The following is a 72,089-nucleotide window of genomic DNA, read 5'->3' as shown; positions in this document are numbered from 1 at the left end:
CACGGGAAACACACATCCACTTGCTTTAGAAGCAGCCGGGGCTGAGCAGCAGAGCTAGTGTGACAACACACGCAGGGTGCAATGTGGCATACTGTACTTACCATCTGTGAGTGTGAGACTATTTGCGTATACTTTTTGTTCTCTATAACAAAGTTGTGGCTTGTGATGCAGTTTGCGTTGTGCTGTTGTTTTTTACTGTAGCTCTGTTCCAAAACCCAGGCAGCATTTTAAGGCATCATAGGTTGTATAAAGCCTATAAGGCATAAAGGCTAGTCCAAAAGGCAGCATAAATATTATTATAATTGAGTTAGTTCAGTGATGGACGAGTTGAGAGAAATAGCAACTATATATAATTGAATTTCATTCAATATCTAAAAATATCAATACAAACATGTTCATTTTGAAATAAATGTGGACTAATTACCAGTATATTCTATTGTTAAAAAGTTTAGGGTCAGTAAGAATTTTTAACAAGATATTAATACTTTTGTTTAGCAAATATGCATTTATTTGATCAAAAGTGACAGTAAAGACATTTATAACTTATATAAATGCTGTTCTTTTGAGCAGTCTGTTCATAAAAGAATCCTGAAAATAATGTATCACGGTTTCCACGAATACTTTTAAGCCGCACAACTGTTTTCAACCTTGATAGTTGTAAAGAAATGTTTCTTGAGCAGCAAATCAGCATATTATAATGATTTCTGAAGGATCATGTGACACTGAAGACTGGAGTAATGATGCTGAAAATTCAGCTTTGCATCACGTTTAAAAAATATATATATTTCACAGGAATAATATTTCACAATATTACTTTTTTTTTTTTTTTTTATCAAATAAATGCAGCCTTGGTGAGCATGAGAGACTTCTTTCAAAAACGTTTGAAAAAAATCTTACCGACCCCAAACTTTTGTGTATGAGTGTGCTATCTATTTTATGCTAATTAGAGTACTGTGTCATTATCTTAAGAACATGATAACCTCAAACTCTATTTAAAGCAACTCGAGTTCAAAGGGTTTAAAAAAGTCACTTGTGAGGAACGTTTCCTTAGAAGACAGCTGCCAATGTTGACAGGTTTTTCTGCAGAGCTAGATTGTGCATTTGTTCTGTGCTTTATGTGGTGTGTGTATGTGTGCGTGCCTTGTGACAGCGCAGAAGACTTAAGATGGATGTATCAGGGAGTTGGAGTGCAGGGGTAATCAGTGGAAGAAAGTGAGAGAAGGCCAGTTCACTCCTACGCATCAAACTTGCAGTTTTTCCCACTCCTGCGAAGCAGCGATACCAGCCATCAGAACACCAACTACACAGATCCATCACTAACACTTCATTTTCTATTATTAAAGGAACAGTCCACAATTCTGTTATTTACATATACTCTTGTGTGCTTCCAAGACTTGTTTGACTTTCTTTCTTCTGTGGAACACAAAAGAAAAAATATGAATTGTATAGATGCTCTTTTCCTTGCAATTACAATGAAAAGGGAGAATTTTCATGCATCATCAAACATATTAAATAGAAATATTCTCTAACTTATTTGTTTTATTACAAAACTGAAATCTTTCTCAACTAATGAGGTCAGATGACCCTATAGGGTAAGAAGCAAACTGTTTTCTATTTTAATATATTTTTATATTATTTATTCATATAATGCATTGCTGACTTTTTAGATTCATTACTCCAGTCACATGATCCTTCAGAAATCATTCTAATATGCTGATTCGCTGCTCAAGAAACATTTCCTATTATTATCATTGTTGAAAATAGAATAGCTTCATATTTTTGTGCATACTATTTTTTTCAGGATTCAATGATGAATAGAAAGTTCCAAAGAACAGTATACTTTAGAAGGGTATAGTACGTAAAGTACATATACCCATCATATAAAAAAAAAAAAAATGTAAATGTAACAAAAATAAAGTCAAATCAATTATAAAAATTAAAAATTTATTATTTCATTTTTTTTTTTTGACAATTAGTCAAATAACAGACACATTAAAGAACAGAATATTCCAAGACATACATCTGAATTACAGTATCAAATTCTATTAATTATTTAGTCAATTAACCCTTAAAACTATTCAGATGAAATAAATCTCACAAATCTGGATGTTCAGATGATTAAACAAGACTAATAAGAATATTGGAGTATAGTTTTCCAAGAAAATACTATTTCAGTCTTTATATTTACCAATTTCACATTTAATTCAATGTTATTTGCTGTTTATTTGTACTTAATTTAGAATTTCTGAGTGTAAATTGTTTTGACGCCAACTTTTTTTCAGTGAAGATTAATAATGGCATTCAATACATGCAATGACATGGTCAATCAGTGAATTGTTAGGGGTCTCTTATTCCATATTATCCTACATTTTTCAAAATGTCTCCATTTGCATTCCAAGGAAGAAAGAGTGCCAGGTTTAGAATGACATGATGGTGAGTATGACAGAAAATATAAAATATGGTCAGCTCTTTCAAAAACAGAAGATCCTTCAGGGCGCCTTGGCCGATCACCTCCATTTTAAAAAGAAAAGTGTAAAGCCCAGACACAAGGACACATTCTGAACGGTAGCATATTTAAATGAGCATTCAATGACTGACAGCTGTCAAATATGACTCACATCTGGCTAATCCACCCGTCTCTGTGGAGTGGGTTTAAAGGTCTCGGCAGTTCGGGGCACCTTCTGGCAGGTTCCACTCTGGAAAACTAGGGAAGGAGAGATAAATAATTCACACGTCTCCTCTCTTCCTGGTGGGACGGCGAGCGTGTTTGTGTGTTAGCATGTGCTGTTTAGGAAGGAACATTTGAGTGGGAGGAGGGGGGGTTGTGCATGTGCTGAGGATGTTTGTCAGTCTCCTATGTGTGGGTGGAAGTTGCATCTGTGTGTGTGTGTGTGTGTGTGTGTGTGTGTGTGTGTGTGTGTGTGTGTGTGTGTGTGTGTGTGTGTGTGTGTGTGTGTGTTGCAGTGGGATACGAGGCAGCGGAGCTCAGCAGGAGGTTAAGCCCTCTCTCGGCTGTGTGTAGGAGCTGGAAGCCAGACACAAGATGTCTCCAGTCCTCAAGCTATCCCAGGATCCACCCCAGCCCCCAAGTCTACACCATTTCCTGTGCTTGCATGTCTGAGCTTTGGTCTCTTTGTCCATTAATATTTTGTTTGCTCTGGCAAGATCACTATTACTATTGCTCATACTTAAGGTGAGTGATTTGTACAAACCTATAACCCAGAGTATTTAAATTTTGTATCACAAATAATTCTGTGTTTGCCTCAAATGATGCAAATTACATGCAAATAATTTTTTTAAGCAATCAGACTTACGAGTTTCACCTTGTGAATGATAAAACGGCCTGAAAATTCCATATGAGATATATCAAGAGACCAGTTGCATCATCTATGCATACGTTACTTAGCTTTTTAGTATAAATAAGTGTAACCATATAAACAATTTAAGTAAGCATCTGAGCAGGGTAAAAGCTGAAATTAAATTAGCAAACCGATAACATCATAAGCCGGATTTACCTGACAAACTTGTTCATGACATGATGCCAACACAATATATATCGCATAATCTTCTTATAAGCACGAAACTAACCAACTTCAGAGAGGTTTACACTCAAAATACTTATAATACAGTAATGGTTGGAATGTGTCCACTGGCAAAGATGCAGTTTTTACTGTGACACATCGTGATCTATCCATCCGTCCGTCTGTCCATCAATCTATCTATCTAAGATGGTATTAACCACAGAGTTCGTTCCAAACTAACTGGTAGTCTCTAAGCATTCCTTCATCTTTGGAAGACAAATTAAGATATTTTTGATGAAATCTGAGAGCTTTCTGTCCCTCCATTGACAGCTACGCAACTGACACTTGATGCTTCAAAAAGTTCATAAAGAGATTGTAAAATGAATCCATATGAATCGAGCGGTTTAGTCCAAATTTTCTGAAGAGACATGACCACTTTATATGACGAACAGATTTAATTTAGGCTGTCATAAACATTAAACAACTCACACATCAGTTGTGGTAAATGGAAGCTCAAGCACTTTCGCTTGACATGCGAGAACATTCTCGTGTTACGCAGCACGTTTGAGCTTCTGCAAGAACCAATGAGGTTCATTCTCGTGTTACGCAGCACGTTTGAGCTTCTGCAAGAACCAATGAGGTTCATTCTCGTGTTACGCAGCACGTTTGAGCTTCTGCAAGAACCAATGAGGTTCATTCTCGTGTTACACAGCACGTTTGAGCTTCTGCAAGAACCAATGAGGTTCATTCTCGTGTTACGCAGCACGTTTGAGCTTCTGCAAGAACCAATGAGGTTCATTCTCGTGTTACGCAGCACGTTTGAGCTTCTGCAAGAAACAATGAGGTTCATTCTCGTGTTACGCAGCACGTTTGAGCTTCTGCAAGAACCAATGAGGTTCATTCTCGTGTTACGCAGCACGTTTGAGCTTCTGCAAGAACCAATGAGGTTCATTCTCGTGTTACGCAGCACGTTTCAGCTTCTGCAAGAACCAATGAGGTTCATTCTTGTGTTATGCAGCACGTTTGAGCTTCTGCAAGAACCAATGAGGTTCATTCTCGTGTTACGCAGCACGTTTGAGCTTCTGCAAGAACCAATGAGGTTCATTCTCGTGTTACGCAGCACGTTTCAGCTTCTGCAAGAACCAATGAGGTTCATTCTCGTGTTACGCAGCACGTTTGAGCTTCTGCAAGAACCAATGAGGTTCATTCTCATGTTACGCAGCACGTTTGAACTTCTGCAAGAACCAATGAGGTTCATTCTCGTGTTACGCAGCACGTTTGAGCTTCTGCAAGAACCAATGAGGTTCATTCTCGTGTTACGCAGCACGTTTGAGCTTCTGCAAGAACCAATGAGGTTCATTCTCGTGTTATGCAGCACATTTGAGCTTCTGCAAGAACCAATGAGGTTTGTTCTAGCGCGTCAAGCATGTTCGGTTAAGCTTCTGTTTATGTTCGCTGATCAATGTTTATATGTAATTAAAAACTCACATTTATAGAAGCTGTTCATCATATAAAGAAATAGAGTCTCTTCAGAAAAATTGGGACTAAACCGCCCGATTCGTTTTACGATCTCTTTATGAACTTTTTGAAGTGTCAAAGTAGTTGGTAGTTGTTAATGGAGGGACAGAAAGCTCTCAGATTTCATCAAAAATATCTTCCTTTGTGTTCGGAAGACAAACAAAAGCCTTTCGGGTTTGGAACGACATGAGGGCGAGTAATTAATGACAGAATTTAAATTTTTGCGTGAACTATCCCTTTAATTAAGAACTTATGAATGGCTAGTGCAACCTTAAAGTTTCATATCGACCTGGCCAGTTAGTAACCACCTAGAACACCCTTGTATAACCCACTTGGCAATGCCTTAATAAACCACCCTAGCAAATGTACAGTATAACACACTAAATGAACATCTCAGCAGCTGCAAAACAATGCCCTGGCAACCACCCACACATCCTAGCATCATGGAGGCGACTTTTGCATGAGAAAGCGCCATGCACATCATCAGCAAATGTAAAACTGTCATCTCGCATCAGACCTAAATCTCTAAACAGGCTTTAGAACGTCAATTCTTTGTGTTTTTCCTCTACTTCAGTCATATTTCAGTCTCTCTGTCTCTCTTCCCTCCATCCCCCGTCGCTGTCTGTCTCAAGTGGCCTTCACCCACCAGAGAGGCAGAGCTGTTTTGGTGTAAAATGTCCCCCTTAGGCACAAATCAGCAGACTTGTCTTTAACATGGACAGCAGACTCAAGTCTCGCCAGATTGCCTCACCGCTCTCATTAAACATTCTGGGAAATCCAGGATAAGTAAGAAAAAAAAAACTGTAGACGCTCACAAACCCAGATTAGACGGGCTGCTTTTACATATCCTGCAGCTAACAGGAAGTACACCAAGCCAGCATGTACTGTCTGAATATAAAGAGCTTTAGCCTAATTGTCAAATGCTTGATTATTAACATTTCACATAGGCCTATTTAGTGCTGCTATGGGCCATTGTTCATACTCAGGGTTTAGGGGTTTGTTCAAATCTATAACCCCTAAGTATTACAGTTTTGGCAAGCAATGTGAATACAAATGGTTAAACTGTGCAGCTTGTTGAGGAGAGGTGTCCTGTTATCTTTATGTGATAAAACAGATGAAAATCCCATGGATTTAAAGGAGGGACTCGTTAAGTAACATGTACCAGTACTGGAAAACAATTAAACACAAGTCTTATTAAAAAAAAACGAACTAAGTGCCTGATGTTCACATAGTTTGTTTCAGACCCTTGCTTTATGGCTGGGAGTTTAGCACAAGCAAGCATCACTCAACATTTGCTTCAGAAAATATGAAAACCTATCATTTCCTTGAGCTGACTGGGGAAATAATAATCGACCAGCGCAGATCCTGTGGCCTCGACTGGCTCAACATTCTTCCTTACGATTTTTAGGTAACTTTTTCAGGCTATTGCCCCAAACAACCCTGAGAATATTAAGGGCCCTGCTAAACCTTACACCACACACAGAAAGTCTTTTAGAAAGGCTTAAAGTATTTTGTTGCCATCTGAAAGGTTACAGGTCTATGGCTCCGTCGAGGCCGGTCTACAACATCTCGTAAAATAATTTCAGTGTTTAGAAGGGTAAACAAAACACATAAAACCTTTTCCGTATTCAGACAAGCCGGAGAACACAAGGTGAACGCAGGTTCAGCGGTTCTACTGACACAATGTAATACCTTTCACATGCTGTTTACTTAAGCGGAGATTGCTGTCTGACTGTGGTAAGATCAGTCTCTATTAAAGGCACATCAGATGCGATCAGGTTATTGCAGTGCATGCTGAATGAGAAAGAGAATTCTGAGGAAAGAAGGATAATATGGTGGATCTGAATCTGTTAGAGATGTCAGGTCAGCTCTATTGAGATTTCAAAAAACACAAGCTGACTTTATTTAATTAGCAGCATTGCTTGCTTTGAGTCCTGTGCCATGGGCCAGATTCTGTGCAGGTATAAAGCAGATGTTAACTTGATTACTAGTCATTAATCAGGTTTTTATGAGGATGTCACAACAGCAAACATGCTCTGATCCAGACACCTGTTTATGACATGACCCTATCTCTATCTATCTATCTATCTGTATCTTTGTTTTGTTTTTGAGTAAAACATTTGTAATTTGATATTAGAATGATAATTTGAATAACATCTAGTACACATATTACATACTACATATATCTAAAAAAAATATTGTAAAATATCTGAATGTCCTTATTTGATTTACTTATTTATTTATTTATTTATTTATGTATTTTTTTCTTGCTTTAACCAATTTTAGTAAGGGTTTTAGTCTATGAATGAGTTTTTGCAGCGTCTCTAAATATCTATTCGTCTATCCAAGAAAGATTGATCTACCAATCCATACATCTAAGAAGTGATTGTTTACCATGGTTACATATCAACATGATGATATTCACAAGCTGACCGTATAACATCAGATCTAAGACAGCTCTCTAAAACCGTTCTGACAGGGTGGTGAAGAGGGGCTCAGGAAAAGCAAGCCACCTGCATGTACATCTCTAATTCATGCCGAACAAACACTAACCGTTATTAAAATAAGCCAGCACCTTCTTTAGAAGCAGATATTGAGTGAGCGGCTCTCACATGTGGCCCAAACTGAGCCATCTGTGAGGAGGCAGATTGGCCGGAGAGCATGACTGAGATGCCGCATCATCAATTAGAACTGCTGGGGCTGAGAGGGACATCACATACAGTCCGGTGACAAGCACACATGAGCACACACATCTCTCTCAGCTTGTTTTCTAAAACCAAGTCATTCCATTATAAGTGTTAAGCTGGCTAAAACACAATACAGCAACAGCTATGATGCAAAATACCTAATCTAGCTATGAAGAATACATAATGAAGTATGAAGAAGCCTTTCAAATCTTTTTATCCAAATATTCTGTAGTTACGCAATATGTCACGACTCTTACAGGGGTGGTAAAATGCCCTTTTCACAAGATGTAAAATAAATCTCTGATGTTCCCAGAGTGTGTATGTGAAGTTTTAGCTCAAAGTACCCCACAGATATTTTTTTATATAGCATGTTAAAGTTGTCACTTTTTGAGGGTGAGCAAAAAACGCACCGTTTTTGTGCCTATTCCTTTAAATGCAAATGAGCTGCTGCTCCCGGCACAGGGGGCGGAGCTACAACAGCTTGTGTTCTTTTACCTCACACACACATGCACTGAAAATTTCAAAAACGTTTATCCTTTTATGTACAACATTTCTGAATGGTTAGTAGATGAATTTATGTATGCATATATCTTCTAGTCATTAATTAGCATTCTTTCTTGATAATCTATTAATCGTGTTCCAGGGGCGGGGTTTATGTAAATTATAGGGTTAGTGATGTCACTAACCCGGGAGGAATGTCGTGTAGTCCCTACCAGCCGTTTGTTGTAGTCCTTAAAAAGTAATTTCTTTAAAAGCAAATATCTCCCTTTGCTTTGAACTTTGAGCATTGTAACTTTGCTGATGTTGTTTATGCTCAAACAGCAACATTACACACTAACTAAAGTTAGAAAAGTGAAGTCATATTCAACCATCCCTTTAAAAAAAATATGAAAAAGGTTTTGAACTATTTTCATGAAAAAAATAGCAAATAGCTACAAAACTTGACAGAACAACGGTAAGAATAACACAGTCCATGCAGATCGATGAAATGAAGTAATCATTGTTCATACAGTCATTAGTGCTGTCCAGAAGCAGCGATGATGAAGGTATACCGGGTGGGATAGGGTGGGAGTCAATACTTCCTCATCCAAGTCTATCAGCCAGTCCTCATTTTCCGTACTCACTACTCCCTCGTCCGCTGATGTAACGGGCTCACACTCCTGGTCAAACTCACGATGGAGGTCCACTTCCGGGTTGAGGGTTAGACACAGTCTGGCTGTGCTCTGGACCGGGGCAAGACACTCTCCAGAAACCTAATGACGGCATCTCTCCAGTTCAGATCAGTGGTGTCTGGGAGGTCAAAGCAATGGTCATAGTTTGACCCGATCCAGAACAATGATTTCAAGGTTCTCGTCGTCGAAGAGGCAGGTGATGGCGAGACGGCAGAACTCCTCCGTATATATCAAAAAACATTTTGAGCCACAACAGCAAATCGTGCTGCATAATCCATTTAGAGGTCGGTTGCTCTGTAGCGCTAAACTCCATGGAAGACGAAGATGATTATAACATAACATGAGATTTATTAAAAACTCAGAATGTCAAGCCAACATGCAAGACAGCATGTAAACACGAACAACAACCGTCAATGAACATTATGATATAAAGGATGCAAATGATACAAACAGGTAATTAATCACACACATCTGAACCAAACAAACTCATAATAATGGTGACCATGGTAACAAAGGAGGAGCGGGAAAATGAACAAAGGAAAACAGGAACTGATTAAATACAAACTAAAAGTCCACAAACTAAAGCAAACTGAACATATTTGAGACAAACACCATAGAACTGCGTGCTATAATGATTTATATATAAGATATGCAGTTTATGGAAGAATAATAGATGGTAAAATGCTGCCAGAATCATTACATTTATCACAAACCTCAAGTGTAAAGGGTTTGTTTTAATATTACTATTATTATTACGCTTTTGTGTTTCAGAATTATTAAACAACTAGCCTACAATCACCTCTCTATCTCCCACTGGCTCATCTGATCATTCACTCATTTTCCTTCTTCCTCTGTTCCTCCTCGGTTTCCCTTTATCTCTCTTATTTTCTATCTTCCTCCCTCCTTCTGTTTGATCATGTGGAGGGATTAATATCTGAGCTGAGGTGTTTTGGAGCTTATTTGAGTAAACAGAGTCCGCTGCTGAACGACAGTACCGGAAGAAAACAGATTGTGAGACTGATTAGATCAGCGCGGTTAGCCTGGCTAGTCATATTGCTGTTATTGTTTTGCTGGAAAAACATCATCACACAGTCATCTCTGCATCACGATGAGCTAAAGCCAAATCAACATTTTAATAGTGACAAGTGACGAGTCTATCCTTTCAAAGCTGGGTTTGATTAAAAAGAGGGAGGATATTAAAAAAAGACCAAAAATAAGCATGACGTTGAGACTTTTTAAAAAAGCATTTAAAGGTATAGCTAACCCAAAAATAAATTGTGTGTCATAATTTATTAACCCAAAACCTGTATGACTTTCTTTCTTCTGTGAAATCAAAACTGTTCAAATCACCCTTTTTGCCATACATTTGCAATTGCACTGAAGAACTGAAGATTTCAAGCTTAATAAAGAAGAAGAAGAAGAAGAAAAGCACAATAAAAGCATCATACGTGGTCCAGGTGCTGTATTTCAAGTCTGGTGTTGGATTATAGGTTTGTGTGAGAAACAGGCTAAGACAAGCCATTACTCACGGATAATCTTCCCCTTCAGTTGTGAAAAGATCATTGAATTAGTGAGTCAGGACCAGTCCAATTTGTTAACAAATCATAGTGGGAAACAAATCAACTGATTCATTGGAAAGATCAAACTCAAAAGAATCAGTGACATGAATCAATCTAATTTGTGAACAAATCATTTTGTGAATCAAATCAACAGATCCAACTCAAAAGATTCAGTCAGTTGAACCTGAGCATTGAATCCAACACATTATTGTGGGAATCAAATCAATGGATTCATTGGAAAGATCAACTCAAAAGATTCAGTCAGCTGAACCTGAATGTTGAATCCGTCCAATATGTGAACAAATAGTTTAGTGAATCAAATCAACTGAAAATCACTGAAAAAAATACCCACCCACCCAAGAATGATTCGTTCACAAATTGGGCATTGCTTCTTCTCTAATGATCAGATATCAAGATTTTCAATGAATAATGCCTTCAATTTCAGTTTGTTTCTCACATAAAGTTATTGTATGGCTACAGGAGACTTGGAATATTCAATATTCGAACACTTTTATGATCCTTTATGATGCTTTTGCATCCTTTTTGAAGCTTGAAAGTTGATTTCCTTTTGTGTTCTGCGGAAGAAGGAAAGTCATACAGGTTTAGAATAAGTAAATAATGACAATATTTTCTTTTTTGGGTGAAATCTTCCTTTGACAGAAACCTTTGACACCAGCCAGCGCTGCCATCTGATGTTTAATATAATTCCGCAGACTGACTAGCCCTTTATAAAATCTTGTTTCTGGTCAGGGAAGGTTTATTCAGCATCGGCTTTCCTTTAGTGTCATATTGCAGCTTGTATGTGTCTCTGACATGCTCTGCCTGGTTCACCACCAGAAGTGTCTTTTCATCCTTCAGTGCCTTCCAATTAAGTACACACACGCCGTGATTGGGCTGGCTGAGAAGAGCTGAGTGATAGAAAGTTTGTCGGTATGCGGCACCCCTAGCCGTGGCAACATCCCAATTTGCATATTATTCATCCTAAATAGTATGTGAGATTAGGATTAGTGTGTCTCAAATCATAGTATGATGAAAAGAGTATGCCAAAGGTGCCTCGATGGTATACAATTCCCAATGGATTTGTAGAGAGTGCATCCATGCATGATTTTGGGCTAATATTGCCTACAAATCATTGCGCTACAGAAGTTTGTGACAGTTCTCTTCCAACTTTTTTTTTTTGCTGTACAACAACCAGAAATGTGAGCTCAACACGGTTTTTCTTTGTAATTATTTGTGAAATTTATTTTTCTGAATGAATCCTACACCATTTTTTTTTTATTCAGTGCATGTAGTTTTTAAACTGGAATGAAGCTTTGTATATTTATTCAAGTTTTGAAGCATTTGCATAATGTTGCGTGGAGCATTTATGGAATCTACACTGTGACCGATGCAACAAAATTGAATTGCTAATGATAAACATGACATGTGTAGACAACGTTGATGATGTTTGTCATGCCATGCAACATCATTAGCTTGCGGTTTAGATGGGACATTAGCATCTTAGTACTCTGGTGTTTGGTTCTCATATGCAAGTTGTGTGTCGCAGAAAACGCACAGTCCACTCAAAGTGAATGCTGAGTAAAAAGAAGCTAAAGGAATTAGCAAGGTGCACATTCTTGGCCCAAAATTGAAATCGACAAAGCAGAGTAGACACACTCGCATGTGTGTTGTCTTTCCACGCATTAGTGTAGCACGTTCCCACAGGCAATACCCTCATACTTTTGATTTCTCCAAGCACTGAGCGCCAAAATACAGGCTTGAAAAGACAGATATTAATTACTCTAGCTCTTCACCTGCTCCCCATTGGTCCAAGCAGAAATAATCACCCTATTGCCGACACTACTTTCCCCGTAGCCATCAGGATCCGATGCAATCATAAGATCCCAGTCGGGCCATGCCAGAGGGAATAGCCACACATGACAGCTGTTGGTACATTTGAGGTTTCCAATTTAACGTGTTCAACAACAACGATAGCTCGGGTAGGATTGGGAGTAACTTGCATTTTTTTCTCTAATTTTGTCAAACCTGATTGCTATTCAACTGCAGCAACTACAAATTTAATTGTATCCTGACAAAAAGCAATGACACCTCTTCTAGATCATTAAAAAGGAAACTGCAGTGTGGGTTGTCTTTTGACATTTGTAAAAACTCTTGCTGACTTAATCTCATGCTGTCATATAGTTTGGATCTGAGTTGACATTTGATATGCAATATGACTGGAAATGAACAATGTTGTTGCAATGACATCAAAGACAAGGTGGTTGCATAATGGAAATTAACCTATTTCTAAATTTTGATGCACTCACTTGAATTCTACCAAAATATGATGCAAAGAAAGCATTAACATATAAATATCTGTTCAAGTGTTAGAGCACAATATTACTGTAGATGGCTATATTAATACAGAAGTTGACACAAAATAATTTGTTCTCCCTCATGTTGCTTCATTCAAACCTGTATGACTTTCTGCCATGGATATTCACACTGCTTTCTTCCACACAGCATGCAGAGACCAGGGGCTCTAAAAGGATAAAAAAAGATAAAACAAAGTATAGTTTTCAGCCGTTTGAGAATATTCAGTATATAACATGATATTAAAGGGGGATATTTCATTCATTTCAACCAGCCCTCATAGCCAATCATATTTAAAAGATTAAGTACACTTAATAAAACACTGTAAAAATTATAATATCAAGTTATCAGGTTTATCAAGTCAAAGTTATATCAAGTTAAAAACATTAACAAGGCACATTTTCTATAAGGTTTATCACTAAAAGAACACAATAAGATATATTTAATCAATTTCATGACAATAAAAATAAATAATACATAATAATAATAAAAAATAATATTGTGAAATTTATCAACGTAGATAAAAAAAATTAAAAAAAATTCACAATATTCAAAATGCTGCTTCATTTCATATTTTGCCAACCAAATCCTCAAAAATGTGTGAATGTTTGCTTATTAATAATGTATGCTTATTAGAGTATCGCTGTGTAAAAAAATTTAAACGGAAAATGTTCTGGTAATTTTCTGCCAATATCCAGTAATTATTGGAAATTTTCATTAACCCCAAAACAATGCAATGCAATGCAATGCATAATTCAAAATATAGGTAAGAAGAAGAAAAAAAACTGAAAATTCCTTTATATTTCAGTACATTGTGCCCTATTTTTTATTTTATAATTTATTTTTTTACAGTGATAGGCTACTAGCATTCCTCTCACATTTTGAGATTCAAAATGAATAGAATAGAATAGAATAGAATAGAATAGAATAGAATAGAATAGAATAGAATAGAATAGAATAGAATAGAAATTGAGTTTCCCATGCACTCTGTGCTAATAGCATTGATGTGCAGAGGAGTTCCTGCCTATATAGAACATTTTAATTCAGACACTTGAGTTTCCAGGATGCTGCCTTGGATCAGTTGACCATGTAGGCAGTATACAGTGAGGCAGCACACTGTATTTTGGAACAAAGCTTATATATTACTGTGGAAGATTCCGGGGAAACCTTGAAATTGCCTTCATGGGACACCGAGTTAAAGTGTCACATTGGGTGCGGCACACAGAGCAGAACAGCATTGATATTTTGTGACACTTTCATATCACATTGTTTTCTTTGTTGTTATTTTTTACTTGGTGTAGTTACAGTAATGTATTTTGGTTTTGTGCTGCATGGGGCTTGAATATATTTTGTACCCTCATTCTAGATGTCTAGAAACAAAACAAAATATCAAAGTAGTAAACCATATGACCTCAAGCTGTATCTATACACTACAGCTGTTTTGAGTATAGGGTTTAAATGGACAAAGAGGACAGTGTTGCCTCAGTGGTTGTGGGTGTTTGAACAGGGTCAGAGGTCCTGACTGAGATTATCGGTCTTTGATGGTGCATTTTGTAAAGGGATTTTCCAGGAGAACATGTGTATGTTGGATCTAACCTACTTTAAGATCTTCCTATATCAGTAAAGCAATCTGGCTCTGGCCAGCAAGTGAACACACACACACACACACACACACACACACACACACACGCACAGCAGTCCTTGGCAAAGTGCAATATTACCCTCTTCCCAAACTGCCTGCTTTGCTGCTCGGCTGTGATGTTACCGTTGGGGCCCATTGCTGCGTGATCAAAGCAAGGTTTTTGACAGCCTCCTCGGCATGTTAGTGCACACCCATGGAGTGCAACAGAGAGTAATGCATGAAACATTTGCATCGACTAAACGAGCTACTTGCACCACTCGGTCTCAGCTGGTCCCTCGGCGATCACCAGAAGTCCATTTGAGACCCGTGTTTATTAATTGTCAAAGCTCTCTTCCATTTGCCGCGTTTGCCTCCATGCATCAGATCAACACATTTGCGTGGGTCTTCGTGCCCCGTTGGTCTATCGAAACCATTACGCTCTGTCCTGAGCAACAGCTGCAGTGCATTTGTTATTCAACGCCATTGACACTTTGATGATGTGGCTTCACTTGACTGATTGAGGCCAATTGTTTGCTCTGCTAGGGCTTTTCTTTTCATTTATGAATATATTATTCTCATTTAGTTCTCTTTAATGAGTTTTAATTGCATTTTGTCTTTCAAAAGTCTTTTTGATGATGAAGATGGATGAAAATGTTTTTTTGGAGGGATGTGATTTATTGCATTTTATTGATAGGATTTCTGAATACAATATGATTTTTTTATATATATATGTCTTTTTTTTTCTTGCCTGCCAAAATCATAAGTCCAATATATTGTATATATGAATATTGTTCAAAAGTTTGGGGGTCATACATACATAAATAAATAAATACTTAAATACTTTTATTCATCAAGGACGCATTAAATTGATCAAAAGTGCATTTAAATTGTTAAATTGTTTAAAAAAAATTATGTTTCAAATAAATGCTGTTCTTTTGAACTTCTTTGTATTTATCAAAGAATCCTGACCAAATTTTATCACGGTTTCCACAAAAATATTAAGCAGAGCTTTCAAAATGTATATTTATAAGAAATGTTTATTGAGCACAGCATATGAGAATGATTTCTGAAGGATCATGTGACACTGAAGACTGGAGTAATGATGCTGAAAATTCAGCTTAACCATCACCGGAAAAAATTACATCTAAAAACATTTATTTTAATATATCACAATATTACTGTATTTAGATCAAATAAATGCAATCTCTGTGAGCTTAAGAGACTCCTTACAAAAACATTAAAAAACCTTACAAACCCAAAACTTTTGAAAACTAGTGTATAAATTTAATTTCTATACACTTTTCATTTTACTGAAAAGGGAGCTAACGTTTCCAGATAATATTGACTTGGCACCATATAAAGCAACCATCCAGAACACCCTAGAAACTACCCAGAAGACCCTATTACCAACATGTTAACAATGGCAATTAATTTACACAGAACCCATACATAATCCCTAAACCTAACGCTACTTATTGTCTATCATTAATGCACTGGAATTTCCTTCTTCAGAAGTGGCAAGCCTAGTCGAGTATTTGTTACATGTGAGTTTACTTTCATTATTGTTGGCGGTAAAATGAATTATAGTATATCTAGGGAAAGACAGTCGGGCCATATAAAGCATTTATGTCACATTCATGTCATATATGATATTTGTTTATCACTGCCCTCAAAGCACATTTTTGGAAGAGCAGCGCCGTCGCCTCTGTCAGGATGGGGCATAAATAAATAAATAAGCCCCCAGCTGTATGGAGAGCTGTGAGCAATCAGCCAGCTTCAAAAGCTCTAATAAAGAAAGTGGTGTCCCACGCCTTTTGCCTATTAATGGAATCTCTCCACCCCCAAGGCCAGCTCAATAGCACGCACACACACAGTACGCCCCGTCATTAGCCTCTATGGCCTAAGATAAACAGCACGCTTCGCCTCGGCCCATTACTCCCCGTCTAGTGCGGTGTCAGGCCCTAATGAACTCTGTCTCATGGGCCCCCTGATGCACATACAGCCAAGAAAGGTTATGAGCCCACCCAGCCAAAATTGGCCTTATGAAGGGACGTAATTACAGTGTCCCCGTAAAGCACTACTGCTCCATCAATACTGCATGAGCTCCACCGTGGGGGAAGGTACGGGCCCCGTGACAGAGATGATATGGGCCCTGAGGCAGAGAGAACTACCGCCCCCGTCGTTGAAGAAGGTATGATACCAAACGAGGGCATAGTGCAACTCGTATAGAGTATGAAACGCTGCATTTGACAGCTACCCGGAGAGCTTCCTGCAGTCCAGACAGGTGGAGGAGGATGTCGACGTCTAGATGATTCGGTGAGAGACGATCCCTGATGAACTATCTCAGGATGGGTCTAATTACTGCAAATGAGAACAGCGACGACTTCCTAGAGTGATTCCTGGTGAGCGGAGTGGCTGAGATATGATTTTACTAATTTCTTCCCTGTCTGCATTAAAATGAGCAATATAGGCCACAACCAATTACAAACTTACTTAAGCTAGAACAATGACTTTCTTCTAGAGCCGCTGTACAGCCAAAACAATCCTTGTTGCATTAATTTCCTATTATCACTGTAAATCTGCTTTGGAACAATCTGTATTGTAAAAAGTGCTATATAAATGAAGGTGACTTGACATGCTCTGGAATGATAGTGGTCTCGCGGTTCGGGATCTGACACAAACACTGCAGGCTAGACGAACACTGAGGGGCCGCTATGAACCATTTCCTGCCCAATCACCGCATTGCCCTTCGGTATAGGGCACTTACTGTTGGTTATCTCAGTAGGTCACATCTGCAATTGCACAGCAAACTTTTGTTAATCGACAGATAGAATGTTCAATGGAATGTTACCAGTCCAATACTTTTCTCAAAAAGGAAAATGTTGTCATCTTTTACTCACATATCAAACTTGTGTGACTTTCTTTCTTCTGTGGAACACAAACAATAGATATTTTCATAAATATCGGGGTTCAAACAACAATAGACCCCACTCACCCAACACAGACAATCACCTGTCATTCACTTCTATATTGTCGCATTCAAGTGCTTTGTTGTCTGAAAGAATAGGAGAACACCAGGTTTATTCTTCCTATTTCTTGAGTAGATCGTATAGTCACAGTTTATATGTGGTGTCTTTAACTACTATGTACTGACATCAAAAAAGAAGTACAATGTGCTTTATAGTGTGTTCATATTGTATTGCAAAACACTTCTGCTGCTATTGAGGTGTGATACGGGTATGGTTAGGGACAGGTTTGGTGGTATGGGAATGTTTAAGGGTGGGTTAAAGTGCAATGGAAGGGTCAACTGTGTAATTATGCAATAACAGAAATTAATTAATAAGCTGTAATCAAATGCAGGATTTATATATATATATATATATATATATATATATATAAGTACAATCTAAAAGCATGTCTGTACACAATAAGTGCATTGTATCAAATTATTAATTTAAATGTTAGTACATAGTAGTTAAAGATACCTAATATAAAGTGGGACCAATATTATTAAAACCAAAATATAATGCATTTTGAATATAATGTAACTAATAAAATACTAACGATTCTGTCATTTTGGTCAAATACACTGTAAAAAAAATTACTGCGATTATTTATCAAATCCAACATTGTTTCAACTTTAAAAAGTATGTGTTCATGCTTGACTTAAAATATTAAGTTCAGTTAACTTTAGTTTAGTTGGATATTTAAGTTATCTCAACAAATTTTAAGTTGTTATAACTAAATCGCAGGGACATTTTTTACAGTGTACAGGCTATTTTCGATGTGTATAAAACATACAATATGCTTCAAATGGAAATTCAAATATGTAAATATGCACTACTTTAATGACAAAACAAGGTGGTGTAGCCGTTCTGGAAAACATAATGAGGAATAGCAGTCGCAGCAGGAATCAATTTCCCCTACGCCATGTTTAAAGATTATGGCCCACCCAACTCAGAAATTCGGGTAGCAAAATTATTTCCCAGTAGTAAATACGACTTGAGAGGGCATTCATGTCCAATTTCTGACTAGGAAACTCGTATTTACAATAATTCAAATAGCACCATAATAACCGAGGGTAACGCATACAATACAGCAAAACAAAGAATAAGACAAGACAACACTTTTAATGAGTTAACAGTGGCCCTGGGTAAACAATTTCAATCTGAAAAGCCCCAAAACTCTTTGCTTTGAGTTAAATTATTGGTAACTTGTGGTTGTGGATAAAAAAAGAAATAATGTTTATCGAGGTGGGCTTAATAACTACTGGCAAATCCATATGGATGCACTAAAAGAAAGTACTGTATACCTTGATGACTCGTTCAAACAAAACCTTGCCATCAGCAGAACCTTTAAACCACACATACCCTATAAAAATATTCCCAGACTAATATTAAGCTTTTAAAGGAATCAATATAGGTAGCCTTTTTTTTGACCAGCGCAAGCAGAAAGTTTATATGAGGGGCGGAATTACAGACATTTCCTCCACATACTTGCACTGTCATCTACTACAACTGCTATGATTGCCTGCCTGGTTAAACCTAGACTGTATACTGTCATATTTAGACTGTATATTCACATGTGTACTGCAGTTTCAATCCACAAGACCAAAGAGTCCTGAATCGTCTATGACAAAGCCATCTATCCTTCTCTCTCATTTCTGGAGGTCATGGATTCTGAGGCTCTTCACTGTCCCAAAAGAATTTCATCCATATTCACCATCACAATTCTCCCTAATCTGAAATCTTAATAGAATTCCATGGCTGAGGCACTCAAGGAACAGAGGTTATCTGGCTAACTGGAGGGTATACTTGAGAGATTTAGCCAAAAACACAGAGATCCGAAAAGCAAACCCAGAAGCATAGTCGAACATTACAGGCATTTAAGGTAAAAATATAAAGCAAATAATCAAAAAATAAAATTTTTTTTTTTTTTACAGATAATTACTTGATGTAATAATTTGAAATGGCATGGAACTTTGGTTATTTCCATAATCTTAATTGAAAGTAGATAAATTATGAATTTGTTTATCACTATGCATATGCAATGAAATGCTATAATGAAAAATAGCGAAAGCTAAAATTGAAAGTCCAGACTGCAGAAAGTAAAATAAAAAGGTAAAATAATAGTTTTGCTAAAATACTGCAAGAGCGGGCATGCTATGACAAAAATGTTGTACCTATAAAAAAAAAGTATAATGTTTGAGAGCATATAAATAACATAAAAAGAGTTACATTTGCAGCTGATCTGCATGAATGAGTGTGTATAATGTCGCATATCACATGACATGACACTAACAGATGCATGGTGGGGGGACAGCAGATGTTATTAAACGTTTAGCCGAAAAGACCTCACATTGTGCTGTTACAGTCATCTTATGCATGATTCTTGGAATGTGTTTGGCTGGAGCCACATGAAGGTCAGGAGACCGGGATCAGACACGGAACATGTGATCTCGACGTTACTCCAGTCAACAACCAACTGACAGCAAGACTATTCTTACCCATCTTTTACTTTATTTTATTATTTAGATGAATAGCTAAAATTATATTTTATATATATATATATATATATATATATATACAGTAGGCTCTATATATATATACAGTGCTATGCATAAGTTTAGACACCCATGCTAAAGTTGACTAAAAAGAGGAATAAAAAAATAAATATCCCTTGGCCTTTGGAATTAAAATAGCCCCACATCATCACATAGCCTTCACCATACCTAGAGATTGGCATGGGGTACTTTCCATAAGATCATCTCTCAATGCAAATCAAACCAGCTATTAGGCTAACTGAAATAAAACCATGCCAATCTCTAGGTATGGTGAAGGCTATGTGATGATGTGGGGCTATTTTAATTCCAAAGGCCAAGGGAACTTTATCAGGATGCATAGTATCCTGGATCCATGAAGTAACTGGCCTTTAAAAATAAAAAATCTGCCTGCCTCTATGGGAATTTAACATAGGGGTGTCCAGACTTATGCACCCTGTATTTTAAGGAAGAACATTTATTTATTTACGATACATTATTCATTCACAAAGAAAATTGGTGTCCTTAAAGGTTGGATTTTTCAAAAAAAAATTAATTAAGGCATTAAGTTCAATTTCCAAAAGATGATTTTTTATTCCTCTTTTTATTCAACTTTAGCATGGGTGTCTAAACTTATGCATAGCACTGTATATATATATATATATATATATATATATATATATATGCACTGTTTATGAAATAAATGAGTGAATAAAATATATTTTTTACTATTATGTTATGTTGTTATACTATGTTGTATTGTATTTTTTTTTTTTTTTTTTATCAGTATAAAAAGTTGCAATAGGCCTACCTATTGTTAAATTCCTGTCTTGATACCAGGTACCTGTAGACCTTGACACAAATGTAATGGCCCCATCCACTTGTGGACAAGTGTAGCTTTTGGATTCTCTGGCTTTGTTGACCTCTGAGTGGACAAGTTATGATTTCCGCCGGAGCCTGGGGGTAAAGACATAATTAAAAAAGAAGTTATTTCACAGAATCATAGCGCTGATGAAAACAGTGCCTGAGATGGTCTGCAGGGGCATGTTGTGTATTGATCGGAGAAACCTGTTATCAGTAGCCTCGCATGAACTGAGGGAGCTGAACGCTCACGATAAAGACTGTCTAGAGTCAGAGCAGATGTGTGTGCATGGCCTGAGCTGCTGGATAAAAGGATGAACAGACAATCTTTTTCCTCTTGGCTGGAGTGTATAGCCTGTGTCTGAAACCTTACTTCTCAGTCAATCAGTGACTTAACACACAACATTTTTTGTTTGACGGTACCTCATCAGGAAACTGCCTTCAGACTGACTTACAAGCTGCACTCTTAGAAAAACAGGTCCAGTTGGGTTCTATATAGTGTAGAATCCTATTTTGACTCAATTGTAAAAAAAATAATAAAAAAATTATGTAAAAAAAAAAAGTTCTATTTGAGGATAATTAAATAAGGATTACTAATACTTTGATGTTTAACTTTTATATATATATATATATATATATATATATAGTGAAAAAGTATAGAATCAAAAATGAATCAAAACAAAATTAATGAATTAGAACTAGATCTATAAGATGATCCCATGATTGGAAGGTTTCTTCTAATAGTGTACCATAATTCTGATCAAGAAAAAAAAATACATTAGACTTACAAAAAGCAAATATCTTCTAAATAGCAATGCAACCAATTTTATGTTTTCTCATCAGCTCTATCAGATGCAAAAAAAAGCAGCCTTTAAAAACACTGGATTTGGACGGACCTTGATGTCTCCTTGCCTGAATAGATTTCCTTGAGGAAGTTTCTGTACACTTTAGTCAGCATAAACAGTATTGAAGGTTCGAGGCCAAGTCTAATGTTCAAGATAAGTTTTTATTCACTAAATTTATTCACTGAATCAGTGTTTGAACATCTCAACAATCTGCAGTACAGCATCCTGAGCTGACAGTATGAACACCCCTCACAGCCTCATTTTCATTTGCATCCAATTAAATAGCATCCATGCTGACTAAAGTCTCAAGGCTGTCTTCAAACCACAAATATTCAATAATGCATGTTTGATTCTTAAATAAATTCGGTAGTGTATATGAATATGCACTTAAAATAATAACTATTTTAGTTTCTACTTTTAGTTACTTCATTTTCATCCCCCTTTACTATCGTAATCATTTCAATAAACGCGCCCCTATACTATTAGTTTTGCTACTTTGAAATCATAATAAATTAAATGGAATTCAATGCAAATGGCTTTCATAATCTGTAGTTTTTATTTATTGTAGTGACAGCGGTTGCAAAAACCAAACAACTAATTGTATTACAGTAACAATAACTGTAGTAAATACGGTATTTTAGTGAAAACTTAATGTGATGCATATGGTGCTGCTTTATTTACAGTAATGGTTTGGTACTTCAAGAGGCTTATGTCACTCTCAGTTGATGAATGATTTGTGTAAAGACACCACCCTCCCCCTCTACACAAAGATACACACCAGTCAGTGAATGTCATTACCTGACAGCTGCTACACTGTGACCGTTGCCATGGTTTCCTGGTGAATGGCTAAAATCTGTGACCTCTGACTTCTCTTTTGTGCTCAGTCACTATGCAAACACCAACAATCAAACTCAGTCCACACACACACACACACACACACACACACACGAACTGTTCATTGCTCATCTGAATTAATCTCTGCATTATGTCAACATTACACAGAGCGGAGTTATAATTGCCTTCCTTCATTTCACATATCCAGCTCAAAAAGAGCTTCAGTGGGTTCTGATCAATGCAGATTTGTCTTTATGTAGACTCCCACTAAGCAGTTTTTGATTTCTCTAAAGACTCCTTTTAGATGCTTGTTAAAGCTATTTAGCAAAAACTGACAACATACAGATCTAAAGGGAGCTTGATCAATGAAAATTATGCTCTTTCAAATGGCTTTTGACTTTATGCAGATGACTTATTTAAATATATTGACTTGCATACATTATCACAGAACTGGTGAGCGAATTGATCGCAACAACTGGGTGTCTGTTTGCATATTTGTTTGTTCCCAAAGCTGAGGTTTAGTATAGCGCAACAAATCAAATGTGGATTGCTAAGATTATTTGACTTCGGAAAAATTTGATTAAACTTTATTTAAAAAGTTTGATTTGATTAAACTTTAATTTAACGTTCATTTTGACTTAAGTCTGGAGGCTTAGGTATCTTGGCATATACCTGAGCGCAGTTTGGGACATTGTTAATGTGAGATTACTGCGGGTATTTTTCTTAAGAGGGAAAAACCTGAGAAGCAGGACACTTAAAAGTCTTCATCTGCCAACTAGGAGAAACAATTAAGATATTAAGGAGATCTAATTTGTGATATTCCTTTTCTACACGTGCAATTATCATGTAAACCTCCAGTAGCTTCTGCAAAAAATCACTCTAATTACCTGAACTGCATTCATGAAATGACATCTAAAAAGTCCAGTCTCTCCTGAGCCCATTACAAAAACCACACAGACCAACAAAAGGCAAGCGTGATTATCAATATTCTCCACAGAGGCCGCATTTGCATCCCTGTAACCTTTCAGAGGAAGGCAGGGAGGTCAGAGGAAATTTCCTGTCTGTGTGCCATTCTCTCTCATTTAATTGGCTTGAGAGGCTCTGCCCTTTGTGGTCCTGTCTGCATTTTCTCTTGTCTGCTTTCTGCTGTTTATTCCTCTCGCTTGGCATGAGAAGCACCAGCGCAGCATTAACTGCGAGAGCGAGCTGAGAGGGCGTTTTGTAGCTTTCTATCCTCTCCTCTTGAGCAACCGGAGCCGAGTCGACAGTAACGATATTTCCATTACTTGTTCTTCAAGATGAGTAACAGATTGAATATAATGATGAGAATCAAGCCTCAAAGGCTTAAAGGCCGAAGTGAAAATTATATCTGTGTCTATTCAACATTCAATACACGGCTAAAATACTCCAATAACCGTCCTAAAAAACAAGCTAAATTCCCTTGAGAAAGGCCAGAAACAATTAATGTCTGAGTCATTGAAAAGAATGAAAACGACAAACTCAACCAAGCCTCAAAGTGTTATGACAAGCCAATAGAAAATGTTTGGTATTTGTCCCTCATATAATTTCTTACTTCAAAAAAGTCCTTTTTATATAGTTTTATTTAACATAAAGATACTACATGTCACAGTCGTATAGACACACAAACCTCAATAGTGGCAAAACCTAATCGGGCACAACTTTTGGTGGAACATTGTTGATCTAATATGTTATGTCAATTCAAAATGTATTTGTTCGTGGCTCAAAAAGTCCAGTATGAAATGTAAAAGCCTTCTTTTTTTCTTTTTTTTTTTTTTTTTTTGCAAAGTAAACATAGAATTTTTACCATGTATTCTCAAAAATTAAGAGCTATTCTGCAGCAAAGCATGCACCAAATTATGTTTTAAATAAAAATTCTTCTTTTTATCTTTAGTCATGTTCCATCATTAGCAGTTGATAAATTAAATTTCATGCACATAAATTCTTTTTGATTCTTGTGTCTTGTGCTGTGGCATTACATGAAACATGAAAAACTCCAAATATGCAGTTTGCTGCCATTAGCCTTTTCATGATGGTGTGGTGGATGGCATCTTTTCCATTATTAATGCCGTAATACCACTAACTGTCAGTAAATAGCTATGTCAGCAGTGAAACGAAATGGAGGAGAGTGGAGATTAATGTATTCGTCAGTGCCTCTGTGTGGTTACGGACATATTACGGCATTTGCCATAAAATCAGGGCAATATGACTGGACTTATTGTAGAGATAAGTCAGATGACAGGTTATCTGAAGCAATACGGTGACGGTAATTGGCTCTTCGGTTCAGATATCCTTTAAAGTCAGTGCAACTGCTTTAATATTAATGCAAAATCAACAGCGTGTTTTGGAAAAGAAAAGAGAACACTTTCAGAGATGTGCAGTGCATAGAAGGGTAAAAGCAGAATTTGTGTGAGGGCAATACAAGTTCACTTCTCATTACTTTGGCGTAAGACACAAATCAAGTAAGATTGCGATTTAAAAACTATAATTTTACATTTTCTGAAGAAAATATGAGTGCTACTTGCCTGTGAAAAAGTCACCAACTTAATGCTAGTGTGTAATGGATGTCAAGAGCCACAAGGTTTTTTTTTTTTTTTTTGGAATAACATGCGCTATGAGACCAGAAAGTGCAATAAGAAAGAAAATCAGGTGCAAAGGGGCAACTTTAAAGGCATTGTTCACCCAAAAATTATAATTCTGTCATTATTTACTCATTCTCATGTCGTTCCAAACCTGTATGACTTATGCTTCTGTGGCACACAAAAGAAGATATTTAGAGAAATGGGGTCAAAACAACGTTGGACCTCGGATAAAAAATGAAAATATTTTAAAATATCTTCTCTTGTATTCTGCAGTCATATGTTTGGATCGACATGAATAAATTATGACATACTTTTTTATTTTTTTATGAACTATACATTTAACCAGTGTTCCCCAACCCTGTTGCTAGAGGCACACCAAAGCTTTGTTCGAAATCGAATACTTCCTTACTATACACTATGCGTAAAAACAGAACGTCAACAGATTAGAATGTCAGAATACATAGTATTTAAAGGCACACAATGCAAGATTTGTACCTTAAAGGAATAGTTCACTTTAAAATGAAAATTCTGTCATCATATACTCACCCTCATGTTGTTTTAAACCTGTATGAATTTCTTTCTTCTGCTGAACAGAAAGGAAGATATTTAGAAGAATGTCAGTAACCAGACTGTTTCTGGGTCCCATTGACTTCCATAGTATATTTTTTTCCTACTATGGAAGTCAATGGGACCCAGAAACTGCCTGGTTACTGACATTCTTCTAAATATCTTCCTTTCTGTTCAGCAGAAGAAAGAAATTCATACAGGTTTAAAACAACATGAGGGTGAGTATATGATGACAGAATTTTCATTTTAAAGTGAACTATTCCTTTAATATAACAGCCTGGAAATAATTTTGATGGTAAACGAACTCGTATAGCAGGGCAAAACCAGCAATGCAAGTTTGAGAGGTGGCGTCTCGACAAATCTTGCGAGAATCACGACTTGCTTTGCGGCGCGACGTCACATACATCAACAAAATATGAAGCAGCCTCTATGGAAGACACAAGCACCCATTTCAGACGTGAATCATGGCAGAGTCGACGAAGAAAACGAAGAAAGCGCGGTCGGAAGAGTGCAGAGACGGCTCTGCGCGAGTGGTATTTACGACAGTAACATTAAATACAAGTACTCTACAGCGACTCTAGGGGTCGCTGTTTGAGAAAAACGGAAACTGCATAGTGTGCCTTTAAAAAAACAGTAGGCGAAAATTACGTGGTTGACCTTCTACTTACGTCGTGATTCTGAAGTACGCTACGATAGACACTTTGGCCCTGTCCCAAATGGAACCCTAAGCACTCGCGGTCTTCCTCTGAGTCCGCACTTTCGTGACGTAATGCCGCTTTGACTGTCGGGAAGAAGTCTGCTGCGGAGTCCGCATCAGTGCGGGCTCGGCAAAAGTGCGCATCAAGGGGCGCAAATCGACCACATGGGGGCGCTCTCGAGCACCCTTCTGAGATCTAAAAATGACAAATGGGACACACTGCGGTCTCACGGACTTAACGGACACGCGCACGCGACAGCCATTGTAAGTACACAAGACTGAAAGTGCAACGCATTCTCATCCTAGGGCGTCATATACTGACGCTTTTGACATTTCGTCTACATCCAACGCACATGGCACCCTTTAGCGGCAATATGACACGCACAGAGCTTTGTTCGGTTATGGGTATAGGTTTAGGTCTGGGGTAGAGTTAGGGTTAGACCGCTAGGAGGCGCCTTCTGGCCCATGTGTGCCATTTGGGACAGGGCCCACACAAGTGAAGTGGAGCAACTGACACTGCAGGTCACATGACAGTAACAACATGGCGGATGTAGTACTTCAGAATTTCATTCATACTATCCAAATTTACACTATACAGAACGGTCATGAAGAAAATTCAAATTCAAATATAGTACCTACTCATTACGTGATTTCGGACAGCAACACGATTTTTCACTCGCCGACAGTTTTGTAGAAACTGCAGACAAATCGGTGCTCTTTCCCGTGAGTGACAACAGCCAATGAGAGAGCAAGATACATTGTCATAGACCTGCAACAGAACTCTGCAAGCAACCATTCTCTGCCTCATTTTTTTCTTTCTTTTTTCCGCTGCAAATCGGCACACAGACAACTTTGATCACAAGCTTCTTCTCATTTTAACAAGAAGAAATCCTGTCTCATCTTACGTTATTTCCTGTATCAATTCTCGTGTGTTGGTTGTGAAACGTCGTTTGCAGACCATACAGAGTTGTTGACGATTCTTCCAATTGAAATGTAATGTGTGACCCACTGTCGCGTAATGTGACACAACAGCAACTAAATGGAACCCCAGACAGGGGTTTGTGAGAGAAGTCATGTTGTGAGAGAAGAACAGTGATCCGACAACTTTTAAAACCGTGTAGTGTGTACCCAGTTTGAGACATTTAAAATGTGCACTGTTGGTTGGGAAACACTGCATTTAACTCTTTGGGTTAGTTTCTTGAAATCCCTAATGCCAGTATAGCTGTGTTATAGGTGGAATGGAAAACACATTTGGTGTTTGTTTGTGTGTATAAGTTAGAGATAGAAAGACAGAAAGAGAGAGAGAGAGAGAGAGAGAGAGAGAGAGAGAGAGAGAGAGAGAGAGAGAGAGAGAGAGAGAGAGAGAGAGAGAGAGAGAGAGAGAGAGAGAGAGAGAGAGAGGCTAACGTGTCAAATGGATAAATGTCAGTGGGCGCTTCATCGACAGCATGGCCCTCCCCTCCCTGTTGAAATGCCATGTGTAAATCGTAGTTCCAGGGCCGACAGCCAGTCTCCCAGAGCAGAATAATGAGATTACAGCACTCGCTGCCACTGTGGACGCACAGGGGTGGGCTGGGGAGGCACACATAAACCTGGCTTACACAAAGAGAGCAAATCAGCTACATTTCACACACGCTGGAAGAAAAAGTAGGCTTTACACTGAGGCAGATTACAATTACCTCACTTTCTCACTTTCCAGCTGTCTTTCACTCTTCAAGACTTATCTCTACAGTCTCTCACTCAAATTTAACAAACTGTCAACAAAACACTAATTTCCACCTATTTGCATAACATGCAGTTAACATGCACAGCTGATTTAGCAGGGACAGACTGTACTTATTTAGTTAACACACACTCTTAAAAATAAGAACTCCATGTACTAATGAAAGGGGTCAATATGCCATCACGCTCATTCTCTCATTTGCTAACAAAAATACATTAAAAACACAATTTATTCAAAAATGATGAAAACATCTCTTCAAAGATGATGACTAGTTACTGAATTAATTTTAATTCATTTGTGTATGTCTACAGTAGCTGGTGTAACTTGCTTGAGAAAATAAAAGAGTATGATTAAAAGACTGAAGAAAAAAGCAAATTTAAAAGTTTCTTTTTTTTTTTAAACATGCAGGAAGCAATTTCTTTATGTTGAAAGAATTATGCTGTGTCAAAGTCTCAGATTAATTTACCCTTTTATGACATGTACGGTTCAGGTTGCCAAATGTCAAAGGGTACAACCCCAAGACAACTTCAAAAATGCATAATATTTGTAAAAAATGTATGTTCAGGAAACAAATTAAAATAATTACTTAATGGTTTCTTGACACTGTTATAGCCATTTATTCTTAATACAACTTTTGTTGAAAATTGTATAAAACAAAATAAAAAAATAAAAAATGTATACAAAAAAATTGCTACATGCATTTTAAGCTACGTTTTTCCCCATTCTTATTTGTCAGCATCCCTTGCAGTCTTATATTCTTAAGATTTTTTTAAATTATTTAATTCTTTAGAAAATCAACTCTGTGAAGCACCAAAACACTGATCTGAACAACCTATCAAGAAACATCTTTTATAATCTCCAAAGAACCATTCGCCAATTCACCTCCATGTAGGTCAGTCACATCCATAAGTGAGAGGACGTTCATGACTGCTAAAACCTCAAGACTTCACTTTTGATGGAACAATCCCCCTATCCTCCAGCCGTCTGTTCTAATAACACAGAGGAAAATCCCAGCGTCTCAGACCATCTTGGATAAAAACTGCTATAGAGGAGAGAAACAGATTCGTTCTTTATACCTCCTCTGTCTCCAGAGTGTTTTTTAAGGTCACTCTTAAGATTCACCGGTGAAGTCATGAATTCATTCATACCTCATTCCACAGAGCAGGTACCAGATGAAAGAAATAACACATGCTCACCAAGAGCCAAAGCATCATCTGGTGAAGAATATGAATAATTCAAATCAAATGAGCCATAACAACTAAAGCCTATTGCATGATTTTCCCCCCGCTTTTCTTTCCAGCTGAAGTGAAAGAGCGAACAGATTTGGTCAAGATTTTCCTTTCAGAGCCTCTCATAGTTTATAGGTTCCACTTATCTAATTACATGCATGACACAAGGTCAGGGATGTTGTGAGATGGCTGCGAAGTACTTATAGTTCAAAAAGGTACTCAAGCTTATATGCCATCTGATTTCCATGTAAATAACATGCGAGTTAAGCTGCACATAGCAAATCAAAAGTCAGGGTTACAGAGTGCATTAGATAGATAGATAGATAGATAGATAGATAGATAGATAGATAGATAGATAGATAGATAGATAGATAGATAGATAGATAGATAGATAGATAGATAGATAGATAGATAGATAGATAGATAGATAGATAGATAGATAGATAGATAGATAAGACCGACAGCACTTACAAAAAAGTATAATAGCTATTCTTAGAAGTACCTACGAGCAACGATAAATAGGTAGGAATACAAAGTGTCAAGTAAAGGTTTTACCTGGAGAGATTTTGAAAGCAAATGAGTTCATATTGAGCTATTTATCAGGCAGAACTCTGAGTCTGCAGACGCTTTACCTCGTATTGAAGGCTACTTGTAGGTGTACTTGTGTCCAATTGTGCGCTTCATTTCATTTTGATTTAAGAAAATCTAATTAAATATCACGGATCTCAAAACAACCTCTTTTACTGAGACAGCAACAGTGACGACCGTTTTTAACTGTGCGATTTCTCTCACTGTTTATATTAGCACCATCTTTGTTTCAACGTCTGGAGCGTCAAATGTTTTTAAATGTGTATTTTTTCCCCACTTCAGTGTGTTGAACAGACCTGAATCACTACGTTGCTGCTCTCTGGAAGCTCTTGCTTCGAATGAGGCTCGAACGCTGATTCGTATGTTATATAGCGTTCTAAATATAGCTCGTCTTTCAAAGGCATGTATGTTGTGAGTGGCAGTTCGGAGAACGAATCAGAGGTCCAGAACAGCATCGAACTCCTCCCACTGTCCGAGTTTAGCTCCGCCTTTCTGAATCGCCACCAAAGTTTTCGTCCCTTTTTTCCTTATATGGTTACGCACGAAGTTGATTGACAGATAAGCACGCCCCCCTGATTCGCGGCCATCCGCAGACGGTACGGTGGCTCCCCACACTGACTGACACAGTAACCTGTGAGCTACTGTGCTCCTGCAGCTCACATTCCAGAAACATTGTGAGGAAAGCAAACAAACCTGGATGGATGGATCCTTTACTATTAAATATATTTTAGTGTCCATAGTGAACTGAAACGTTTCGGATTTCGTGACTGATCTGAATGTTTCAGTCGCTCGCGCTGAAGCGAACGCGGATTCCTCGCGCAGAGAATCAAAGTCTCTCAAACGCACCGTTTAGCTGCACAAACATGGATGTTCTGGCCAATTACAGTATTTTTCAAGAACTTCAACTTGTTCATGACACTGGCTACTTCTCCGCGATGCCGTCTCTGGAGGAAAACTGGCAGCAGGTGAATTGCTTTTTATCTCTGTCTTTGCAATTTATCCAACTTTTTTCGCTTGTCAGTGCGCTCTTGCGTGCACGCGCAACTTATACATACGCGACAAACAGTATGTATTGCATTTTGCATAATTGCAACTCTGCGTAAGGTGTCTTTAGTATTGCATATGCATTTTAAAATACCACGTGGTTGAAATAATTTGATGCTTTCATGCCATACAGCTTACTTCTTGCAACCTAGTGCAATGTAGCAAAACATGCTGGGAAAATTAAGATCTGAATAATACAAACAGAGACTCTTTGAATAATAGATCTACATCTGTCCTATCAGTGTTTTTTCAGTTCCCTTGGCACTGCACAGACTCTCGACTCTACTGCATTATATATAAATGCATGCGCGTGATTGACTCATAATGTGTCTGGCTGTTAAACGTGCATGACAGACGTATACAGTGCGCATATCTATGAAACTGTGTAGAATCTTATGTATAATCTACTCATTTTCATGTAAATGCCACTTTTTCCCATTCACGAGGATGGAGCCATGCGGCGCGTGGACAAAGCACACTGGCATCCACATGGACGTTGGTTTATTCACTCGTGCATTCACAACGATTTGAGATTTATGAAATCCATTTAGGGAACAGAATTGGTTTGCACCGTGCACATGTGAGTAATGACTGTGGCGCGTCGCGAGCGCATGGATGGAGGCATGCTTTGCGCAGAGTTGAGCTCTCCGCAGTGCTGAAGGGGCAAAGCATGGTCCATCCATTGATGCCGGTGCATTGCTTTCTCAACGTGCATTGATTTTTAGATTGCTCGGCCATTTTTATTAACCTTTGGGTTGTGATTGCATTTTTCTCAATATGATGCATCTAATGCTGGCTGCTTTGGAACCATTGTTTATTGGTTGGTTTATTTGGTCATTATGCCTCTAACCTTGAGTTTTGATAGATGGTCATGCAGTATTGGTCATTTTGAAAATGGATCACACTACTTGCTTATATGCAGGTTTGCATACAATTTCATGTAGTGACAATTCACATGCAAATGCATGTAGTTATGAGCTATATGAATTGAAATTTTTGTACTTTTAAATATAAGTGAACCACATTGCTTATGGGGGTAAAATTGTAGAATGGTAACCAGTTACAGAAACTACAATATGCACTTATACATTCATGTATATTTGAACCTAAAATCTTGATGTTGAAGAAGAAAAGTTCATAGATATCTCAACTGCAGTGTGAAGTGGTAGTAGGACCTAGTAGTGTGCATGTAGGAGTTGGGGAGCCAGTGTTTGTCTTTGCTATTGACTTTCAATGGTTTATATGAATAAGAAATGCTCAAAGACTGACATTTGACCTCAATATAGCTCCTGTGCCCTTGGTTCTCTGTAGTGCTAAGTGATCCTAAAGGCCAGACTTCCTCCAAAGCAGCGAATATTGCTCACAAACCGTGTAATCCCTAGTAAGTGGAAAGAAATAGGCCAGAAGAGTAGAGACCTTCTTCCAAGCTTTGATAGGCCTACAAGACTACTTATTCTCTAGACGTTGCAGCTTTTCACCTCAGGTTATTCTTCTGGTTGTGCTTAAAATTGATTAAATGTGGATGGCGATGATGTGCGTTGTCTTTAGAAAGACTGTGTAAAAAACTCCCTGACTTTAGTTGAGCAAAATGTCAGTCAGCATATTGACACGTTGCACTCAAAGACCTCAGAGGCCATTTCAGGTCATAAATATGATATTACAAGAAAAATACAATTCAATTTTTAATACGCGTCTCAAGTATCCTGCTATGTCAGGGGAGGACCTATTGAAAAGTGATAAGGAGGGATTGTGTAGTTGCAAAATTCAATATAGAACAAAAGATCCTTGCCTGAAGCTCCTCCATCAACCATCACATGCCCTATAGCCATGACAGAGGATATCCAAAATACCTCACCTTGAAGAGACTCTCAGTGTGACTCACCTACTCCTGTGGAGAAGGGTATCTGCAAAATTGGAACAGAGAATGGTATGGCGTCTGTCCCCATCGAAACTGAATGACCATTCTGGAACTCATGGGATACATTGGCACATCAGACTATTCTGGAGTGCTTTTGTCTCATGGCATCTATTTTGGGACTTAGGGGAACTTGAAATGTCTTTTGTTCTCATCGCTTTCATTTCAACTGTCTTGATATTTTTAGGCTTGGTTTTGAAATCTTTGCTTGCAGCTGCAATAACATGTTGTGGTGGAGAGCAAGGAAAAGAATGCCTTTTTGAGACGTTTCCCTCTATTTAACCACAATAATAAGTACTAGAGATGGATGATATGACCAGAGTCTTGTATTACAATATCAGTGATTTTACATCATTTATACTATCCGTTTTAAAATATTAGTTTCACTGTTTTGAGTCTTTTACTTTTAACTTTTTTGTACTGGTGGTGATATGCTGTATCACATGAGCAAGAGTGCGGTTGTTTCCACAAAAACAGCATTTTGCAAGTGTAATATTGCTTTTATACAACAGTTTAATAAATTAGAATTTAATCGTGAGTAATTTTAGACACAATATTGCCAGTAACTTTGTCTTTTTTTTGCTCTGCCAATGAAAAGTCACTGCAGAAACGTTGCAAGACACAGTAGTGGCATTGATTCACTGTTTTTGAACAAATCTGTTTAGTGACTCATTCATAAAGACGATCACTTTTTTTGCTCCTCAATGAATCAGAGTTTTTAAACAAATCAGAAGTATGATTTAATGACTCCCTTATAAAGACTTGTTTCGCTCCTGAATGAAACTACGTTTTTTACAGATTGGTTGAATGAAAGTTTCCTTGACTCACTCTTACAGTCACTTGTCGTCATGTCACCAACTGGTGAATTGACGTAACCTACAGAAAGAGTCACTGAAAAATCCCCCCATTAAAACAAAAATGAATGCAATTACTTTTTATTATTCTTTTTATTTATTTTATCTTCATTTTGCTGTTGAACTATTGAATTAAACACTTTACAAATGAACGGTACATTTAATTTGATTGTTTTCTTTTTATTTGGAAACCGATGAATGCAAACCAAAAGATTATGCTTTTTTTTATGAATAATTTTTGGCATCAGTGCAAAAAATTAAAAACAACTCACTCAAAACAGTGAGTATTAATTGCTCCATTTTGTCCCACTTTGTATTTTACTAATCATGTAAAGTAAAATTATGGCACTTGACTCAGATCTAATAAGTAGCATTTGCTTTATGAGATTAAGAACAAATCTTAATTGATGTAGATGTCAAAAATAGCACTTTTCCCACAGCATGAGGTTTCAGTCATTTAATGGTGCTAGTTAGTAGTGCTTCCCTGCTGTTCTTACATGGTTTGTCATATGGCAAGCATGGAACTACTCATAAGCATTAGAATTATGACTGACAAGCACAAAAAGAAAACTGCACTTGTAGATCTTTGAAACGTCTTTACTACATTTAATTTGCATGCTAATACTGTAAGCACAGCGAGGAAGTTTGATCCCTTCTTTATAAGAGATTCTTAATCAGGATGTGGTTAAGGAAATGTTTTTGTACTTTTGCATCTTTGCGCGCTCGGATCCACCAGACGTTTTTTCTCTTGCAGCCTTAGGCCAGGGCAAACTCTGTAACTGATACTGTAATGACTCTCCAAAGAGCCTAATGCACTGTGCTAAGGCAGCACATTGTGTGTTTCACAGTGTCAACTACTTACAGGAACGCTCCTCTAAAGTCATTACGTTGCTTTCTTGACTAAATGCCCCAAGGAAAAGTCTAAGAATAAACCAACCCTTTTTAACCCACACCTCCCATCTCGCCAAACCTCGATGCAAACGCACAAAGATAAACAAGCAACAAAAAAAAAAACATGCCACATTTCACGTTCCCCCTTTGAAATCTATCCCATGTCACAGCCCCATGTCCCGAGCTGCAGAACGGCTCCTGTAGTCGCATGCTTATGAGGATTGACAGGAGGCATTGAGCAAAAGTGCCAAGCGTGCATATTCCGTGCTGCAGTCTCTGCCACTCCGAAACCCCGGCTGCTCAGAAGCCGAAAGAAAAAGATACCCAAAAAGACCAAATCTACTCTTCCATTCTTGGATGCTTTGAAACTTAGTTTTGCATTCCACAGAAGCGTCTTCAACCAAAGCTTGGGCCAGTCCAGGCAGAGACCTCGAGCTCTCGCTTATCCACCGCCTTGTTTAGGCCCATGGATCCGAGCGGATTCCCATTACCGTAGGCGATGACTGCTGAAATGTGTGTTATGTAATTCTCTCAGCGCCACAGCTGCCTTCTTACAGCGTGCAAGTCGGGCCGCCGGAGAGAGCCAAACCCAGCCACATCACTGTGAAATCTTAAAGAGGTTTCCGGATCACACGGCTCCGCGGGCCACGTCTTCATGCTGGGAGACAGACCATATGGATCATTTAGTAAAATACACAGAGTTTTTCCTCTTAAGAATAATTTATGGACTCGTTGTTTAGTGCTCGCCTCAAGTGAGAATTATAAGAAAATGAGACGGGCTGTCCTGGCTGACTTGTTTTCAACACGAAAATGTTACACAAAAAGGACTTTTTTAGAGTGCATGCACATCCACCGAATGTTATTGAGACACCATTAGCCATCATAACCGCTTATTTCAAACCAATATGCATCAGTAAATGAGTCCACTCGCACCCTTTAGTGATTCCATTCACACTTTTCGCTTGATTGCAATGCCCTGAGATTGAGTCCTCTACATTATCAGATGTGCTGGCTCATATTAACTACATCACAGTCCTCATTTATCATCGAAACCAGCGACAGATTTTTGGATAACACGCCGTGTAATGGAGCTGAAATGATCTGGTTGCTTGAGATAACATCAGTGCACTGATCCCATTGCTACTGACAAGCATCAGTAATTGAAAATGACAAAGCGATAGTGCTCTCCATCTCATGAGTCAATTCTGGGAGTTATTGCAATATAGTTGTCATGCATAGCGCATGGCCACTGCTCTAAGACAGTCGACTCGAGCGAGAAACAGGCCTTGTGATAGGTGAAGCATCTTTAAATATGCAGAGATATCATTAGTGGCTCTGCCGAGATCCCTCGCTGTACCTCTGACAGGTTCACTTCTGCGGGTGGATTTCAGGTGTAAAAAACAGAGCCTTGTTTCATCAGTAGTCTTGGCTCCCACAAAGCAGACATATGGCGCTTTCTCAAGATTACTTATGAATGTGGTTGCATTCGGCTCTTGCATGACACGCTCGCCAGTTTCAAATAATTCACTGATTATGCAGCACATATCATAAATAGTACTCTGTAGGCGGTTTTGCAAGCTTGTGACGTCAATATTGTTTTAACCCTAGAATGCATGACACCCCCCTTTATGCTCCCCTTTATGCATTGTAGGGTGATAGTTTGATGGGGCAGTTGAATTGGGCTGGATTCAGACTCTCATTGCATCACGACTCGAGTGTTGTCCTGTAACCCGTAGGCCACGGCTCCACCATCACCAGTGACATTTGTGTCAGAGCATCTAATACTTTCCCCCTTCATTTGCGTCACAAACCCACATCCGCTTGTTTATGTTGTCGCATATGACTCTTAACTCTTAACAATGACAACGGTCTTCCCACTGCCGAGCTCAAGTGCAACTGTCAGGGTCACACTGTAACAATACTCAAGCTGACCCCTAGCAATCCAATTAGACTCCTGCACTACAGCAGTGAGTAGGCAACCCACTCTAGGCACTGAGATCATTAATCTGACTGGGGCCAGATGATTGCCCATGATGGCTGCCACATTGAAGGGTGATGAAAAGGTTAGCGTCTGATGAAAGAGGAGACGGGAGATGGTGCACTCATTTGTCGAAGGCCTCTGGAGTAAGTGTCAGCACCCAGAGCTGCGGAGCGAGGGAAAAGGAGTGAAGTGGAGCATCTTTATGTATGAGTCCCGAATCTAGCGCAGACGTGAGACACAGCGATGGCACTCAAGGCTTTGATTAACAGGCCGAGTAGAACTGAGCTCTTTTTTCACTCTTGCGCACAGCTTGACAGCGATTTTCCCTTCATTTAAGATAGAATGTAAAACTTTTACAAGGCGGTGCAGGGCAGGGAATGAACCGGCAATAACGTGCATAAGAAATGCAAATAGTCTCACTTTCATGTGGAAAGTTTCAGGAAGATTGGTCTTTTCAAGTCAGCATGGCATCAAAATGTACCTATTTACTATACACTATGGTTCAAATATTTGGGGTCATTACTACATGATTCAGTGTGGGGTCACACAAGTTGAAGAAAATTTAATACTTTTATTCAGCAAGGATGCATACCATCAAAAGTTACAGTAAAGACTTTTACATTTTATTTTCCATTAAATGCTGTTCTATCAAAGAATCCTGACAAAATAATGTATCACGGTTTTTAACACTGATAACAAGAAAAATATTTCTCGAGCATCAAATCAGCATATTGGAATGATTTCTGAAGGATCATGTGACTCTGAAGACTGGAGTAATGATGCTGAAGATTCAGCTTTGCATCACAGGAATAAATTGCTTTTTAAATATACTTAGATTAAAAAGTTATTTTATATATTTCACAATATTACTGTTTTACTGTATTTTTGCTCAAATAAATGCAGCCTATATGTATGCATGTGTATGTATGTATGATATATACATATATATCTTACCGGTCCCAAAATTTTGAACGGTATAGTGTGCATTCCTGCAAGTGTTTGTCTTAAATCTTGAAGAACTTGGTTGGAATTTCATTCATGGCAGAATTAAAATGGGTTGTGAACAATTTTTGTTGACCTTAAAGAAATGTGTAAATTTTAAATAAGTCAAAAGTGTTATTAAAGGGACAGTTCACTCTGATGTCATTTTTTTCTACAGAACTCAAGATATTGTTGTTTTCTTCCCCCAACGTTCTTTAAAATATCATATTTGAAAATTTTTTGTGTTTCACAAAAGAAAGTCATACAGGTTTTGAATGACATAACGGTGAGCAAATGACTACCAGAATTTTTTTTTTTTTTGTGAACTGTCACTTTAAATAACACATTTTGCTACTACATTCTGAAAAGAACTCAAATTTCAGAGTGATATCATGACCTCTTGCTCTGTCCCAGCTAAAACAGTCACTCATTTTTAATTATGTTGTTTGCCATTGACAGCAGGATTATTAAAGAACGTGTTGCTAAGGAACCGCGATTTGTTACAGCTATTGCACTTGTTTGTTTTGGCGTCGTCCTTCTCATCGGTCATTGTATGCATGGAATCTCACAGCCAGCGTCTCCTGCGATACCTCCAGAGAAAGTCTTCCAACAGACCTTGAGAGATACAATGAAGGACAATGTTCCCTCTGTAAACATCCCATCGCTTTTCTTCTCTTTTTTCATCAGAAGCCATCAATCACCGCCAGCAACATTTCAGCCTCAAAATGGGTCATGAAACTTAAAGCGACAAGAGGCGTTGTTTATCAAGGTTTATGCAAGCTTCAATCAATCACCCCGTCTATTGCTGCGTGGAGTTGAGCGCAATTCTGCAGAGCTTTTTGTATTTAATGGATTGATTCATTGAATCATTTATGCAACAAAAAAAAAAAAACATGCATTGTGCAATCATTAGAATAATGAGACATTTGCACATTATAACGTGCAGTTTTTTGGAAAAGCATGTTTGAAAGCCCCATCATGCTGTATGCATGCAACCATGCACGTGTGAATTTGTGCATGCGTGTGAGTGTCAGATGTGGGATTTCTCCATGAAACATTGCTGAGCTCAGCACTTCCATTGCCTCAGTGTCTGTGTGTGTGCATATGTGACTTACTCAGCCGTGGCATATATGCAAAGCCAGCTGTATTTCCATATGCTCCAAGTTACCGTTGTCTGAGGTCCACATGACCTGGCTTGGCTCCAGTACTGGCCTGCGTTGTAACACCTGGATACAGCAATACCCAGTTCTCACCACCCCATCCCTTCTGCTGAAGCAGGCAAACACATTCTTTCTTTCTGACTGCTTTGCAGTTGCTGCTCACTGGAGGAAGTGAAAGGAGGGCTGGCAAAGCACTGTCCAAATTTGGATGTACATCAGTTAAGCTGAATTGGTTTGTGTCAAGATTGCACAACATAGCAGTGTGCTTTGTATCTTTGTTATACGCCTTCAAAAGAAACCTTCAAGAGGTTAATGGTTATTAATATTTCAAGCCAAGCAAATCAATTATGTTTGTAGCCTGTTTTGTTGTCTGCTAGCTGAAAATCCTTAGTTTGATCACTTTTTATCACTAAATAGCAATGCCTGTCAATAGAATAAAATAATCCTGATTATCTCAAGTCATTATAAAGCAGAATGAAAACTGACAAATATTTAATGAATATATATATGTATATGTATATGTGTGTGTGTGTGTGTGTGTGTTAAGTAATTGGTGTTTAAACATAAGTAAAATGTTTATTTTGGCAACTAAATTTTTTTTTTTATTATTATTTTTTATTGATATTAGTTTCATTTTTATATTTGCTTTCTAAAATCTTTGACTTTTTTTCTAAAAGGAGGATATTCTCCATACAACTGCTTTGAAACAATTACACTTATTTTGAATGCATATTTATAAGTGCTTATATTTATGCACTTTATAAATGAAAAAAGAACTGAACTGAACATCTGTGCACTAGTATATTTTCATACCGCACCTTTCCAAAACACAGGTTACAATAAGTTACATTGAATTAATCAATCATAATTAATTTTTTATCCAGCATTGGCATTATTTACAAATTGTGTTTTATACACTCTTTGTAAAAAAATTGAATAGAAGAAGCAGAGAGCATCAAATCACCTAATTCTTCTTTAGTAGAGCCTGTACACACTTACCAGTTCTCGTGGCATAAGGAGGTTTGTCTTTGTTTTAGCATGGGAGAGCTATTTGGGTCGGAAGTTATTTTGGGATGCATTGCTAGAAATACCTGTGGGAGTGAGTAATAGTTGAAATGAGACCATCTTTAAGTTGGTTTGTGTAGTCATTTACATATGTTTAGAGCCTGTGCCATGTTCATTGGAAATCAAACAACTTTTGTTGTTGTTATTCTTTCATTTATTTCTGTGTTTGAACATGCAGATATCTTTAAAAAGCGTTACAAGTCAAAACATACAGTATCTATTTCTCCTGCTCTCTTTAAAGGCTTTTGTGCTCAGGGCTTTTTGGTATTTAATTATCTGCTTCTAATTAATCCAATTATGAGTCATTTGAATCACAGCAGATGTGTGTCCGCAAACTCAAGCAGGTGTGAAAAGATCGTCCTCCCCGACTCAAATCCCAAGGTTTCGCTTTCACTCTTTGGCTCGGACTCTCATATTCATTCCGTGGAGGTTGAAACATTACCCACGTGCCTCGAGAACAATAGGCTAGAGTTGCCATCCGAAAGCATGACTCACTGTCCTCTATTAACTGGCATGTTAATCGCATACAGGAACAGAGCATGAGTTAACGGGTCCAAGAGTGGGAGTTTCGAAATGTCTGGAATCCATCTTGCATCCTCAGTCCACTCTGAAGACAATGCAAAACTTGGCTGTAAATTATTTGCGATAACTCAAAATGGCCACAGTAAGTAGGCTATAGCGGCTCTGCCTTAATGGACCGAACTCAATGAACTCACCATGGAAAGGAAGGTGGGGGCTGTCGCACTTCCCTGAGATGGAGGGAAAATGAAAACGGCAGCTCTGCGCTTCCTCGAGGTGTGCGTCCGCTTGCAGTTGGCTCAGCGGATTCGGGGTTTTTTTTTAATGCCATTGCATGCGTTGTGTGTGTCAACGGTAGGAGGGGATGAGTTTAACTACGACAATACCTCCACCCTGTAGGCAGTATGTGATAGATCAAAATAATGTTATACCGAGGAGAAAAGGAATTCATTTGCAGTTGTGGTAAGGTATATAAGAATGAAGATGCTCTCATTGATGCATTGAAAACAGAAAACGTTTTAATGTCAAGGATGTCAGTAGATTTAGACATTTGATAGATTTCTGTTAATCAGCTGATCTCAGATTGCCCTAAATATGGCGAGTTTCACTAGAAATTACACATCTGGATCACTGCACGCAGGATTATGCCTAAGTTCAATTAGGATATTTAAATGTGCCTTAGAGTAAAACTTTACTGGTGTGCATCTTGAGACAAAACAATGATATTTTAAGATATGTCAGTGCAAGTTGCTTACAGTTAAAACAGCTCAAACATGCATTTTAGTCTGGGACTAGCTTAAGACTTGTCCGTGAAACCAGGAGTGAATGTATTTAATTTAAATCTTAAGCTTGCATATACCGTGGTATTCGAAACATGTTCAAATCTAGCGTAAGAAAATGGTTGGGAATGTCAAACACAAAATGTCAGGCAACTTCTTGTTACTGTTTACATATCAATATGGAACATTTGCCATGTTCACATGTTAAATACTATTAATTTAATTTTAAAAAAGGCATGTGGATGTGTGAAATCACCTATTAAATATTTATAACTTGCATGCAAGCCAAAGACTTTTGCGCAATCACCACATTACACCCCAAAAATCCTGTGTCTTTTTTGGTCAGAAACTGGCCAAAACTAAAAGCTGCATCGGATTCATCCGAGCCGCACTGGGAATTTCCCCACACCAGGCCTGTTGCACTGTGTCGAATGTGCGCTGCATAACAACACAATGGCTCGCTGTAGAGGGATGTTCACTGCCAGCTTACCCAACCTGAGCCCTTTGATCCTGCCCTTTGTAATGCAAATCAAAAGGAGGAGAGAGTAGGACACCAGGGAGAATCTTCATGATGGTACCATGGTTCATGCTGATGTGTGCAGTTGTCAATTTCTCACTTGAAATTTGGACTACACAGTTAATGCGAATGGGTTTGAGAAGCGTACTGACTTACGCAGGTAAGATATGTAGATATATCTCTGGTGTATAATCATTTATTTATTGTTACGGGTATTTTGCCTTTATGGGACAGTGTTAGAAATGATGCGATCAGAAAATGACTAGTGGTTGACCAATAGATTTTAAATGGCTGATACTAATATTTAATGAGCAGGAGGCCTAGAAGCCGTACGATGCTGAGAAAACGCAACTTGATGTCAAATGAGAGAAAATTACTGGAGTCAAATCAAATACTTTTTTTGGTGTAGGATTTACTCTGAAACTATTTTCACTCAGAAATTGCTTGGAAATTTCACAAATAAATGCAAGAAACACTTAATTATGTAGAAAGACTTCAAAAATACATTCTTGTAAAACATACTTATTTAATCTGTTTTATTGACAACCTCGAAAGATATTTTTTTTACAGTGAATTAAAAGCATGAAAAGGTATTATTACCTTTTTTTTTTTCTCTTTTTTTTCCCCCGTAATACTTTATCAAAAATAAGGACATTTTGTTTGGCCACCTCTCCATAGACATTAAAAAGTGTGTACATGTTTTTCGAGAATAATTTTTTTTTATTTATTGAAATAATTTCATTTGGTAGTGAAATTGCATTGATGCATTGATGGAACCAGAATTATTAGGAGAAATTTGAATCATTCTTCACATTTCCCATCCCTAATAATCACCACATGCAACATGCAAAACGCACTGCACTACATGCCGTCTCCGATCATAGAATGCAGTTCAAGAAAACTGGGTTGAAACGTGTTGTTGTTTACATTGTTAAAGCTGAGACTTGTGGTCATAGATCTACACATCAAGTATTCTGATAAATATTTCCCTTTAGCTCATTAAGCGATGTCGTTGTATGTGTTTTTTTATTTTTTTACCCATTATCCCTATTTTCCTCCATGCTTTAATGCTTTTGTCTTTGTGGCTCTCATTATGAGGATTAGGCCCGCTGCCTCGTGCCACAACAGGTCGCCCCATCCTCAGGGCAGACACCCGCCCCTTGTATGGTAACAAGCTGTTAACCCTCAGTTAAAATGAGCAACACCCCCTTCACTCCCCCACTATCAATGGATTCACGCTGGGACTTAATGCTCTATGAGTGCTTTAATGAAAATTGGTGGATCTTGAAAAGATTAGCTAGCATTGCCAGACTGCGGCCCGTAAGCAACCCGTAAACACATAAACAACCAAATCCTGTTAAAGCTAGATAGTGGATCCCGTACCGCGCTCTGGCATTGTCGCTCGGATTATCTCTGGCACCCCGTCCTTTATTTTCCTTTAAGAAGCATCGCTGCATGGTTCAAGCATTCAAATCAATGAAAAATATATTGGATTGACTTTTCGAGGCACCACCGCTAATGTTTGTCCTTTTGTAAATCCTGATTTAGCCCTCGCACAATTTTTGTGGATTAATACGACGTGCTGATATCAAGGCGCCTACTCCCTTTTAGCTTCCACTCAAATCGTTGCAAGGGAAAATGTCAACACTAATTCATATTCAAATGAACTCCCTCTGACAATTAGAGTAACAAAGGCCTTGACGCATAGAGCGAATGTGGAGAGAACAGTGGCGAGGTGCTAGGTTGCGGAGCGCACAAAGCGCTATTGCACGCCTGACATAGTTTTGCTGATGAAGCGTCTGACTGGGGCTCTGTACCCATGCAGTGACCTCTGACCTGGGGGTTTTAACAAGCCACTCTATTGGCACTATTACTGTATTGTGCTGAACTGCCTGAAACAATGGAAAGTCGTTAACTCTGACTTGGTATCATTGAAATCAGCTGATCTTGCAGTCAGAGTTATCAACAGCTCATTGCACAAAGTGGACCACGACTAAACAGAGACTTCACAAACAAGTGACTCTTATGAGCCGATTCCCAAATCACAAAGGCTGCATCCGAAAACTTGACTTGTCGCCTCGCTGCCTTATCGGGCGATGATTTTGAAGGCAGTGTTTGCGCACAAAGGCGCCTCTGAGGCAGACTTCTGAGGCAGTGTAACGGTTTAATGATCTACAGCAAAATAGAGTGAGCTTTGGTGATAACTAATCAAATATTGAATTACTACAATAGTAATTTCTCGCTAGAAATGACATCAGAAGTGGAAAACTTATACGTGAACACAATCAGTCCACCAACCGCAACTTTCAGACACCATCTTTACTTTTTTACTCAACTGTCACCGAATGGAAAGCACAGGATTGTGGGATATCAAAGACAGTGAAGGATACATCTATGCTGCCTTCAAAACTCCATCAGATGAAGGTATCTCAGGAGACGGAAGGGGGAAAAGCATTGGATTCGGACGTGCCTTGATTCCTTCCTGCCTTGGAGTGCATCCCCCGAAAGTAGCATCTTTAAAATTTTGGACGCAGCCCAAGTCACAGTCTCAAATGACTCGGAGCTGGTTCTTAGTAGTGAATCAGAAACATACAGTGTGACCAATGTAAACTGATTCATGAACAAGCGATTCTTATGAGCCAGTTCTTTTTAGTGAATCAGAAACACAGCACTACCAGTGTAGTCTGACTCTTGGACAAAACGCATCCATCAGAACATCAAAATGAACATTTATACATTTATATTCATATTTTTATGTGGTATTTGTATATATAAGTTATGTTAGATGTGAAATTATAAATGTTAAAATATATAATAAATTCTATTACATTAAAGTTTACAAGTGTGTGTGTGTGTGTATATATATATATATATATATATATATATATATATATATATATATATATATATATGTGTATATATATATATATAGTTCTAATATATTGTACAAATGCTATATATGTATATATATATATATACACACACACACACACACACATACAATACTGTACAAATACTATATATATATATATATATTTATTATTATTATTTAAATTTATATTTTCAAAATATATATGCTGTTGGAAAAACAACACGCTGTAGTAAACACTGGTTTAGCTTGCAGTAAGTCACATTATACACAGGACAGGGCACATTCTTTGCAAGTGCTTCCTTCCTCCCACAGTAAAACTAGCTTTAAATGGTCTAGTGCTGATTGATCCACACACATCAGAAGGCTGGTTTATTGCTAATTACATTGCCTTTCCCCCTTAAGTGCGAGCATAAGATTAGCGCTACAGCTCAGGAGGGACAGGAACACTCGGAGCGCTTCATTTGCCTCCGGCTTGTAAAAATGTGCCAGCATGCTTTGTGTGAGAGTGTGATTTCTTAATTGGCGTTATGTCATATCTGCTATATTGCCGGCGACCGGTTTATCAGGCCCAAAATGCACGCTACTCTGTACCTTTAGCACCTTTAAACGAGCTGCGGCAAGCATCTCTACTAAAACTTGGAACTGAAAAAGATTCTGTTTGCGAAGGTACCTTGATAAGCACTTGCATAATTAAGCCATTATCTTCCTGCTCCTGTTATATGTGATGGCGCCGTTTGCTATGTTTGGAAAAGGACAGGTCCATATATCAACAAGGAGATGACAAACCATTACATCTTTAGTGGAGGCCATTGTTTTGTTCCTCACTGCACACGCTCCTATTAATGCTTATGTCAACAGGGCTCTTCAGGATCCATTTCACGAGTGCCAGCTTTGCCTTTATGGTTACTTAAAGGTGTCAGGAGGCATTAGCCTACATTCAGCTAACGGCCGCACTCCGATAATGTGTCGCACACTTTAGATCAATGTCATTTCTTTGAAAATGTCAGCTAGGATGCTTAGAAACTACTCTGGGTAATATATTTTTTTTTTTCTTGTTAATTTGAGGTTTACATTGACAAGCAAGACAAGAAACATACTCAAGTACACAAATGCAGAGCCTTGGCTAACACATCTGCACCCAGTTTACCAGACAAGGCTTAAGCCTAGTCCCAGACTAAAAAGCTTTTTTTAACTGAAAACAACTTGCACTGGCATATAGGGCTGTCACTTTTTATTCGATATTCGATTATGCATTCGAACATGACGTGAAATATCCGAAATCGAACTATAAATAAACTATCCGGTTTTTAAAGCGCCATGTTTTGCGCATTTTTTACAGTCTATGATTAGACCGTTTGCTTTTCATTTTATTGTTTGCCATCTAATCCAGTAGCGGCCGCTCTAAACGTAATGTAGCGTAGGCCCGCGACCAAATCAAGCGAATAATAGCCAATAGCCAGCTTGTTTTGAAAATGGAAGATAAAAACAAGACTAAAGAGACCGCGCTGTAATTCCTGCCTATTACACACACACACACACACACGACCCACAGAAAAGACGCGTGTCAGTATCGAGTTCTCTTTCGGGCTTGAACAAACCACAACACACACATTATGCCAAATGTCCGTTTTGTCGAGTGAATTTAAGAATTCCCAGTCTTAAATTATTTAAATAAAGTCTTAAATGAACGTAGAGATTTGTGAGAAAATGGGACGCGTGTCAGATCGCGTCTCTGTCAGCAGCGGCTGGTCTTAAAGTGTCATTAATGTTAATCAAAGAACAAAGGTAAGATAGTAAATTACTCAGTCAGACCCGGCGCCAGGAGTATTATTATACCGGTAGCCTAATCATGAATGCACTCCGCTATCTTTTAACACATCTCCGGCGAACGGCTTTTTCACGCAAAAGAAAAACTCTTCATGAAATTCAGCGACCATGTGGCGTTTCTTGATGGATCGAGTTGTTCGTTAACTTCATTTTACATTTTACTCGTAGATATTCTAATATATTGCTTGATATTCGATATCCGTTCGGATTTGATTTTTCTCAAAAGTGACAGCCCTACTGGCATATCTTTAAAAAAACAGCTGCCATTGTTTTGTCTCAAGGTGTACACCAGTAATGTGTACACCACTAAGGCATGTTTATAAAAGCTACTGAAATGTCCTAATTGAACTAAGGCCTAATGCCGGCTCAATCTAAACCCTGTCTGTGAAACCAGGCCTAAAAGTGCCCAGTCTCGGCTTGCATGCATTTGTGGTGGCAATTTCTGTTTCAAAGTTGCTGTAAATGGTGTTACTGCACACATTACCCTCTCTTCTACAATCAACAACCTAAATACTTTAATTTAATGGAAAAGAAAATAATGGAGAGTGCTGCCGTGGATCAATTGGATTGAGATCTGGGGAATTTGGAGGCCTGAATAAAAACTTGAACTCTTCATCATGTTCCTCAAGCCATTCCTGAACAATGTGTGCAGTTTGGCAGGGTGCATTATTCTGCTGAAAGAGGCCACTAGGGAACACCATTGTCATGAAGGGGTGTACCTGCTCTGGAACAGTGTTTAGGTCGGTGGCACGTTGTCAAATTTGCATCCACATGAATGACCAGAGTTTCCCAAAAGACCATTGCTCAGAGCATCACACTTCCTCCACTAGCTTGTCATTTGTCCCACAGTGCATTCTGATGCGATTACTTCCCTAGGTAAATGGCGCACAATGTCTGTTGGCTCGGACCAGACGGGATAGCCTTCGTTGCCCTCGTGCATCGATTATCCTTGGGCGCCCAACACCATGTCGCCGGTTTGTGCTTTGTCCCTCCTCGAACCACTGTTGGTAAATTCTCACCACTGCTGACCGGGAAAAACCCACAAGCCTTGCCGTTTCAGAGATACTCTGACCCAGTCACCTTGCCTTAACAATTTTACCCTTGTCAAAGTCGGTTAGATCTTTATTCCTGACTATTTCTCCTGCATCCAACACATTGATTATGAGAACTGGTTGATTGCTTACTGTCTAATCTACTTAGACTTTAATATGTGGCATTGTTTGGAGATGATCAACGATATTCACTTCACCTGTGACCGGTCATAATGTTTTAGCTCATCAATGTGTATTATATTCTTCCTCAAACAGAGCAACGGCAAGGTCATGGGTTCAATTCTCAGGGAATGCAAGGACTGATAGAAATGTGTACATATACTTTGAATCCAATGCAAGTTGCTTTGGATAAAAAAGACTTGCTAAAATGCATCCATGTAAAATATTATAAAAAAAACACAATAACAATGAATTTGAGATTGTTTCCGGCCTAAATCTGTTTATGTTTTGTAACATGTTCATGTAAATGCTTTTAACCCACTATAAAGTCTTCTTAGCAGTTTGAGCCTAAGTCGTCTGCCCGAGACTGTGTGAACGTGTGTGTCTGCAAGCTTCCTGCAGATGAGATGTAGGTTATTTTTAGGCTCTGCCTGGCGAGGCTGTAAATGGAAGGCAGGGCAAGTTTTGAGGGCCACTGTTGATGAGATCACACATGGCCCCATCATTCCCCCCGTCCTATCGATCGACCGCGGCCTGAAGGGGGATTGTGTCTCAGGGTGCCGCCAGCTGGCCAGTCCCTTCCTGAATCAAAGCACTGGCAGGTGGTCATTTGTGGTCCCCTCTCCCCCTTAGCCCAAGCATTACATTACAGATCAATGACTGATCAGAGAACAGGCTGGATGAGTTTCACTTCTAAGCCCATCCGTCAGGGGGGTGTCATTGGCGTAAGTGGATAGCTGCAGTCGGTGTATATCTAACAGTGCCTGGTCTTTAAAAAGCCTTTTGGAAGGGTTTCTTTGTTATGTCAGATGGCTAATCAGCTTGCATGTGTTTTGCCAGCAGTACATCAGACAGTTGGTATGGTCAGAATGGCAAGAAATACTATTTGCATTAATCATTTTTTAGCATTTACAGTGAGGAATGATGTATGCCTTTGGAATATATATTTTTTTTTATGCTTTTGAAAAAAGTATCTTCTGTTCACCAAGGCTGCATTTTTATTTGATGAAAAAATGCAGTAATAATATTGCGAAATATTTATTGCAATTTAAAATAACTTTCTATAGTAATATATTTTAAAATATAATGGCAAAGGCGGAATTTTCAGCATCCTTACTCCAGTCTTTAGTGTCACATGATCCTTCAGAAATCATTCTTTTAAATTCGAAATATAAGAAAAGAAAAAAAAATGGTGGAAATCATGCAACCATTCAAAAGTTTGGGTTAAGGGGTAAAAAAAAAAAAAAAAAGGTTAATATGTTTATTCAGCTAGGCTCTTTAAATTATTCAAAGGTGAGAGTAAAGACATTCATTATGTTACAAAGGATTTATGTTTAAAATAAATGCTGCACCTTTATTAATCAAATAATCCTGAAAAAAATATATAAAAAAAAAAATCAAGCGGCAAAGAACACTATAAAAATGTCACACAGCAAAGAACACATTAATGATAAATAATTTCAGTGTTACAGTTTTTACTGTATTTTTGATCAAATAAATGCAGCCTTATTAAATACAATTTTGATCAAATAAAAGACGTTTTTGAATTAATAGTTTGAGTAAATGACTCGAACAGTCATGTGTCGCCACCTACTGGTTCAACCTTTAGAAATCTATCAAGTGATTAGAATGGTGCATGTTTGACGTCAGAACCCGGAAGTCTACTTCGCCGCTGGTTCCTTCAAGATTTTCCTTTGGGGATTTAAAATGTTGTTTTTTTTTTTCAATTAATGAGTAAAATAAAGCCTGTGGTTAACATAACTTGACTATACTTTGACGATTTGTTCTACAACGTAAATTACACACACCCATAGTGAAAAGCAACAATTATGAAGCAGTTATGTTATTTTGAAGTAAAGTATCGTCAAGTTATGTTTACCACAGGCTTTATTTTACTCATAAATTGGAAAACCCCTTACCTGGTTAAAACCAGACCATTCTCAGTAGTAACTGAGTTATGGTCTGGCAAAGCTTCATTAATAACTCATTTCCAAAGGGGTGTCACCAACGGACGTCGCTCAAATGCCTCTGGGCGCAATTGGATTGACCAATCAGAGCGATCGTCATCGTGTAAAGCCATATGCTGCGTCCCAATTCGCCTTAGTTACACTACGCCATTAAAGTATGTACTCTTTTTGTGAAGAAAAGGTATTTACTTTTGAATGTGTAGAAAAAAAGTAGGCAAGCTTTGGGACTACTTCGTCATCTTTATCAGACGGATCTGTCGCGTGCATCCTGTCACGTAAACTGCCCTGTCAATCATCTTGTCACAGTTAAAATCCTCTATTAAATCTAATTTAATTTCCTACCGTTTCGGAGAGAAATGTAGTAGCACGTTCATCTGCCAGTCGGTCTTTCATGGAGACTGTCCTCATGTGTTTGCAATTTGAATATAATAATGCATTTAAAAGTTGGTGCGCTTCACCAACGGACGTCGCTCAAATGCCTCTGGGCCTAAAACCAATCAGAGCGATCGTCATCGTGTAAAGCCCGCCCCAACGTTTCTGATTGGTGCCGCGATTTCGACGGATTAGAAATGGGCTTGAATGAGCTCTTTGCCAGACTACTTGCAGAGCAAATCTAAATTTGCCGGAAGTTGTCTGGGTTTTCCCAGGCTAGAAAACCCCATTATAAATCCCCATAGGAAAATCTTGAAGGAAGTCATACCTGCACCACTCTATAGGCATTTTGCATTCAGTACTGTATCCCATACAAAAGTGAATTGACCAATATCAAGTGCTTTTTTTATTTTTTTTCATCAGACTGCCAAACAATTCATGAGACGATGTCACATTCTACAGTCTGAAATGTCGCTCTTTGTCTCTTTAGAGTGTTAGTTCAGCCAACGGAGGTCAATACGGAAACATCACATATCCCGAGCAGCAAACGATCCTTCTTTTCTTGAAATGGAAAATGCAGTTATCCAGCCGCTGAGAAACGATTATTTTCTTGCAAGCACGTTTTCCCCCCTTTCAGACCTTTTGACAAATGTAATAGGACAGCATTCAACAACCTGACCCGACAAATAACCCCAGTTCCCCTGTTTTCGGAGAGCTGGTTGCCTCTCCGCCGCCGTCGGCCTTTAGCTGGGGACAGCTGATGCTAAATCATCTCCCAAAAATTAATAGAGCATTTCTCTGTCAACTTGCTTAACAGCTGTTTGCATTTGGTCTGGATATCGTGGTGCTTCTCTTCCACGGGCTCCTCATTCATTTTTATAACCAGCTTGTTTTATTAGCTCTGTCTGCTTGAGGGAGGCAGTGCTTGGATGTTAATTGGCGCGCCGCATGACGGTGTCCCCGCTGAGCGTCATGGTGCGAGTGGAAGATTGTATGAGGGTATCTCCGACTCCTTTCTCAAATCAGATTATCCTATATTAAACGTAATATAGTGCGAGCGATAGCCGGTCTTATATTGCGCTCACCCGTTGCTCGGCTTATGCCAGATATATGGTGGCGTTGTGATGGTTTCGATGGCTAGAGGGTGTGCTGAGATGCAAGAGGAAGTGACATGTTGTCACAGGTGCACAGATGCAGAAAAGATAATTGCACAGCGGGTTCGACTATGAGAGACAGACGTGTCAACATCGCTGCCACAACACCCGATCGCGAGCCAGGTTCGTCATTTTACAGATGATAGATCGCCGCCAAACCCGCGGCGAGGAACGGGTCACAAATCGGCTCCGATGGACAGGCTTCCAAAAAAAGGCACCTATGTGACTGACAGCGAAGGGCCTTGTGTTTCTCGCTCTCGCATCCTCAGCTGTGCTCGCTGCGGGGCACGTCACCGATGACTCACTTTATCAGTTCCAACCTCTCGATGTTTGACAGTCGCTCATTCCACGACGTGGTGCGAGATGCCGGCAGGAGGGCTTCACTCACTCGGTTTCTGCACCCAGTGACATTTTGTGCACTATTTTTGTATACTAATATCCTAACTAGGCACAGCAAGTTTTGCGTTGAGAAGCAAACGCTGAAACTGCTGCACAGCTTTTACAAATCACAGGCGATCAAAAGATATTTGGAGCAATCAGGTTTCTTAGGAAGAAACATCATGGCTAGTTAGGAGGACAGGGGTTTAGATGGTGTGTGTGTGTTTGTGTGGTGATGTTTTTGTCATTAGTAGTGGTTGTCACTAGGGATGTTCATTTTGACTGCTTAAATACTCAAAATCAATCAGCTGAGGGTAGAACGATAGAGTTTTGCCTGCGCTATTTTTAAATTGCCTGTCAATGTACATATGCATCAGAACAACGTTTTTTTTACCATTGCATCACATCTTGCCATTTTTATAAGCATCCTGTGCTTTCAATGTAGCATTTTTAAGACAGCATGTCAAGAGGAAATAGAACTCAGGCGTCTGAGACATGTTTATGGCTGTCTAGTGTTTTGTTTTTTGTTTTACCGAAGAATGTGTGGAGCAATTCTAACCAACTGGGCCAACAAATTAAAAATTAGCTGTGAGAAAGAACAGAATTACTCAAGGCTGTGAGTTATTGACTCCTGTGACAGAACTACATCTTCTCTGATTCATAAATTTTTTTAATGGAGAACTTGTACACGCATTTTTCCCCTCCCAATATTCCCAAAATGTTTTAATTTATAATAAAAACATCTCCTTATTATTATATATTATTATTATTATTATTATTATTATTATATATTGTTAATAATCATAAAAAATTAATATTTATATGTATAATTGTTATTATTATTTTGTTATTTTATTAATGATAATATTATTTATTTATTTTTAATAGTAGTAATAATAATAATAATAATAATTGTTATTATTATTATTATTATTATTATTAATTATATGAATAATATACTACTAACATGTTATTAATACTATTCATAATAATATTAACATTTACAATAATAATTATGAATATTTACAATAATAATAATAATTATTATTATTATTATTATTATATTCATATTTATAATTTTTGTTATTATATTTTGTATTATTATTATTTTTATTATTAATAAAAAAATTATAATAATAATAATTTGTGATTAATAATACTTATAATAACAATAATCAACAAAATAATTATCCAAGTAATAACTGTTGACTGCATAAAATTACCAGGTTGTGTATATCTGCTATTGCACAACAGCTTTGAATGAATCTCATCCAATTTAGACAAAACATTGTTTTTAGGAAGTTTATGTGATGGTGTTTTGACGAATTGTTTTGTGCAGATGAAAACTATGGCTGGCACTCTCTCAGTGCATACTAATTCATACATATCAGCTTGATGAATATCAAATAGCTTGGCATTCTGACTGCAATGAAACGCCAGGAAGTCGACGACTGACCTTGACTTGGGACTTGAGGTTTGTACTTTGTTTTATGTCACAGTCTCTCACAGATCAAATGTGACCCACACAGGGACTACAACACGAAATTCAAGCCATCTGTTATCCAACTGAGCGACGCTCTGCCTTTTTATTGCCTATTTTATGGCAAAACTGGGGCGTCGAGTTGCGATCAGTTTTGATTAAACATCCAAATTGTCTGAGATTCGCAAATCCGCCGAGTTGCTTTTACGGCGTCGGTTGGCATCCAGTCTGCCGCACCACTAAATCACACGGCCCAAAGCGACCCAGGCGGCACTGGACGCATTGAATTTGCTGCCATTTTAAGTAACAATATCCCCTGAATGTCACTTCCTCAGGGCCTGCGGGAGGAGGGGCGAGGAGGAGAGTGGCGAGACGGAGAAAAGCCAAAGAGCGATAAGAAAAAAAAACGTGCTCTCCTCGACTCCCAAACGCCTCACCTTCAAAATGTTTCTGGCTCTTTTTCCCCGACACACACATGCACACGTCTGCCCTTTCTCAGGCGAACTCCCCTCGAACCCAGCGTGCCCGTGTTCCTGTCATACGTGTGACTGTTCGACAGCATGCAGGCATGACACGCCAGACCACCAGAGCCCTACAGCACGTTAGAAAATCAATCCCTCCCGTGTCGGCGTGCTTCCAAAGGGCCCGTACAGAGCGGACCGCTGCCGGCCTGCTGAGTTCAGGCTTTTAAATGTCATTGGTTGATCTTGGAAACATGCACAGAGATGCACGCACCCATCAGCGCTTTCACTGAACGGAGAGGATATCTTTACTGCTTCATTTAAGTGACTAATTACCCATCAGTTCAGGGCGCAGCGAGAAACCCTTGTGTGTTTTCGGCGAAGAGAAAACAGCAGATTTTTTGAGATGCAAATATTTGTTTTGAGTGAAATGATTCCTTTTAGCAGATTGCTCTGAGATGGTTATGTGAAGATCTGTGTCTTCTTCTAACTATAGCCGTTTCGGTCCTGTTTAGATATTCCGGGTGACGTCTCGGTCTCGGGTAATATCAGTTCAGCTATGCTCTGTTTACCTGACTTCTGAAACCCTGGAGTTCAGCGCAGACATTAAAATGCTTTTAACGCTGAAGGGGAAGAGAAAAAAAAAAAAAAAAACGGCAGACGCTCCTTTCGTAAAATGACAAGCAAACAATATCGCCTAGCAACAGAGGCTGCGCTGAGCCACCGTCATGTTTGATGCCAGAGATTCAAGCGAGACATTTATAGCTGGAGGCCAGTTTGTCTGAGATGATAGGTTACTGTTCTTTATCATTTTGTAAAAGGTTTGGGTCATGTTATGAGAAACATTTCAGAAAATAAAAGCTTGACACTATTGCTCCTACTCAAATAGCTCGCTGTGCAAAAAAAAAAAAAATAGAAATATACTCTTTGTAGCATTTTATTATTTCCAATATTCAAAGAAATATGTTTTTATTTGTTTTATTTATTTAAAAATTATGATTATTATTGTAACTTAGAATTGCATCACTATTTCCCAGACTCCAACTTTATTTCTAATATTCACAATTAATTTATTAATTTGTTTGGAATTATTAGTAAGTTTTTATTTTATTTATTTTTATACTGTATTTCAGTATATTCAAAAAAATATGTATGTATTTATTTTTGTTTGTTTGTTTGTTGGAATTAAATCATTAGTAAGATTTTTTTTTTAATTAAGTATTGCAGGGCGATTTTACAAACCTGAATTTCTGTCAAATAAAACTATTAATTGATTTATTTACTTATTATTATTATTATTATTATTATTATTATTGTAACTTAGTATTCTATCACCATATCCCAGCCTCCAACTTTATTATTTCTAATATTCACAAAAAATATTTTTTTATTTTTTTATTTAGAATTATAGTAAGTTTCATTTTTTCTTACATTTTTTTATATATATATATATATATTATTATTATTATTGTTATTATATAATATAATATATAAAAAAAAAAATATATATATATATATATATATATATATATATATATATATATATATATATATATATATATATATATATATATATATATTTTTTTTTTTTTTTTTTACTTATTTTTGTTGGTTGGTTGGTTGATCGGATTTAAATTATTAGTTTTATTTTTAAGTATTGTATGACCATTTTCCAGATTCCAACTGTTTTTGCTACGACACCTTTAAAACATATAAATGTAATGCTGAAATGTAAATCAAATGCTAAATATATATCATACGGTCATAAAAGACTGCATGTTAGTTGATGATGCGCAGTCTGACGTGGGCTTTACCCGATTGTCATATCCTATTTGTGTTATTTAATCTCAAAACATAGTAAAAAACTGTTGTCCGTTATATGGCCTCTTGAAACATCTGAAGGGAGCTGTAGTGGCTTATAAGTTGCCTTTGAATCATATTGTGTTGACGTTGCTTTTTTTTGCGCACATTTCTTTAGTCTGAAGTATAAAACCCTTCCAAAATGAAAGAATCCAAGTCTGATGGCTCTTTCTCTCGCTCTCTCTTTCTCTCTCCTTCTGTTTGAAGAGCCATTTTGCTCCACATAAAGCGCTCTAACAAGCAATTCAGGCCAGGTCTGTTTCTTCAGCTCCAGTCTAGCCTGTGTAATCAATCACAGTGTAACCATCTATTCCTGAAGACCTGCTGAAGCAAATGATATGCAGTAGCAGTCTCAGTACCCAGTTAACGGTCCAGAAAGGGGTTAGTCTGAGTCTGAAAGAAAAAGAGAAAATCACATTACAGTACATGCAGCGCTAATGAGGTAGATTAACCTGAATGATTTTATCTTTCATTTACTTGCTTACGTTGATTAATTGGTACAAACATAGCGTTAAAAAAAAGAATTGGACTATCTAGTGTCATGTAGCAATTGCATTTTAATGTATCTCAGGAAGATCAAGATAAAATGCTTTCAGTATTGAAGACATATTACTAGTGTCCTAAAGCATGACTATGATGAAGAGGCCTAATTGGCACACATTCGTATGTAATCTAAAGCTTTTACAAATTTTACAGTTGCTTTTTTAATGTTTTTGACAAAAAAGTGGTTGAATTTTGTGACATTTTATGCAAGAGCAGTTGATCCCATCGTGTGCATTTTATCATTTCTTATTTTAGGAATAGTTATTTAGTATAAACTCTAACAGTTTATATAGAAACACAAGTGTCCACTCGTATGTTATGGAGGAATCTACATCCTAACTAAAGCACATGCTGATTTCACGCTATCATGATGTGTTGGTGTGATTCTGTGTTCAAGAAAGAAAAATCATTTAAAGTGTTCAGGTCGATAAAATGCCTAAATCTCTTTCCACAGACATGCTTGGAGTTGGAGCGCTATCTGCAGACAGAACCCAAACGGCTGTCTGACCTTTTCGACGAAGAACTGGATGGCCTCCTCACCCCCTCCTTCATGAAGGAAGACGGTGATGAAGACCTGTTAGACCCCCTCCTTCCCAGCCTTAACAACCCGCCTAGTCCTCCTCCTCCTCACCTCACTCCACGCAAAGAAACCATCTCCTCCACTTCCTCTCCTGTGACCTCTCCAGACATCACCTTAGGGGTCAACGCAGCCCAGCTGAACGCTGTAACCTCCCTAACACCTCCCTCATCCCCAGAACTGGGCCGTCACTTAGTCAAACCCACCCACACACTTAGTGCCTCGCCCGACGGGACTCTCACGCTCAAGCTGGTGGCCCGAAAAGTGGGCTTGAGCTCCGCCAAGCTGGTGACGGCCCACCCGGTGCCGCTTTCTCCCCAGCATGGCAGCAGTGGCGCACAGAGCGACGGGGAACAGGGCGGCACCTTCACCATGGGAGCTGGCGAGATGGCAGAGAACAAGAAGAGGGTCCATCGCTGCCAGTTCAACGGGTGTCGGAAAGTCTACACCAAGAGTTCACATCTGAAGGCACATCAGAGGACACATACAGGTAAGCGTGTGTATTTGTGTATATATATTATTTGCAGTGATTATTCTGTTGATATTTTCCCATTTTTCAGTGACTCTTTCTACAGAAGTTGGTCTTTGAACGAGTCAATGAATCATTCACTCAACTGACTCGTTCAAAAACACTGATTCATTCATGAATGATACAAGTTTCTGTATATATCGAGGGTCGGCATGCTATGGCACGTGTGCCAACATAAGCACGCGGAGGGATAATCGCTGTCACGTGACAATAGCTAAAAAGGTGTGTATATAAATGTTTCCGAACTTGCATATGGACGTACATTTTGAGGTAATCTTTCCCCAGTCACAGCCTGTTTTGTTAAGTTAGGTGCTATAAATACTATAAGTGTGATATTTTAGTTATTTTTATGATTTTAATTATTGTGATATTTTAATCCAACAATCCATTCACCTGACCTGAGGTGCGCGCTTCTGTGATTATACCTCCCTCGTTTCCGACCACTTGTGTATATGAATGAGTCATTGAATCATTCATTACACCAATTTGTTCAGAAACACTGTATTAATGAGTGAGTCATTGAATCATTCATTAAACCGATTTGTTCAGAAACACTGTATTTATGAGTGAGTCATTGAATCATTCATTACACCGATTTGTTCAGAAACACTGTATTTATTAGTGAGTCATTGAATCATTCATTAAACCGATTTGTTCGGAAACACTGTATTTATGAGTGAGTCATTGAATCATTCATTCAACCGATTTGTTCGGAAACACTGTATTTATGAGTGAGTCATTGAATCATTCATTAAACCGATTTGTTCAGAAACACTGTATTTATGAGTGAGTCATTGTATCATTCATTCAACCGATTTGTTCAGAAACACTGTATTTATGAGTGAGTCATTGAATCATTCATTAAACCGATTTGTTCAGAAACACTGTATTTATGAGTGAGTCATTGGAATCATCATTGTTTGGACTGATTTGTTTTGAGACATTCAGGGACAATACAAGTGACTGTATTTAAGAGTCATTAAATCATTAATTCTACCAATAATATATTTCTATAGTATTTTCAACTACAAAGTCCTTAAAATAATAATAATAGTGTGTAATTTATATTATAATTATGATGAATAATGTTGTATTGTAATTATAGTTATGTTAATGAGGTAGACTTAAGGCAGGGACCCAAGACACGTCATACCATAGCAACCACATAGCAACACCCTGGCATCATGGCAGTGTCATGGCATCATTTGTTTCATATAGTGGTTAATTTAAATAAGTGTTAAGTTTATTTACAGTTTTAAATAAACACTTAGCCTGCTCTAACAGCAGTGGCATGCTATATATTTAGAAATATTCAGTCAGTTCCACCACATTTATCATTAATTTTCATATTTTGCGCTATCAATCTTATTTTACACAATAAGCGACAAGCTGATGTAATTAATGGTGCTTCGTCGTCGCCATGGCAGCGTGCCTGTCCAGCCCCCTCGGCTGCAAATATTTTCTCAAGGTTGCGACAGTACTTCCTCAGCAGATTCGAATGGTGCAGGAAACGGCCATAATTCTCTGTCTCTTCGATCTCAATCCAAAAGCACTCAGACTGCTGTCCCAAAGCTGTCCGCAGAGTGAATAACTGCCTCATGATGGATGGACCGGGTGGAATGAGACGTACTCGCCTGTATATTTCCCTACGTCTGCTGCGCGCCTGTTAACACACCAGGGCAAATCCCTAAGTCTTGAAACCAGAACATGCCACATGTTAATGGCTCCCTTCTGATGTATTAGAAAGTATTTTAGACGTACACATTATGGCGTGAGGATTGAGAGTAAAGAATGCACAAGAATACCAGGACGCCTTGTTAAGGACAAAAAAGGACAAAAAAAAGCACTATAAAAGTATTTCATATGACGTGTGAACTTTCCAAGTTTCTGAAGTCATACTGTAGCTTTAAGCAACTATTCTCTGAAAATCTTGCCCTTCACTGTAGCTCTTAAAGGGATAGTTCAGCCAAAAATGAAAATTCTGTCATTAATTACTCACCCATAATGTCGTTCCAAACCCGTAAGACTTTTGTTCGTCTTCAGAAAACAAATGAAGATCTTTTTGATTAAATCTTTCTGTCCCTCCATTGACAGCTACGCAACTACCACTTTGACACTTGAAAAGATCATCAAGAGATCGTAAAACTAATCCATGTGAATTGAGCGGTTTAGTCCAAATATTCAATCACTTTATATGATGAACAGATTTAATTTGGATTAAACCGCTCAATTCATATGGATTAGTTTTACGATCTCATTATGAACTTTTTGAAGCGTCAAAGTGGTAGTTGCGTAGGCCGTCAATGGGGGGACAGAAAGTCAAGTCAAGTTTATTTGTATAGCGCTTTTCACAATACAGATTGTATCAAAGCAGCTTCACAGTATTAAATTAAAATAATACAACAAAGTTTGTTTCAAGAGGAATTTATTGATTGATAAAATTAAATTAAATATCCCCAAAATATCCCCAACTGAGCAAGCCAAAGGCAACAGTGGCAAGGAACCGAAAAACTCCATCAAGTGACCTAATGGTGTCCTAAAACTCCATCAGGTGACCTAATGGTGTCCTAAAACTCCATCAGGTGACCTAATGGAGAAAAAAAAACCTTGGGAGAACCCAGGCTCAGTCGGGGGCCAGTTCTCCTCTGGCATTTATGAGCTAGAGGCCGGATTGTAGTTTGAACTGTAGGATTATATGAATGCCTGGCTGAAGAGATGCGACTTTAATCTAGTTTTAAACTGGGAGAGCGAGTCTGAGCAACGAACAGTATCAGGAAGACTATTCCAGAGTTTTGGAGCCAAATGTGAAAATGCTCTCCCTCCTTTGGTGGTTCTGGATATCCTAGGTATGAGGAAGCTCTCAGATTTCATCAAAAATATCTTCATTTGTTTTCCGAAGATGAACGAAAGTCTTATTGACATGAGGGTGAGTAATTAATGACAGAATAAAAAATTTTTGGGTGAACTATCGCTTTAAAAGTAATTTGTTCATAGTCAAATTGATGTGTCACAGCAGGTTTCATGTGAATAATTAAAAAACATCACTTGCTCTTGTTTGTCTCATAACCAAAAGCAACATACTATAAATATGCTGGAACACAAATAATATTTGAGAGCTACGGCAGAGGGGGACATTTTATCAAATCTGCTGATGGAAAAATAATATGTAATATAATATAATATTGGTGTGTAGACGCTTTTATTTAAAAACAGGACAAAGATACTGATATATATATATATATACCGTTTTCAGTCCAAGCAATTTTTGTATTGCATTTGTCTAGAAACAAGAAAAGAAAAGATGCCAAATCTGATTTTTTTCTTTTTTTGGCAGAGAAGTCAATGTTTAATCTGTCCTGTTAATTGCTTATCGCAACAATGCAAATTTGAATTAGTCTTTTACTAAAATTGCATTATTCATTAGCTGTAATCTTTTTGAGCACTTTCTGCATTGCATTTGTCCAACAAATACAATGAAGTGTATGAGCTGTGTTAAAATCTGATGCCAAAACAATTTGTCAACTCCTTTGCAATTAGCGAAATCCTATTTTGGAGGCGTTATTACTTGGACAATTTCTGTGATTGAGATTTGTAGAGAAACGAAGGCGGCGTGAATTGAAATGACATTGCCCTCTGGAGCGTTTTATAAAAGGCGTTTGGGAACTAGATAAGACCGGCTTTTCAGGGAGACACAGAGAGGTGAAGAGAGGAAAGTGGCGGCACTCGTTTCCACTTTGTCTCTGCGTTCCATTATAACAAAGTCGGAAAAAAGTTGGGAGAGCATTGAAAATGGCTTTGTGCCGAAGTGAACTCCACAGATCATAATGAGTCTTTCTGTCTCCAGTTTAACTTGGAAAATGTAATTAAGCTAGACTCCGGCACCTGTAAGGGTGCTCAGAGAGAGAAAAAGTGTGTGTGAGAGAGGAAAGGTTGTGTGATGGGGGTGGGGAGTTGCCAGGCAACTGGTGTGTCTCTGAACGGGACTCTATAATTGGGAACGATTCTCGGGTCTCGGCGCTGGTTTCAGCTTACACCGCTAGCCTTCGCCGTGCACTTCCATTCCCACGAGGATGCATGCACGCGCTCACTCGCACATACGCACCTATATCCTCGTCTACATACATGTATCATGTAACACTCCGGTTGCCAGGCAACTGCTTCCTCCCCTGCCAGTATGAGCCGTAATTGGCTGGTGGCACAGAGGGACAGACGATGCCAGATCGAGCCGGCTCCACTGCTGCCTCCTACGTTACGCTCCTGACCGGTTGCTAGGCGACAAACTCCAGCATCCATGCCTCCCTGACTTCTAATTGGCTGGTGCTGCGGTCGTAGCGAGCGCAGGTCTAAACCTGTCCTGCTTAATGTGGCTAGCTCGTGATTGTGTGTGAAAGGGTTTTCAATTTAGTGCTCAAATTCCGATCTAAATATAACTTGTTGTTTTTACAGCTCAGAATGAAAGTGTGACCGTCATGGAAGGAAGTCGAAATGGCATTCAGTGCCCATTTTACTTGCATAGTGGGATCTATTTCAGAGTAAAACAGTTTGTTAAATGGAAATAATGTTGGGTGGAAAAAATATTTTCATCCATGTGAAAATTGGACAGTCAATACCAGAATTTTAGAGTTATTCGCTAGCATCCATAAGGGCAGTTGCTTGCAAAAAAAATTGTCAACTGACCAGATTTGAAAATAAAAAAATAAATTGGCTTAAAAAAAAAAAATTAAAAAAATAAAACAATTAAAATATATATATAGTGTGTGTGTGTGTTAATAAACAAATAGGCTTTTTATATATATATATATATATATATATATATATATATATATACAAATTTTAAGAATGTTTGCACAACAGAATATTTAAAAAATATATTTTGTAATTTTAATAATAATAAATAATAATAAACTTTTAAAATATATAAATAGGCTTTTTTAAATAAATAAATAAATAAATAGGTTTGAAAAATAAATATAAATAAATAAAATATACAGTTAACATTACTAAATTAAAAAAATACTATTTTGTAATTTTAATAATAAAAACACATGTGCACACACCAAATAAATAAATAAATTAGCTTTTTTACTTAATTTCAGTTTTCTATTAAGATAGTAAGCAGAATCAATTTAGATTTAATGTTTTTAGTTAATGCTGATTTAATGACTAGTTAAATTTATGAGCTCTCTTTGCACGGAAATCTGACTTATTTCCTCGTCAAGCCATTGATATGAATTCACAGTCTTGTTTCAGAAGATTTGTGGATATGGCAAACAGTGGAGACAGGGCCAGCTGGTTGACAGTAAATATGAGGTTCCTCCCCATTACCCATCATTACTACTCCAATTAACACCTCTCCCAGAGACCCAAATAAACTCTGCCTGCCCCCCATTTCATACGTTACGTTCAGCAGCGCTAATGAACAAGCTTCGAGACACCATACGAACCGCAGCGCTCCTGCAAGGCGGATGCCATCCACAACGAAAAACATACAACATCAAAAATGGGAACGCAGTCTCTCACATCTGTTAAACGCAGCAAAGATCCCATTGGAAACTCATCGAGTGCGAGTTCATTTGCCCCGACAGCTGTGCGCCCTAATGACGATCATGTATTTCATAAACTCCAATTGTGTCAACACTCTTTCGATAGGCTAATCAACTTAAAACAAATGAATTAGACGGCTGGCTGGACCGAGTCGTTGAATTCAAGGCCCCTTGAGGAAGAAAGTGCATTTTTAATCAGATGTGTGTGTGTGTGTGTGTGTGTGTGTGTGTGTGTGTGCATCTGTTTGTGTGTCCGTACCAGGGGAGAAGCCGTACAAGTGCTCATGGGAAGGCTGTGAATGGCGGTTCGCGAGAAGCGACGAGTTGACGAGGCACTACCGCAAACACACTGGCGCCAAGCCTTTCAAGTGCAATCACTGCGACAGGTGAGACGGATGCGACACCTACACACACTAGCTACGTGTCACATAGTTAGTTGACATGTCAAGCAGTAATACACTCCATATTATTTTTATCATTTCTATTTTATACGTTTTTCAATCTTGTATTAGTTTCATATCTGCAATTTCATTAAAACTGTCTAAAATGTACACTGTAAGACAATTTAATGGTAACCAGCACCTAAAATATAGTTTCCCTATGTATATTAATGCAAATTATTAAATAAAATAAAATAAAACACTATTTTGTAATTTTAATAATAAAAACACATTAAGAATTATATAAAAAAAATTAAAAAAAATATTTAAAATTTTAATGAAATACACATAAAAATAAATACATCAATTCTAAAATACTATTTTGTCATTTTAACAATAAAAAGAATTAGCCTCATTTAATTATTTCTGAGCCTCATTTAGTTGTCATCCTTGGTCAGCATTTTTTTTTTTTTTTTTTACCTAATAATGGCAAAAATCTAATGGCAAAATCTAACACAGGTGTCCTGGGTATACAAATGTGATGAATAGTCTGAAATATTTTCATTTTCAAATATCTATCTAGAGATGCTCCACCTGTCACCTGTGCTGGTAGATGCAGCTTTATGATTAAAAACATCTGCTATTCAGACAATGGTTTCTCTATGTTCACCAGATCTCAGAAATAAGCTTTCAAATTGAACATAGTGAGTGACAAATAGAGTTCCCCAACTACATTTACTCACAGAAGCTACTTTAAAACTTGTACTGTAACTGACAAGCTACAAGCTAAACACTCTCCTAAAATGTTTTCTTTCTTTATTATGTAGCATTGGGAAGTCCAATTCATTCTATTAAAGGCAGGGTAGGAGATTTGTTCCTGAAACATTCTTGTTATACTGGTTGAAAGTCTCTTCACACTCTGATAGCAATCCCATAGTTAAGTGGTCAAAATTTATTTACATGTGTGTGTTTATATACAGTACAGGCCAAAAGTTTGGAAACATTACTATTTTTAATGTTTTTGAAAGAAGTTTCTTCTGCTCATCAAGCCTGCATTTATTTGATCAAAAATATATTTAAAAAAAAATCAATATTGTGATATATTATTACAATTTAAAATAATTGGTTTTCCATTTATTATACTTTAAATTATCATTTATTTATGTGATGCAAAGCTGAATTTTCACATGATCCTTTAGAAATCATTCTAATATGATGATTCATTATCAAAGTTGGAAACAGTTCTGCTGCTTAATATTTTTTCATAACCTGTGATACTTTTTTAGGATACTTTGATGAATAAAAAGTAAAAAAAAAAAAAAAAGAAGAAGCAAATGTTTTAAAAAATAGAAATCTTTTGTAACAACAATATGCACTACTGGTCAGTAATTTGGGGTCAGTAATTTTTTTTCTTTCTTTTTTTGAAATAAATCAATACTTTTATTCAGCAAGGATGTGTTAAATTGATAAAGTGATAGTAAAGAAGATTTATATATTTTTTATTTATTATTTTGAATAAATGCAGTTCTTTTTAACCTTTTATTCATCAAATATATTAGGCAGCAGAACTGTTTCCAACACTCATAATAAATCTGAATATTAGAATGATTTCTAAAGGATCATGTGATAGACTGGATGTCACATGCGACACTGAAGACTGGAGTAATGATGCTGAAAATTAGGCTTTGCATCACAGAAATAAATGATAATTTAAAGTATAATAAATTGAAAACCAATTATTTTAAATTGTAATAATATATCACAATTTTACATTTTTTTCTGTATTTTTGATCAAATAAATGCAGGCTTGATGAGCAGAAGAAACTTCTTTCAAAAACATTAAAAATAGTAATGTTTCCAAACTTTTGGCCTGTACTGTATATATATAAATCTCGTCTGTGGAATGTGTAGGGCCATCAAATGTTCATCCAATTATAGCATTCGGTCCGAATGCAATGAAACAATATTTGACCTGCCTTTCAACATATGTATTTCCATACCTCCGCGCACCTGCTCGCGCAGACAACACACGTCATCAGTGCGTTTCATGCAGAGTTAGACAGACGTCAGTCACAGAGCAGCGCAAACGAAACAGCAGCCGCCTTTAACAGTTCCTCCTGATCCAAAACAACCATCTTATGCTGCGTTCACGCCATAACTACTGTAATTTGGTAGAGATGAAAACCTGTGACTCGAATTTATGCATTTCAATGGCAACACTATCAACACCGAAATGAATCTGCAGCAGTCACGTGGTACTGGTCAGTGCTCTATGTTCATTATTATTGTAATGTTATGTGCTTTGAGACATGAGGTAGTTTAACGCCGTCTCTCGTGGCGCTTTGCTGCTCCATGCGTTTTGAAGGAGGCGTGGCTTTGGAGACGCTCAGAAGGGAGAGTGGGATCGTATGCTTTCAAAGCTAGCTTGCTAATGCTAGCCATCCCGAAAATTACCTACCCTAAACCGGTTTATTTGAATGGTCAAGTAAACAAACTGGTTCAAACAAAGAGTCACAGGTTCATTTTATACGCAGCGTGGCATTCTTTCTATCGATCGTTCTATCGTTCTATCTATCTATCTATCGATCGTTCTATCTATCTATCTATCGATCGTTCTATCTATCTATCGATCGTTCTATCTATCTATCGATCGTTCTATCTATCGTTCTATCTATCTATCTATCTGTTATGGTTTAGAAGGAGAGAACCCAATCGCAGACCATTTGCAGACATCTCTAGGGTTTATTACAGAAAAAACAGGGAAAACAAAACCCACGAGGGGGCAAAACAAGACAGGATTGACAAACAAGACTAGACTAAGACTGACAGAAAACTGAACAATAAACTAACAGCTAAGACAGGATCAAAACACTTCACAAGACTTCTCAACAGGTTACTCACAAATGAATCTTCACATAAAGATTGGCAATGAACCGGCACAGGACAGCAAACACAAGGGGATTAAATAGGGAGAAACTAATGAGGGAAACAGGTGACGGCGATGATACAATAATGATAACAAGATGAGATAACAAGGGGGCGGGGTTACATGACGAGACAACGCAAGCACACAGCCAAACAAATGGCCATGTGCTTACACACAAAACATGGGCCTGTCATGATCCTGCCTCAAGACCAGGGAAAATCAGAGACAAGGCAGAATCATGACACTATCATTCTATCTATCGTTCTATCTATCGTTCTATCTATCGTTCTATCTATCTATCGTTCTATCTATCTATCTATCGTTCTATCTATCTATCTATCTATCGTTCTATCGTTCTATCTATCTATCGTTCTATCGTTCTATCTATCGTTCTATCTATCTATCGCTCTATCTATTTTCTCTTGACTCTTCTAAAAAGTAATTTGTTGCTAGGAATAAAATGTAGTGAAAGAGGCAATACATAAATGTGAAATATATTGATTATTATATTATCAGTGTTATCCATAAATATAAATTTAAAAAAAATATTTTTTATTTTTATTTAATTTTTTTAAAATGTAAGTCGTAAATGTAGTCATGAACAGCAATATTTCAATATTTTGCTACAAAAATGATTCGGGATATTTCACACAAAAGCTGCAATCCATGCAAATACATGTTGGTACACTATAAATGTTCCAACATAATTTACATGGAAGGACATTTAGTTTGTAAAACATCAAGTATGCATTTCCATTTGAGTACAAAGCTAAGCACGTAGTTCTGTGCTTTCTTTCAGAACATTTTCAATTTGGGCGCAGTGCCTGCTAGACATTTGCCTCCTGGTATTGACCAAGAGCTTCCACCTCTGAAGTGAATCTTAACTCATCTTCGCTTTGATGTATAAATAGGTTCTTCATGCTTGTTAGACTTGCGTATCTCACTTTGAGCTCAGCTCCGCCCTCTCTTGTCATCCTGGCTGCTCGTACACCTTGGGGAATCCATTCTGCTGTTGTCAAGGGAGCCCCGGATTACCATTATAAAGATGGAGTTGACGGGAACAGTGGAGAGCAGCATGTGGAGGAGCTCCCTGTCTCGTCTGAACAGTAAATACAGTGTAGCGAGACGCTAGACCTGTAGCCGTGGCCCTCGGGCCTCTTCTTAATCCGTCCCGACTGTGTCCGGACCCCCTGTCAGGACAGTGGGGTGGGGGTGTGAGAGGGAGAGGGTAGAGGTACACCAGCTGGTTTGGTGCCTCCTGGCAGTGGCTTGATCTGCCATCTGTCTGACCCTGCCAAAAACACACCCATTGATTTCCCAATTCGTGTTCCTCCCCTTGCTTGTTCCAGGACAGGTGAGACTTAGCATGAAAGCATATGTCTTAGGGATGGGTCAAGATGCTCCAACAATCAACTAGTCAAGTTTATCTAGATTCACCTTTGCATATAGCAATTGCCTAACAACACTAAAATCAACTTACTAGACGTCCTAGAAACAACCCAAAACACCCTGGCAACTGCCTACACTAAAAAAGTATATATATATATTTTTTTTTTTTAATCTGCGTGCAAAAACTTGCATAAGAAAAATTAAGTAAATTTCTCATATGGAATTAAGTAAAATCTACTTAACTAAGTTGAGTAAAATTAACAAAGAAAATAAATAACTGTAACTTAACGCAAACAATATAACACTGAATAAAGCCATGCTTTTAAAGTGTATGCTTTGCACATCTAAGTAAATAATATAGCAGATATTATGTAGACAACATTTCTACATAATAGAAATAATATGGTGCCTACCCGAACACAGAGACCTCAATTGGTACACAATAACTGTAATATCTGATGGATCATTTTTGAGTATGAATGTGTCATTTTGAGTACAAAATTAACACAAAACAGCAAGTTACTAAACCTAACAACAAAAGCAATGATAAAACAGTGGAAATACATCTGGAAAACAAAGAAAAGGGCAAACTTGTTCATTATTATTGACCCAGTGCATGATGGAAACACCAGTATCAGAAAGTTGAGTAGGTTTTACTTAATTTTACAACGTTGATGTTTCATTTCTACAAGCTTAAATTTAATACTAATTTAGAACTTACTTTGTTTTAGTTTTTTTTTTTTATTCTTGCTTGAACTAACCTATTCAGATAGAAATTACATTAGTTTTTTCTAGAGTATTTACTTCACCACATAATCATTTTTATCAGTTTTGCCACAACAAGCACCACTCTTGTACACAAAATGTACATGTCTAGTTATTATTATTTATACATTTAATTAGACATTAGGCATACGTATAGGCATACTTACTCATACAGTGTTATAAATAAATTGCAAATTATTCACAAGAATATTGAGGTAAAATAATTTTAATACATTTAGTATTGGAACAACCACAAAAAGTTCTTACTTTTCTCACCCATCTGTTTTATATCTGCCAGCAGATAATATTGAGACGGCGCCAATACAATCAAACCCACATTGTGTTTCAGGCCAAATGGAATATTGATAGAAGATCCAAGAAGATCAGATTTCAGGTCACAAGGTTTTCCTAATAGTTTTTTTTTTTTCTCTCTCCTTTAGGTGTTTCTCTCGATCCGATCACTTGGCACTGCACATGAAGAGGCACATCTGAGGAGGAGGAGGAAGAGGCGGAGGTGGCAAAATGGCGAGGTGAAGGAAGAGACAGAGAGAAGGTAGAGGGAGAGAAAGAGAGGGATTATGGGCAGGAGCCAGATACCACTCAAGCCGTTCGCTCATCCCACCAGACAGAGGGACCCCCGTGAGGGACCGATAGAGGGCCACGATCGATCGATTAGACCAGCTCTTGAGCTTTGGTCGGCGAGATGCGATTCACTTCTGAAAGTCAGAGGTCTACAGATCTGAGAAGGTGGTACGACAGCTTATGTCACTCAAAGACAATGTGCTTAAGTAGGTATTTGCGAAATAATCAGAACATCAATGACTCGATTTAGTTACTACTATTATTGCGTTCCTTCGTCTCCGAGATCCATTTAATGTTTTAGTCAATGTTACTTAAAGTATGTCTTACGCATATTGTCACAAACTGACAAAAGCTACCATTGCACCTGATTTGATTTACTGCACCGTGCGGGACGTGTCCTGAATGCTTCTCCTGGAGAACCTTTGGAGAATATCGTAGTGATAGGACGTCAATCCAAAGAGATGGATTTTTTTTTTCTCCCATTTTGAGCAAGGATTATCTTTCTGCTTTGATCCCGCCAAGCCACAGCCAAGATCTAAAGTGGAACGTCCATCCGGAGAAATCTGGATTTCAAAGGTGAGAGGCGACCAAGTGGAATCAGCCATCACTCAAATGTGAATCTGACTGGGGGCAGTGGAGGAAACTCTCTTACCTTCTTCATAGACAGACAAATCTCTCTCTTTCACGTCCCTTCCTGCCAACCAACAGCTGCGCAGCGACACTTTGAGACTTTTTATAAAAGAAAAAAAAAAATAAGAAGAAAGAGATCTTTTTGAATGATGACTATGTTATATAATTCAGAAGACTTCTTTTTTTGCTTTTCTCCTGTGGATGTGTACAAAAATATAAAAATAAATAAAAATGGACCAAAAAAACTGCCATATGCACAAGAATAGTGGATTCTGCACTGGCACAGACCCCCATCTGAGGTGGACTTGATTTCTATAGAAAACAAACTTTTAGTGGCGAAAAAAGAAGAGCAATGTTGTTGTTGCACACGTTTTGAGCATTCCTCAACCTTATTTATGACCCATGAAACATTATCCCATAAACTTGGGTTCCTTTGGGATTTCTAGGACTAGCATGAAATGAGAAAAGCACCATGGTTTATCTGCGGACTTCACAACATAATAATGACTTCCATCATTCAAGGCAGAGATTTGCGATCACAAAGTTTCGGTTTTTGTAAATGCATCACAGTATGTCCCAAAAAACTGGACAGACATTTCCAACCAATTATTTTAGTTTGGACAGATGGAAGCATCGTAAGAAACATGCATGTTGTGTGTTTCGCTGGTCCTGCAGGTGACATCTTCATGTTTAAACTTTGTGATGTTTTTTTTTTTTTTTTTTTACATTACATATCTGTCAGCCTTGCGTTACTGGTAAAAAAAAAAAAAAAAAATTGTCTGTACAGTGTGAAAAACGTATAGTTAAAGTGAGGTTTAAATTACAACGTACAATCAAGTGTGGGATGGAAAGTGTTCCTGAATGTAAAGCTGTTTGATTGTGGACGGCCCTGCACTTATGCAATCATTCAGACCACTAAAAGGCCTGATCTGCTGAAGATAGATCCCACTGTGGCTCATGCATAAAGGCTTGTTGATGAAGGAATAACTCGCATAAAGTGAAGAATCTATCATTTACTCACCCTCATGTCTTTCCAAACCTGTATGGCTTTCTTTCTTCAAGGGAACGATGTTTTGAAGAATGTCCATAGCGCTCCTTTTTTTTTTTTTCTACAATAAAAAACAGGAATGGGGAGCTGTCAAGCTAAACCAACAACAACACAAAGCACCATAAAAATGCTCAATGTGACTATATTTCAAGACTTCAATGTCTAAAACAGACCAAAATTTAACCCGTTATTCACAGCAATCTTGCTTTCCGCTGTAGCTCTTGAATCTCATCCTCACTTTCAGATATTCAAACTTGCAAGTTACAAGACATGCGAGAATCACAGGCTTTGAGGAGTCATTGACTTCAAAACGTGTCTTCAAACATTTTGCATGAAAATCTTTCAAAGCTATTATAGCATGTAATATTTCAGATTTTTCTTGGAATATAAATCATATGGTACGGAGCCCCGCACATCACATGGACATATATTTGTTCATTTGTTTTAGTTAAATCGTGGCCATGAATTAAGAATTCGTTCTCGCAATTTAATTTGTTCCCTCGTTTTCGTAAATTGTGGCCACATTTAACTAATTCATTCACTCGTTTTGATGTAACTAAAACAAGGGAACTAATTATTACAATGTGGACACTATTTAGCAAAATGAGGAAACATTATTATATTTTGTGCACAATTTACTTAAAACAAGGGAGTGAATTAGTAAAACGTGCTGACGCATTAGTATAGGGGTGGTGGCGCAATGGATAAGACACATGCCTTTGGTGTGAGAGACCCTGAGCAAGACATTTAACCCCTAGTTGCTCCAGAGGCGTGCGACCTCTGACATGTATAGCAATTGTAAGTCGCTTTGGATAAAAGCGTCAGCTAAATGAATAAATGTAAATTTAGTAAATTGTGGGATTGAATAGTTAATTCGTGGCCACATTATTACCTAGTTCTGGCATGAAACTCTAGATGGCGCAGGGGTTGATAAGTCTTTGACTCATTTGGTAGTGATCACATCAATATTTGCATAGCGCAGCTGATTGGTTGCTGTTGCATCAGCGGCCAATGAGCTGCAGCTCAACATTCAAACAAATACCGGTAGTGTTGCTGTTATCAGTCTGCAGTGTGCTTTCAGAAACCCTCCACCTTCCCCAGCTCCACCTGTACAGATCTGCTATGGGGGTTAATTCATGTATGTACATGTGCAGAAGCAGCATCAGTGTGTCTTACATGCTCACAACATTGTCTGTGAATGTATTGGCAGTAGCAAGTATCGGTACTTAGCGTTGCAGATCTATTCCACCAAGACCAAATACATTAACATTGCATTATCTATTACCATGCCAATCTCTATTACCATACCAATCTCCAGAGAGTTGTCATGACAGCATAAGTTGTTTCCCGCATGCCATGTGCAGGGCTCCGTTACTGACTTCCTTTGGTCTTTTTTTGTTGTTTTTTGGAGCAGCATAATTGACATTAATAATTAATATTTAACATTCTGCTAAAAGAAAGTCATACAGGTTTGGACCCGACATGTTGAGTGAATGATTTTTTATTTTCGTTTTTGTGCGAACTATCCCTTTTCCCCTCCAAATCCTGTCATAGTGGTTTTGTGCGCATTGTGGTGTAAACAACCATGTGTATGATCAAACTCAGAGGCCCAGATGTGAAGATGTATAAAATGAGCGCAGCAAACCTAGATTTATTTTTAACTATTGCATACTGTATATATAAACATCAAGATGCTCATATTGATGCTTTGGCTTGTTCAAAGATTTCTAAACCCTGAACAGAATCAATTGAATTTTAAACAGATAAACATTTGCATAGTCTTTTTTTTTATTGCTTAACACCATATTTATAGATAAAAAAAATAAAATTAAAAACATCTGGTTCATTTCACCCCAAAATAGGTGATGGACAAGGATATTCATGTCTTGTTCAAGCCGTCTGGTCACCTGTCAGTTCCTTCCTCTCACTCACTTGTCTAACACAGACCAACAGGGAGGCACGTGTGACAGAACGGC

General features: G+C 37.9%; 1 protein-coding gene across 3 annotated transcripts; it reads left to right on the top strand.

Moving 5' to 3' along the window:
• Nucleotides 1-30,499: 30,499 nt before the first annotated feature.
• On the top strand, nt 30,500-69,298 carry klf7a (Kruppel like factor 7a; the record flags this gene model as incomplete). 3 transcript variants are annotated; one of them, XM_082163919.1, is made up of 4 exons in its annotated part: nt 30,762-30,878; nt 56,199-56,811; nt 62,656-62,779; nt 68,294-69,298. In XM_082163919.1, the coding sequence occupies exons 1-4, from the start codon at nt 30,777-30,779 to the stop codon at nt 68,343-68,345; spliced, it is 891 nt and encodes a 296-aa protein (XP_082020045.1). In that variant the 5' UTR covers nt 30,762-30,776. The 3 variants fall into 3 exon arrangements, with proteins under 3 accessions (XP_082020043.1, XP_082020045.1, XP_082020044.1); XM_082163918.1 differs by lacking the exon at nt 30,762-30,878 and adding an exon at nt 40,555-40,599; XM_082163917.1 differs by lacking the exon at nt 68,294-69,298 and having other exon boundaries at nt 30,500-30,878; nt 62,656-62,783.
• Nucleotides 69,299-72,089: the final 2,791 nt, after the last annotated feature.

Source organism: Leuciscus leuciscus (genome assembly GCF_965113295.1).
Source record: "Leuciscus leuciscus genome assembly, chromosome: 3".
In the NCBI taxonomy this organism is placed as follows: Eukaryota; Metazoa; Chordata; class Actinopteri; order Cypriniformes; family Leuciscidae; genus Leuciscus; species Leuciscus leuciscus.
Note: the sequence above shows the minus strand (reverse complement) of the source record. Positions and strands in the feature narration are given on the sequence as shown.